The sequence below is a fragment of the Hordeum vulgare genome, chromosome 4H, assembly GCF_904849725.1.
Source record: "Hordeum vulgare subsp. vulgare chromosome 4H, MorexV3_pseudomolecules_assembly, whole genome shotgun sequence".
NCBI classification, from domain to species: Eukaryota; Viridiplantae; Streptophyta; class Magnoliopsida; order Poales; family Poaceae; genus Hordeum; species Hordeum vulgare.
Genome location: NC_058521.1, coordinates 17,799,597 through 17,871,685, shown reverse-complemented (window position 1 = coordinate 17,871,685; position 72,089 = coordinate 17,799,597). Strand labels below are relative to the sequence as shown.

General features: G+C 43.6%; 1 protein-coding gene across 3 annotated transcripts; it reads right to left on the bottom strand.

Moving 5' to 3' along the window:
• Nucleotides 1–48,312: 48,312 nt before the first annotated feature.
• LOC123447470 lies at nt 48,313–51,877 on the bottom strand. 3 transcript variants are annotated; one of them, XM_045124073.1, is made up of 6 exons: nt 51,389–51,864; nt 50,872–51,071; nt 50,449–50,552; nt 48,837–49,729; nt 48,614–48,724; nt 48,313–48,509 (listed from the first exon to the last, which is right to left on the bottom strand). In XM_045124073.1, the coding sequence occupies exons 2-5, from the start codon at nt 50,882–50,884 to the stop codon at nt 48,703–48,705; spliced, it is 1,032 nt and encodes a 343-aa protein (XP_044980008.1). In that variant the 5' UTR covers nt 50,885–51,071; nt 51,389–51,864; the 3' UTR covers nt 48,313–48,509; nt 48,614–48,702. The 3 variants fall into 3 exon arrangements, with proteins under 3 accessions (XP_044980008.1, XP_044980009.1, XP_044980010.1); XM_045124074.1 differs by lacking the exon at nt 51,389–51,864 and adding an exon at nt 51,134–51,235; XM_045124075.1 differs by lacking the exons at nt 48,313–48,509; nt 48,614–48,724; nt 48,837–49,729 and adding an exon at nt 50,627–50,798 and having other exon boundaries at nt 50,460–50,552; nt 51,389–51,877.
• Between the last annotated feature and the right edge of the window lie 20,212 nt (nt 51,878–72,089).

The following is a 72,089-nucleotide window of genomic DNA, read 5'->3' as shown; positions in this document are numbered from 1 at the left end:
GGAAGGAGTGCACCTACACCCATGTTTAAGATATCTTGTGGGGAGTCTTCTTCACCTGCATCATTTAGATCAACTTGCTCCCCATGGGAGCAGTTAAATTCATCAAACGTCACCTCACAGGTTTCTATAACACATCCAGTGGATTTATTGTAGACTCTGTAGGCGTGAGAGTTTGACCCATAGCCAACAAAAATCCCTTCAGTTGTTTTGGATTGAAATTTTCCTAACCGTTCCCGTTTGTTGAGGATGAAACACTTGCATCCAAACACACGAAAGTACTTAACATTGGGCTTGTTCCCAGTTAGGAGCTCATATGGAGTCTTCTCCAATATTGATCGAAGGAAGAGCCGGTTTGATGCATGACATGCTGTGTTGACGGCCTCAGCCCAAAAACTATGTGGTGACTTGTATTCGTCTAACATGGACCTTGCCATTTCCACAAGTGTCCGGTTCTTCCTCTCTGCCACACCATTTTGCTGAGGGGTGTAAGGTGCGGAGTACTGATGTTCAATTCCCTCATCACTAAGAAATTCTTCTAGGGTGTAGTTCTTGAACTCAGAGCCATTATCACTTCTTATTGCCTTGATGTCCTTATCAAACTTCCGCTGGGCTTGTTTGGCAAAATCAATGAAGGTGATCTTCGTCTCGTCCTTGGACTTGAGAAAGAACACCCATGTATATCTTGAGTAATCATCAACAATGACTAGGCCATACTTTTTCCCTCCAAGACTTGCCCATGAAGGAGGCCCAAACAGATCCACTTGAAGGAGCTCTGACGGCCTCGAAGTGGATACAATGTTCTTGGGTGGATGTTTTGATTGATGTTGTTTCCCAGCTATGCATGCACTGCACACACGATCTTTCTTAAAAGATACATTTGTTAGTCCAAGGATGTGATTGCCGTTTAAGAGATTTTGAAGATTTTTCATGCCAACATGGGCGAGCCGGCGATGCCACAGCCATCCCGTGTCGGCCTTGGCCATTAGACAAGTTGTATGGAAGGTGCTCTCTTTAGAGAAATCAACCGTGTAAAGGTTGCCATCCAACTCTCCAACAAAGGCCACTTTGAGAGTGTCTCTCTTAAAGACTTTCACATCCGTTAGTCCAAATAATGTGTCATAACCGACGGAAGCCAATTGGCGAACTGAAAGTAAATGATATTGAAGAGATTGGACAAGCATGACATTTGCAATAGACATGTCATTAGTGATTGCCACCTTGCCCAACCCAATTACCTGCCCTTTCGACCCTCCACCAAATACAATGCTCATGTATGGTCGAATGGCTTGCATGAAGTCATAGAGCAAGTTACTATCTCCGGTCATATGATTGGTGCATCCACTGTCGATCACCCATTTGGCTCCTCCGGAGAAAACAGCCTGTAACGAATTAAGACTTGGTTTGAGGTACCCATTTTGTCATGGGGCCTTTCACATTAGTTACAAGAGTCTTAGGGACCCAAATAGCATAGAATCGGAATGCATTACGGGGACCAACGAATTTAGCATAAACCTCTCCTTCCTTTGATTTGCGTAGTACATAGGATGGAGGCATGAATTCGGTTGTCTTGTTGTGAGTAGGCGAACCCCTAGTGGCCGATCCACTCACAACCTTACCTTTCTCCTTGTGTCCCTCTCGTACAAATATTTCTTTAATCGGAGTGGTACACTTGTGAGGAGATGCACATTTCTTGGTGGTGCTTGGGTTGAAACCAAGCCCGTCCTTGGCGAAGCCTCCATTGTGTCGACTTAAGATCTCATTGAGAGTCTTTTGTCCTTGTGCACATGTCATGAGACCACTGTCTAACTGTGCCTTTAGCGAACAGTTTTCCTCAAGGATAGATGTCAGTTCACTACTAGAGTTAGTAGTGCAGGTATCAACATTAATGATAGGTGAGGAGTAGGCCTTAGCTAAAGTGTTAAGATAAGTAACCTTAAGTGCCTCAAAGCTCTTTGTAAGAACAGTGAGTTTCTCTTCCTTGTCTTTGAGAGACAAGGATAGACGCTCACAGTCCTTAGAAAGGGAAGCATGAGAGTTCACAAGTCGGTTTTTATCATTTAGTAATTCTTTGCACATAGATTCAGCCTTTTTCAAGGAGGCAAGATCATTAGCATGTTTATCAAGGTTTTCACCTACTTTTGAGCATAATGCATCATTTTGTGCTTCCTCATACAAGACTTTCTGCTCAAGGATTTCATTTCTTTCCTTCTCCTCAGTGACGAGGGTTTCGAGTTCCTTGATGGTATTGGTGTGCTTACTCACCATTTCCATAAGTATGTGAAACATAGTGAGCTTCTTTCCTTTAAGAGAGCACATAAATTTGTTTATTTTAGCAAACATGGGATGATCTAAGTCATTCTCCTCATAGTGATCTTCCGCATCAAGATACTCATCAGATGGAGTAGAAGCTAGACTGAAAGAGTTTAACCGTGGAGTTACCTTAACCTTATCATGGGAGCTTTGGTCTTCCTCATCTCCCATGGCAGTCTTTGCCATCAAACACTTGTGAGTGTTGCCCTTGTAGTCCTTCATATAGTTGTACTGAACAACATCACCACTTTTGTTGACTAGCCTCAAGGTGTTTTGTGTATCCTGAGCTACTCCGGCAACTCCACCAACATCTTCTGGATCTGATTCTTCTTGTGCAACCATTGCTCTTCCATCTGTCCTCCTCTGCTTGGAGTTCATAGGGTTTGGCAACTTCTTCTTTACAAAGGTCTTTGGAAACCTTGGTTTGTCTTCTCTCTTCTCATAAGGACAGTCATTGGAGAAGTGGTTGGTTTCCTCACAGTTATAGCATTTCCTTACCTTCTTCTTTGGGAATCTTCCCTTGAACTTTCCTGCACTGAACTTCTTTACAAAGAGAGCAATGTCCTCATAAGATGGGCTTTCATCAGAGTCAACATCATCACCATCTTCGCAGTCATCATCACCTTCTTCTTCTTCACTTTCTTCTTCGTCACATTCATGCTTGGCTTTCAAAGCAAGATTGATCTTTGATGTTGAAGTTCCATGCATGGCAAGGTGCTTTGTTGCATTTGCCTTTGACTCTTCAAATAATTGGAAAGTGGATATGATGTCATCTGGAGTCATTTCATTGAACCCATGGTGCTGCCTCATGTCGCATACCATTTGATGGTGATACGGAGCAAGAGCGTGAAGTAACTTGTCCACAAGAAATCTCTTGGTCAGATTGAAACCATCTTGCGTCTTGTCACAGTCACATGACTCAATGTCTGCGGCGAGAGTCATGAGCCGTTCTAGTAGTTGCTTGGGAGGTTCACCCTTTTCCATACAGAAATTCTGTAATTTGCCCTTGGCAATTTCATATTGAGCAAGCCGAAGAGTGGAGGTACCGGTCTTGGTCCTTATAATGCTATCCCATAGTTCCTTGGCACTTGTGATGTGAATGTAAGGTCTCCGTTGCTTGTCATTCATTCCTTTTCTTATGCACATGATCGCAGTGTCATTGAGATGCTTGTCATAAGTTTCTCTGGGAGTGAGGCACCTTGGATCTGCAGGATTGTACCCATGCTCGAGGATGTCCAACATCTCATCATTGGCGTACCTAAGATGATCCTGCATACCAACTCTCCACAAAGCAAAATCAGAATTGTCATCAAGCAAAGGAGGTTTTCCTCCAGGATTGTACTTAGGTTTCTCAATTTGAGATCTAGCATAAAGCCATGGAACACCGGTTTGGTTCCTTTCCGGAGGTTGTTGGCCAAATGAAGTACCATGCACATGTGGCCCTGAGGCCCTCGGGGACGTGGTTGTCCCCGTGGTTAGTCATGCCAGTCTCATTTGGACCATGGCCTCAAGAGAAGCATCATGCTCCTCTTTTTGCTTGGCAAGGGCCCGTTCCAGGTCCTCAGAGGTGAAAGACATGACTTCCGTGGAAGTCCCGTCCCTCTGCACTGGAGCTACCGTAGCTGGAACCTCATCCATCTCGCTCTAGGGCGGTTAAGCCACAAGAATAGAGCACGAGGCTCTGATACCAATTGAAAAGGATCGAGATGGACCTAGAGGGGGTGAATAGGTACAATACCAAATTATAATAATTACTTAGCAATTTTAGGCAAAAGTGCGGAATATGAGTGTAGGCCTAATAATTGCTATGACAAAGAGTAAGCTATTTAGAGTGAAGTAAGACAGGCGGTAAACAATAATCAAGTACAAGTGCGTAATAAGGATTAACACAAGTAGAGAGTTAGGGTTAGGAATAACCGAAACTTCAAGAGAGACAAGGATGTATCCCGATGTTCACTTCCTTGGAGGGAAGCTACGTCACCGTTAGAGGGGCGGATGTTACCACGAAGGCTCACCCTATTCTCCCTTTCAGATAACTCCACGAAGGCGTTTCTCAACCACTAGTGGTAAGCCTTGAGGTGGCTTCCAAACCTTCACAAAATTTCCGGGGGAAATCACAACGGTTTGATTCCTCTCCGAAGACTCCTACCGCCTAGGAGTCTCTAACCTCCAAGAGTAACAAGATCACGGGGATTGCTCAAAACTTGCTCAAATCACAAATCACTTTGGTGGGAAGGAGGAGAGGGAGACGATCTATCTTTTGATTGGAACAACACTCAAAGGGACTCACAAATGGTCTTGGGATCTAGGATTTGGTGTAGACAAGAGTGAGTGAGAAGAAAGGTGTTCTTGGATGTATTCTAGCTGTGTTGAACACCCTCTCAGGAGGTGGGACAAGAGTATATATAGTGGGGAGTGAAAACAGCCGTTGGGGACACTTTAAGTCACACGGGGTCCGGACGTCCGACAGTTTTCGGAAGTCCGGGCGTTCGTGAGGGATCAGACGTCCGATAGGGGTCGGTCGTCCGAGGCCTATATTTATGACTGAAAATACTGTGAATTGAACAGCGACCGAACGTCCGGAGAGGACCGGAAATCCGAGTTATTCAACTCAACTTCTTCTGGTGGGAGGTTCCGGATTTCCGAAGGGGGACGGACGTCCGGCCCTCGGACGTCCGGAGGGAGCCGGAAATCTGAGTTATAGAGCTCATGTTCTTCTGGTGCAGGGCTCCGGATTTCCGAGGCTGGCCGGACGTCCGGCCCTCGGATGTCCGGAGGGAGCCGGAAATCCGAGTTATATGACTCAAATACTTCTAGTGGAGGGCTCCGGATTTTCGAAGCCTGCTGGTCGTCCGACCCTCGGACGTCCGGAGGGAGCCGGAAGTCCGAGGCAATAGACCTGTTTTGAGATAGGAACAGAGTGGAGAATATGTGGTATTGGGTATGACAGTGAAGATGTGGTATGAGCAAGTTCATCGCAAAACATGTGATCCCCTCTTAATAGTGCGGGATGCCAATACTCAATGTCAGTAAACTCAAAAGAATAGTCTACATCATCTTTTCTTAATCCCGAGCCTTCTCGAAATATAAATCCCGATCTTCTGAGACCACCTTTGACACATAATTCTCAATCTACTAAAGTACTTGCCATCCTGAGATACACTCAACAAATAGGATTAATTTCCTATGTATGTGTTGTCATTAACACCAAAAGTCGATTAGGGGCATAGCATGCACTTTCAAGCTCCAAAATGCCATAATAACCTCAAAATGGCATAAGAACCTTGGTTAGCTCATTAATATTATATACTTAGCTTGTTTTCCTCTATAATGACATAATTAGCCCATTTAGCTCCAAAAAGACATAGTTAGCTAATTTAGCTCCAAGAAGAGGAGAAGAGAAGAAATGAAAAGAAGTAAGAAGAAGAAGAAGAAGAAGAAGAAGAAGAAGAAGAGAAGAAGAAGAGAAGAAGAAGGAGAAGGAGAAGAAGAAGGAGGAGGAGGAGAAGAAGAGAAGAAGAAGGAGAAGGAGGAGAAGAAGGAGAAGGATCCCTCCTTCTTCTCCTTCTTCTTCTCTCCTCCTTCTTCTCCTCCTTCTTCTCCTTCTTCTTTTTTCTTCTTCTCCTCCTCCTTCTCCTTCTCCCTCCCCTCCTCCTCCTCCTCCTCCTTGTTTTTCTTCTCCTTGTTCTCTTCTTGCTTCTTATCTTTCTTCTTCCATTTAGCTTATTTGTCATATATATGTTGTTGTTCTTATTCTTCTGACTTTCTTATTCCCATTTTGCAGATTGGATGTACTACATGCATGGAAGCTGGCATTGGAGTGCTTTAGTTTTCGTTTTTATTTGACTTGATGAACAATGTGGAACTATATGTATATGTATATATGGATGAACAATATATGTGCAACTATATGTATGTATATATGGATGAAACTTTGTATGTGTTGGTTCTTTTGATATATGGGTTGTACGTTGATGAACAAATGGCATTGATGAGCTTTATATCTATATCATATATGTGTTGTGACCTATTTATCATATATGTGCTATGAATTATATGTATATGTGCTGTGAAATAGAAAAAATAAACAAAAATGTGACAATATAGGCTCTTTGTCGTCTGCCAGCTGATGGCAAAGGCCTTTGCCATCAGCTCACCGACGGCAAAGGTGCCACGTGGCGCCCAGCTGTGCAACCTGGGCAGTAGCAGTTGGCCATATAGTATCGTTGCCATCTGCTTCCAGGGGGCAGACGGCAAAGAAGAGGGCACACGGGAGGGGGAGGAGGTGGAGGCTGATGGCAAAGAAGAGGGGAGGCAGACGGCACAGAGGAGGGGGACGAAGAGGGGGAGGCAGACGACAAATAAGAGGGGGGAGGCAGATGACACAAAAGAGGGGATGCTGACGGCAAAGCCTCTGTTAGCCCCTAACGGAGGCAACGCCTCTCGGCTGCCGTCTCGACTACTTTGCCGACTGCTCTTATGAAAAATTGACGGCAAAGAGCTTTATCGTCCGCTTCGGTGAGACAGACGGCAAAGAAGCTGCAATGTCGTCGTAGGCTGACGCGGAAATTTCGCTGACCGTGAGATTCTTTGCCGTTTGTGATATTGTCTTTGCCATCCGTGATATACTCTTTGCCGTCTGTGATGGCAGATGGCAAAGAACCTAATTCCTGTAGTGAATCCCCCCTCCAGCAGGGCACCAGAACGTGCCCCAGATGGGATCTTGCGGAAACAGAAGCTTGCGGCGGTGGAAAAGTATTTCCGTGGCTCTTTTTCGTGGTTTTCAGATTTTTTGGGGATTTATAGGCGGAAGAACTAGGGCAGGGGAGCCACAGGGGGCCCACAAGCCTGCTAGGCCCCCCTAGGCCGGGCCTGGGTGGCTTGTGACCTCCTCCGAGGTCCCCTGCCTTGGTTCTCAAGTCTCCCGCGTGTCTTTAGTTCCAAAAAAAATCTTTTTGGAGGTTTTATTCCGTTTGGACTCCGTTTGATATTCTCCTTTGCAAAAGGTCAAAAACACGAAAAAAACAGGAACTGGCACTTGGCACTAAGTTAATAAGTTAGTCCCAAAAAAGATATAAAATGCGTACAAAACATCCAAAGTTTGACAAGATAATAGCATGGAACCATCAAAAATTATAGATACGTTGGAGACGTATCAAGCATCCCCAAGCTTAACTCCTGCTCGTCCTCGAGTAGGGAAGTGATAAAGACTGAATTTTTGATGTGGAATGCTACCTAACTTATTTGTCCTTCATAACTTTCTTGTGGCATGAATGTTCAAATCCGTGAGATTCAAAACAATAGTTTTCTATTGACATGAAAACAATAATACTTCAAGCAAACTAGCAACGTAATCATGAACTTTCGAAATAACAAGGCCAAAGAAAGTTATCCCTACAAAATCATATAGTCTGGCTATGATCCATCATCCCCACACAACGAATTTAAATCATGCACAACCCCGGTATTGTCCAAGTAATTGTTTTCGCACTCTTACTTTCTCAAACCTTTTCAACTCTCACGCAATACATGAGCGTGAGCGATGGATATAGCACTATAGGTGGAATAGAGTGTGGTGGAGGTTGTGAGGCAAAAAGGAGGAGATGGTCACATCAACTTGGCGTATCAAAGGGCTATGGAGATGCCCATCAATAGATATCAATGTGAATGAGTAGGGATTACCATGCAACGGATGCACAAGAGCAATAATTATGTGAAAGCTCAAAAGAAGAACTAGTGGGTGTGCATCCAACTTGCTTGCTCACGAAGACCTAGGGCAATTTTGAGGAATACCATCATTGGAATATACAAGCCAAGTTATATAATGAAGATTCCCACTTGTATATGTAAGTGTCAAAACAAGAGACTTTCTATCATGAAGAACATGATACTATTTCGAAGCACAAGTGTGGAAAAAGATAGTAGCATTGTCCCTTCTCTCTTTTTCTCTCATTTTTTTATTTTATTTTATTTTTGTTTGGCCACTTTGGCCTCTTTCCATATTTTTTTTGTGGGCAACTTTGGCCTCTCTTTTTTTATTTCCTCACATGGGACAATGCTCTAATAATGATGATCATCACACTTTTATTTACTCACACCTCAATGTTATAACAATTATGACTCTATAGGAAAAGCCTCCGGCAGTGTACCAGGATGTGCAACGATCTATCTTAGCGTATGACGTTGAAACATCTCGCTAGCTATCTTACGATCATGCAATGGCAATATGAAAGTTAAGGCACATGTCATGAGACGGAACGGTGGGAGTTTCATGGCAATATATCTCGGAATGGCTATGAAAATGCCATAATAGGTAGGTATGGTGGCTGTTTTGAGGAAGGTATATGGTGGGTTTGTGCACCGGCAAAAGTTGCGCGACACTAGAGAGGCTAGCAATGGTGGAAGCTGAAAGTGCATATATACCATGGACTCACATTAGTCATGTAGAACTCATATACGTATTGTGAAAGTTTTTATTAGTAATCGAAACAAAGTGCTAAACACATACTCCTAGGGGAAGGGTTGGTAGGTGTTAACCATCGCGCGATCCCGACCGCAACACAAAGGATGACAATCAATACATCAATTATGCTCCGACTTCCTAACATAGCGGTTCACCATACGTGCATGCTACGGGAATCACTAACTTCAACACAAGTATTTCTAGATTCACAACACCGTACTACCATGACTCTAATATTACCATATCCATGTCTCAAAACTAATTGAGATGAATCAAACTTCTCTTCACTAATCAATGCACATGAATATGGAATTTTGTATTATATCCTCTCTCGATGCCTATCATCTTTAGGACTACTTCCATAGCATAAGCCAATTACCAAGTTACTCAAAGAGAGCACTCTCAAAAAGATATAAGTGAAGATCGAGAGTTATTATTTCTCCAAAATATGACACCGCTTTGCTCTAAAAAGATCTAAGTGAAGCACTAGAGCAAAGTTATCTAGCTCAAAAAGATATAAGTGAAGCACATGTGAGCTAAATTGCCTAACTCAAAGGATATAAGCGAAGCTCAAAGAGTATTCTAGCAAAATCACGATGAGTGCATGTCTCTCTCAAAAAGGTGTGCAGCAAGGATGATTGTGACACAACAAAAAGAAAAGACTCCTATAATACACGATGCTCCAAGAAAAACACATATCATGTGGTGAATAAAAATATAGCTCCAAGTAACGTTATCGATGGATTGAAGACGAAAGAGGGGATGCCTTCCCGGGGCATCCCCAAGCTTAGGCTTTTTGGTGTCCTTGAATTTGGCTTGGGATGCCTTGGGCACCCCCAAGATTGAGCTCTTTCCACTCTGATGCCAACTATTCTTCCCCTTTGCAACGGCACCAGAAGAATGCTGCTAGCACTCTCCGGCAATCGAAACTAGAAGAATGTTGTTGACGGCCCACAAGCGCATGGGATCGCAGCAGTTTTCGAGGGTAGAGTATTCGACCCAAATTTGTTGATTCGCACGACGGGAGGTGAGAGAATACTCTCAAGTATTAGCACTTGAATTGTCAGATTCAACCACACCTGAAAGATTAGTATCTGCAAGCAAAGTAGTAACAGCAAAGTAGCGAGTAACGGCAGTGGCAAGGAACAGCGGTAGTGACAGCAGTAGCAAGTAGCAAAAGTAGCAAGCAACAGTAGTAGCAACAATAGCAGCAGAGCAAGACAAGTAACAACAGTAGCAACAGTAGTAGCAGCAGCAGAGCAAGACAAGTAACAGCAGTAGCAACAGTAGTAGCAGCAACAGAGCAAGACAAGTAACAGCAGTAGCAACAGTAGTAGCAACAGTAGTAGCAACAGTAGTAGCAGCACTAGGACAAACTCGTAGGCAATGGGTCGGTGATTTGTTTGGATGATATTCATCATGCAACAGCTATAACACGAAGAGATATGTGGCTAGCTCCCGTTCGTCAATGTGATGTAGGCATGCATTCCGTGTGTCGTCATACGTGCTTAGGGAAAAGAACTTGCATGACATCTATTGTCCATCCCTCCCGTGGCAGCGGGGTCCAAAAGGAAACTACAGGATATTAAGGTTCTCCTTTTAATAAAGAACCGGACCAATGCATTAGCACTTGGTGAAAACATGAACTCCTCAAACTATGGTCATCACCGGGAGTGGTTCCGGTTATTGTCACTCCGGGGTTGCCGGATCATAACACATAGTAGGTAACTACAACTTGCAAGATCGGATCTAAAACACACATATATTGGTGACAACATAATAATTTCAGATCTGAAATCATGGCACTCGGGCCCTAGTGACAAGCATTAAGCATGGCAAAGTAGTAGCAACATCAATCTCAGAACATAGTGGATACTAGGGATCAATCCCCATGAAAACTAACTCGATTACATGATAGATCTCATCCTACTCATCACCGCCCAGCGAGCCTACGAATAGATTACTCACGAACGACGAAGAGCTTCATGGAATTGGAGAGGGAAGAAGGTTGATGATGACGATGGCGATGATTTCCCCTCTCCGGAGCCCAAGACGGACTCCAGATCTGCCCTCCAGATGAAGAACAGGTGGTGGCGGCGCCTCCGTAACGTAAATGTGACGAAAACTTCTCTTTTTATTTTTTCTGGGACGAAAGGGGACTTATAGACCTGAGGTTGGGGGCGGCAGAGCCGTGTGGGCCCCACAAGCCTGCCCACCGCCACCAGGGGGTGGTGGCGGAGCCAGGGCTTGTGGCCCACTGGCCCACCCCCTCGGGTGGAACTTGGCGCAGATATTTTTTATATTTTCCAAAACTGCTCCCTGTAATTTTCAGGACGTTTGGAGAACTTTGATTTCTGCACAAAAATAACACCAAGGCAATTCTACTGAAAACAGTGTCAGTCCAGGTTAGTTCCATTTAAATCATGCAAATTAGAGTCCAAAACAAGGGCAAAAGAGTTTGGAAAAGTAGATACGATGGAGACGTATCACACTCTTTATCCCATTGTCCATGAGAACATCACCCAAAACTTGAAAACTTCACAACACAAAACTTAAACAGAAACTCGTGATATCATTAGCATAAGAAAACAAACCACCACCGCTTTAGGTACTGTAGCAAACTTGATTTCTATTTATATTGGTGTTATATTACTGTATTCTCACTTTTCCATGGCTAGTACCCCCCCCCCCAATACTATCCATAGTTTCATCAAAATAAGCAATCAACACAACAAAACAGAATCTGTCAAAACCAGACCAGTCTGTAGCAATCTGTATACTTCGTATACTTATGTTATCTCACAAATTCTGAAAAATTACGAAAATTTGGGCAATTGGCATATCAACCAGCAGCAAATAGAATCAACTCAAAAGCTCTTCCTGGATAAAAATGAAAAATAATTTGGTGTGCGAAAAGTTTCTGCCTTTTTCAGCAAGATCAAACAACCATCACCAAAACTAGTCATAAAGGTTTTACTTGGCACAAACACAAAAAGAAACACAAAAAACACAATCATAACAGAATTATGATGGTGTGGACGCAATAAAACAGAAAGCAAAAAATCAAAGATAAATTCATTGGGTTGCATCCCAACAAGCGCTATTGTTTAACGCCCTTAGCTAGGAATAAGGCGATAGAATCACGTATCGTCGTCTTTGGTGCTCAAACCATAAGTAGGGTGAACACTCATCATCTTAAGATCTTCATCTCTCTTACTAGATGATTCACCACTATTTTTAGGAACAAAAACAGACTTGGTGGCCTTATTGTGGGCAAAATTTGGAGTATTCTGCACAGCGACAAAAGCGAAACCCAAATTGGTTATAACATCCTCTAGTTTGCCAATCCTAGCGGAATCATGACCTAGTTTTTCATTAACGGTGGGTTCCCTCTCCTTTAAATTTTTCAAAGTCATTCCCACCTTGGATCCGTACTGAGTGATTTGATTATGGATCTTTTTATCCAAATTCTCAATGAGTTCAATCGTAGCAACTTTATTTTCAATGATATCCAGTCTGCGCATCACATGTTCCAGAGTTAAGGTAGTTCCATTAACCATGAGTGGGGGTGAACCTACCAAATTTATTAAGGCGCCGTAAGAATCAACGGTATGGCTACCCAAGAAATTTCCGCCTAAGATGGTGTCAGGAACATACCTATTCCAAGGGGAAATACCCACATAAAAGCTGCGAAGTAGGACGGTAGTAGATTGCTTACGAGTAGATCTACTCTGAGCATTGTAGATCCTATACCAAGCATCCTTTAAGTTTTCTCCCTCGTTTTGTTTGAAATTGAGAATTTCGCTCTCGGGAGTATCGTTCGAAGAGGTAGGTCTAGCCATGAGGACAGGTAGACTATCCCACACAAGCAAGCAGAAAGCAAGCGAAAGAAAAGGGCGAACAAAAAAGGCAAATATTTTTGTAAATTTTTGTTTTTCAAAAGTGGGGGAGAGGAAAACGAGAGACAAAAAAGGTAAATGCAAGATATGAGTTTGCGACAGTTACTTGGATAAGCTTCACTTAGAACAGTCCCCGGTGCCAGAAATTGACACGTTGGAGGAAGACTATTCTTGACTTGATACTACCCGGCAACGGTGCCAGAAATTCTTCTTGCTACCTCTTGAGCTTGCGTTGGTTTTTCCCTTGAAGAGGAAAGGGTGATGCAGCACAGTAGAAGTAAGTATTTCCCTCAGTTTGAGAATGAAGGTATCAATCCAGTAGGAGTATCAAGGCAAGTCTCCAAAGTACGTGCGCAAAAACAGCAAACTTGCACCCAACGCTACAAAGGGGTTGTCAATCCCTTCACGGTTAACTGCAAGGTGAGATCTGAAAGCGGAAAGTGCAACAAAGTAAAAGTGTAAGGCTGAAAATATGATGTGAAGTAGACCCGGGGGCCATAGTGTTCACTAGAGGCTTTTCTCATGATAGCAAGTATTACGGTGGGTGAATGAATTACTATCGAGCAATTGATAGAACTACGCAAAGTCATGCCGATATCTAAGGCAATGATCATACATATAGGCATCACGTCCGAGACAAGTAGACCGATACATTCTGCATCTACTACTATTACTGCACACATCAACCGCTATCCAGCATGCATCTAGTCTATTAAGTTCATGACAAACGGAGTAACGCCTTAAGGAAGATGACATGATGTAGACGGATAAATTCATGCAATAGATATAAACCCAGTCTTTTTAATCTTGATGGCAACAACACGATACGTGCCTCGCTACCACTTCTGTCACTGGGTGAGGTCACGCACGGTATGAACCCAAAACCAAGCACTTCTCCCATTGCAAGAATTATAGATCAAGTTGGCCAAACGAAACCCACAACTCGAAGAGAATTACAAGGATATGAAATCATGCATATAAGAGATCAGAAGAAACTCAAATAAGATTCATAGATAATCTGATCATAAATCCACAATTCATCGGATCTCGACAAACACACCGCAAAAGAGGATTACATCGGATAGATCTCCATGAAGATCATGGAGAACTTTGTATTGAAGATCCAAGAGAGAGAAGAACCCATCTAGCTACTAGCTATGGACCCGAAGGTCTATGGTGAAATACTCACGCATCATCGGAGAGGCAATGGTGTTGATGAAGAAGCCCTCCGTGTCCGAATCCCCCCTCCGGCAGGGCACCAGAACGTGCCCCAGATGGGATATTGCAGAGACAGAAGCTTGCGGCGGCGGAAAAGTATTTTCGTGGCTCTTTTTCGTGGTTTCAGATTTTTTGGGGATTTATAGGCGGAAGAACTAGGGCAGGGGAGACACAGGGGGCCCACAAGCCTGCTAGCCCCCCCGCCTAGGCCGGGCCTGGGTGGCTTGTGACCTCCTTCGAGGTCCCCTGTCTTGGTTCTCAAGTCTCCGGCGTGTCTTCTGTTCCAGAAAAAAAAATCTTTTTGGAGGTTTTATTCCGTTTGGACTCCGTTTGATATTCTCCTCTGAAAAAGGTCAAAAACACGGAAAAAACAGGAACTGGCACTTGGCACTGAGTTAATAAGTTAGTCCCAAAAAGGATATAAAATGCATAGAAAACATCCAAAGTTTCACAAGATAATAGCATGGAACCATCAAAAATTATAGATACGTTGGAGACGTATCAATATACTGATTTGGGTCATCAGCATCCTCCTCCATGACATCATCAGCATTTGCTTCTTCGACGGGGGCGACGTGAGCTAGCACTAATGGAGACTCTCCCACACCGCGTCGACCGCTACCACCCTTCACGACATGTGCAATTAATTGGGTAGGTGTGGTGGTGTTCATACCTTGTTGAGGAGTTATCGTTGGTGTGCTACAGGGCGCCTCGACAAGAAGGTGAGTCTTCGGCCAAGGAAAGATCCAGATCTTGCATGCACCAATCTGTTTAGGGGTCTCGTCATCATCGACTGGTGTCGAAAGAGGCAAATCCACGAAACCCGCTTTCACACTGGCGACACAAACTTTGAAAACGCCAGGGGACATCTGTTGGTTGTGGAGCATGCGGTCCTTCGGCTTCATGATCGTTGCCTTTCCCACGTCCACCTTCCGGCCGTTGACATCGTACAGTAGGGTGCACGGGGTTTAGTCGGCCTATGAAGAAATGACTACGATGTCAGACATCTGAAAGGCAACTGAAATGGAAGACTATATAGAGATGCTCGTGAAGAGTGTATGACGCGTAATTACCGTGATGGCGGCAAGCTCAGCCAAAGACGAAGCCCCACCGAGCACACAAGAGACGGAGGACGGGCTTCTATGAACCAGAGCGAGACCAGGTACAGGAGCATCCGCGGTTGCGTGAGCAGGTGCTGGTGGTGAGATGTTCGCCGAATTTCTCCCGACAAAGGTGAGAAGGGGAAAGTCCTATGGCCCTTTTTCTGGATTCCTCCTCACAAACTCAAAAACTGCCGGAACCAATTTGCCCAAGGAAGTTGCCATAGCTACATTGACTTTATCATCAATTACCTTGGCCAGCTCTTCTTTTGTCTCACCTTTGCTCTTATCGACCGCTTGCGCGACCTTCTCGTCGATGGTGTGTTGAGAAAGCTATCGTCTCTGCTTTTTTTCCTCCGACTTCTCGTGGTAGCACTTCATCCACGCACTAGTAGGAAAAACTTTAGGTAGGAGGCTAGTAGTAGTGCTGGAATATGGCACGCGCTGCTGCTACTTAGAAGTAGCGTTGGATCTGACAAGCGCCACTGGTCATGGTTGTAGGAGTAGCGCTTGATTTGTAAACATCTCTACTGCTAAACGTGGCCCAACGAGCCCACCGACGGTAGCAGTAGTAGCAAGGCGCTTGGGAAAAGCACTACTCCTAAGTAGAATAGCACTAGCGCTCTTGGGGAATTAGCGCCACTGGTACACGTGCTCCTGTGTCGGCTCCCAAATTCCCTAACTCTCCTTCCACTCATTCCCTCTCAACCCTCTCCCCCGCGCACTCCTGTGTCGCCACTGCCGCCCGCCGGAGCCCTCCCTGCCCATCCCTGCGCGCGCCTTAGAACCCCCCTCCCCTGCCGCTCCAGTAAGCCCCCCGCCCCCTCCTCCCCATGCCTCTGTCCCTCCCAAAATATTAGGGTTAGTAATATTTAGAATTAGGTTAGGGTTAGAAGAATAAGAAAGATGAACAAAAAGAAGAAAATAAGAATAGGAAAAAGGAAAATAAGAAGAGGAGGAGAAGAAAAGAAGAAGAAGAAGGAGAATAAGAAGAGGAGGAGAGGAGAAGAAGAGGAAAAATAGAAGAAGTGGAGAAGTAGAAGAAGAGGAGAAGTAGAAGAAAAAGGGGAGAAGAAGAAGCGGAGAAGAAGAAAAGAAGAAGAATACGAAGAAGAAGAAGAAGAAGAAGAAGAAGAAGAAGAAGAAGAAGAAGAAGAAGAAGAAGAAGAAGAAGAAGAAGAAGAAGAAGAAGAAGAAGAAGAAGAAGAAGAAGAAGAAGAAGAAGAAGAAGAAGAAGAAGAAGAAGAAGAAGAAGAAGAAGAAGAAAAGGAAGAATAAGAGGAGGAGGAGAGGAGAAAGAGGAGAAGAAGAAAATAAGAATAGGAAAAGGAAACTAAGAAGAGGAGGAGGATAGGAGAAAGAGGAGAATAAGAAAATAAGAATAGGAAAAGGAAACTAAGAAGAGGAGGAGAATAAAAGAACAAGAAGAAGGAGAATAGGAAGAAGGGGCGAGGAGAAGAAGAGGAAAAATAGAAGAAGAGGAGAAGTATAATAAGAGGAGAAGTAGAAGAAAAAGAGGAGACGAAGAAGGGGAGAAGAAAAGAAGAAGAAGAAGAAGAAGAAGAAGAAGAGAAGAGAAGGAAGAAGAAGAGGAGGAGAAGAAATATGTTAGCTAGTGTGCTAGGTTAAATCTATTTTTTTAACTTTTTGTCGTTTGATTGCTATTGATATTAATTTTTCTTGCTAAGTTTGTGTTAATACATCACATATTTTTTTGTGTTAATTAAGCACTACATTCAGTAATGTTGATAAATTGGACAAGATGATGTATCTCGTGACAAGTTAATTCTGCTTCATCATTGTAGTAATAGGTTCTGTCTACCATTTTCCGTACATTTTTTGAAGAATGAAAATAAGTTGTCAATGGAAATAAGTTGTCAACTATTTTTAAATAAACAATATAAATTACTTAATAAATGTGGTTGAGAAACTCACATAATGGTAGAACTGGAGGCGTCTGCACATCGACCCAGATGTCGATATTACCTTCAATTTCATCTTCCGGACAAATATCAAAGGTGATAAGCATATTAGGCTCAAATGCATAAGCCTTGCATAGTGCTACCCAAGTTTTGCATTCAAAAAAGGAGTAGGTGTCTGCATTGTACAATTTTACGGCAAAAGTATAACCATGCTCGGTCCTCAAGTGAACTATCTTTACCTCCATAGTTTCTTCAGTACTGAAACCAATCTTATCCAACACATAATGTATTGCATGGCAGGGGATACGCTAGTAGAATAGTAAAAAATAAAAATTATAAGTTGAAGCAAAAGAAGTCATGCTTAATTACGAAAAAAGACTTGTCGTTGTGACTTACTGTATCCACTTCGAAGTCCTCATCCAGCATGATGCTGAAGCGCCTATCATCAACTAGGAAAGGCGTGTCGCAAAGGCCGCGCTTGTCTTGGCAGTATTCGCACATAACGTATTCGTCGTCAGATGACAATTCCTAAAACAGAGAAAATTTGGGCATGACATTTACTAAAAAATGGACATATGGAGCGCCTGAAATTTGCTAGAACGAAAATGAATCAACATTCTGGCAAAATAAGCAAAGCTACCAAACATGAAGAGCACTCTTTCGGAGCAATATATTATAGGTATACATGTCTCGGTAACATGGTTCATGGCAAGTAAAAGTAAGATGAATGATACCTCTCTCGGTACCATGGCACAATAGTAATATTAACATGTAAAATGTAAAAGTGAGATGAATAATACCTCTCTTGGTACCATGGTTCATGGCAAGTCAAGGAATGCATAAAGGAAGACTAATTTATTTCTCCCTGCATTGTACAAGGCCTTTAGAAGCTCTCATGTTGATGGAAGAATCTACTATGGACATAAACCCATTTTACTGGAAAATGGATAGAAGTAAACAATAATATTCTTCTATGTTTCACTGGAAGGGGTCGGCCTCTTTAGTAGACAATACTTGATCACAAGCCGGTGATTCATTCAAACTCTAATACGATCTTTAAACTGACTGGACTCTTTCCTAGCAAAAGTTACTTGATCAACTAGGGCTCTGATAAGGGACAACACACCATGTTTTATTGGTTGTCCCACATACATAACTTCTCTCCCTTTTTTGAAAAATAGGTTGCCCGAAAGTTGTAACTTGTCAAGTGTAGACAAAAGACCGGAAGTGGTCGGACCCTTCCCCATGCACAAGCAGGAGCTACAAGCACCACGCTGCCCTTTTTATTGGAAATGTCTGCTTTTGTGAGATGCGCCTTTCTACTTTTCAACGCAGATGTCAAGTAAATGGCATCCAGCTAATGCCCGCGTGCTTTAGATTATATTAATTGACTAGAACCATTTGGTGTTTATTAGGGAGTGGGGTGGTGTTGATTAGGGACCGTTTGGTGTTGATTATATTAATTAGGACCGTTTGGTGCCTGATATGAAATTGACCATTTGCTCAAAATATGCACTAGTACTAGCCGGGACAACAACACACACATATACAGATAACAACGCACACGAACAATTGAATTCATTTGGATGGCTACAACACATGGCTCCGGTAGAGCCTGCTATTTTTTTTTCTAAAAATGGAAAAACCTTCGCCACATTCATTAATTAAGAGAGAGTATTGCATTTTTTGCATGGTTGGATATTACAAAAGCTTGGGCACATGTATATGTATCAAAGTTTCGAATGTCGCTGTAGCTTTTGAAGAGCTCTCTCATTTACATGTGCATGTATAGGTTGAAAAGTTTCAAATGTCGTTGTAGCTTTTGAAGAGCTCTGTCATTTACATGTGCATGCATAGGTTGAATCAACCGACAGAAACAGAGAACTTTCACATTATTATTGATCTGATTATTGACTTGTGCATGGGTCAAATCAACAAACAAAGTGTTGGGGAACGTCGCATGGGAAACAAAAAATTTCCTACACGCACGAAGACCTATCATGGTGATGTCCATCTATGAGAGGGGATGTGTGATCTACGTACCCTTGTAGACCGTACAGCAGAAGCGTTAGTGAACGCGGTTGATGTAGTGGAACGTCCTCACGTCCCTCGATCCGCCCCGCGAACCGTCCCGCGATCAGTCCCACGATCTAGTGCCGAACGGACGGCACCTCCGCGTTCAGCACACGTACAGCTCGGCGATGATCTCGGCCTTCTTGATCCAGCAAGAGAGATGGAGAGGTAGAAGAGTTCTCTGGCAGCGTGACGGCTCTCCGGAGGTTGGTGATGATCTTGTCTCAGCAGGGCTCCGCCCGAGCTCCGCAGAAACGCGATCTAGAGGAAAAACCGTGGAGGTATGTGGTCGGGCTGCCGTGGAAAAGTCGTCTCAAATCAGCCCTAAAACCTCCGTATATATAGGGGGAAGAGGGGGAGCCTTGCCTTGGGGCTCGGCCGAGCCAAGGGGGGAAGGTCTCCCCCCCCCCCAAACCGAGTCCAACTTGGTTTGGTGGGTGGAGTCCTTCTTCCCTTTCCCACCTCCTCCTTTTTTTCTCTTTGATTTTCTTCCTATGGCGCATAGGGCCTTCTTGGGCTGTCCCACCAGCCCACTAAGGACTGGTGTGCCACCCCAAGGCCTATGGGCTTCCCCGGGGTGGGTTCCCCCCCCCCCCACCCGGTGAACTCCCAGAACCCATTCGTCATTCCCGGTACATTCCCGGTAACTCCGAAAACCTTCCGGTAATCAAATGAGGTCATCCTATATATCAATATTCGTTTCCAGACCATTCCGGAAACCCTCGTGATGTCCGTGATCTCATCCGGGACTCCGAACAACATTCGGTAACCAACCATATAACTCAAATACGCATAAAACAACGTCGAACCTTAAGTGTGCAGACCCTGCGGGTTCGAGAACTATGTAGACATGACCCGAGAGACTCCTCGGTCAATATCCAATAGCGGGACCTAGATGCCCATATTGGATCCTACATATTCTACGAAGATCTTATCGTTTGAACCTCAGTGCCAAGGATTCATATAATCCCGTATGTCATTCCCTTTGTCCTTCGGTATGTTACTTGCCCGAGTTTCGATCGTGCGTATCCGCATACCTATTTCAATCTCGTTTACCAGCAAGTCTCTTTACTGGTTCCGTAATACAAGATCCCGCAACTTACACTAAGTCACATTGCTTGCAAGGCTTGTGTGTGATGTTGTATTACCGAGTGGGCCCCGAGATACCTCTCCGTCACACGGAGTGACAAATCCCTGTCCTGATCCATACTAACTCAACGAATACCTTCAGAGATACCTGTAGAGCATCTTTATAGTCACCCAGTTACGTTACGACGTTTGATACACACAAAGTATTCCTCCGGTGTTAGTGAGTTATATGATCTCATGGTCATAGGAACAAATACTTGACACGCAGAAAAACAGTAGCAACAAAATGACACGATCAACATGCTACGTCTATTAGTTTGGGTCTAGTCCATCACGTGATTGTCCTAATGATGTGATCCAGTTATCAAGCAACAACACCTTGTTCATAATCAGAAGACACTGACTATCTTTGATCAACTGGCTAACCAACTAGAGGCTTGCTAGGGACAGTGTTTTGTCTATGTATCCACACATGTAAATGAGTCTTCATTGAATACAATTATAGCATGGATAATAAACGATTATCTTGATACAAGAATTATAATAATAACTATATTATTATTGCCTCTAGGGCATAATTCCAACAGTCTCCCACTTGCACTAGAGTCAATAATCTAGCCCTCACATCATCATGTGAATTACATTGTAATAAATCTAACACCCATACAGTTCTGCAGTTGATCATGCTTTGCCCGTGGAAGAGGTTTAGTCAGCGGGTCCGCTACATTCAGATCCGTGTGCGCTTTGCATATATTTACGTCCTCCCCTTCGACGTAGTCGCGGATGAGGTTGAAGCGTCGTTTGATGTGTTTGGACTTCTTGTGAAACCGTGGTTCCTTTGCTAAGGCAATGGCACCCGTGTTGTCACAGAACAAGGTTATTAGATTCAGTGCGCTTGGCACCACTCCAAGATCCGTCATGAATTGCTTCATCCAGACACCCTCCTTAGCCGCCTCCGAGGCAGCCATGTACTCCGCTTCACATGTAGAATCTGCTACGACGCTTTGCTTGGAACTGCACCAGCTTACCGCACCCCCATTAAGAATAAATACATATCCGGTGTGCGACTTAGAGTCGTCCGGATCTGTGTCAAAGCTTGCATCGACGTAACCTTTTACGGCGAGCTCTTCGTCACCTCCATACACGAGAAACATCTCCTTGGTCCTTTTCAGGTACTTCAGGATATTCTTGACCGCCGTCCAGTGATCCACTCCGGGATTACTCTGGAACCTACCTGCCATACTTATGGCCAGGCTAACGTCCGGTCTAGTGCACAGCATTGCATACATGATAGAACCTAGGCTGAAGCATAGGCGACGGTGCGCATACGCTCTCTATCCTCATCAGTTGCTGGGCACTGAGTCTTACTCAATCTCGTACCTTGTAAAACTGGCAAGAACCCTTTCTTGGACTGTTCCATTTTGAACCTCTTCAAAACTTTATCAAGGTATATGCTTTGTGAAAGTCCTATCACGCGTTTTGATCTATCCGTGTAGATCTTAATGCCTAGAATGTAAGCAGCTTCTCCTAGGTCCTTCATAGAGAAACTTTTATTCAAGTAATCCTTTATGCTCTCCAAAAACTCTACGTTGTTTCCAATCAGCAATATGTCATCCACATATAATATTAGAAACGCCACAGAGCTCCCACTCACTTTCTTGTAAATACAAGATTCTCCAACCACTTGTATAAACCCAAATGCTTTAATCACCTCATCAAAGCGTTTGTTCCAACTCCGAGATGCTTGCACCAGTCCATAAATGGATCGCTGGAGCTTGCATACCTTGTTAGCATTCTTAGGATCGACAAAACCTTCGGGTTGCATCATATACAATTCTTCCTTAAGGAAACCATTAAGGAACGCCGTTTTGACATCCATCTGCCAGATTTCATAATCGAAAAATGCAGCTATTGCTAACATGATTCTGACGGACTTAAGCATCGCTACGGGTGAGAATGTCTCATCGTAGTCAACTCCTTGAACTTGTGAAAAACCCTTTGCCACAAGTCGTGCTTTATAAACGGTCACATTGCCGTCAGCGTCCGTCTTCCTCTTAAAGATCCATTTGTTCTCAATAGCCTTGCGGCCCTCAGGCAGTACTTCCAAAGTCCACACTTTGTTCTCATACATGGATCCTATCTCGGACTTCATGGCTTCTAGCCATTTGTTGGAATCTGGGCCCACCATTGCTTCTTCATAATTTGCAGGTTCATTGTTGTCCAACAACATGATTGATAAGACGGGATTACCGTACCACTCTCGAGCAGCACGTGGTCTCGTCGACCTGCGTGGTACGATAGAAACTTGAACCGGAGTTTCATGATCATTATCATTAACTTCCTCCTCAACCGGCGTCGCAACGATAGAGGTTTCCCCTTGCCCTGCGCCACCATCCAGAGGGATGAGAGGTTCGACAACCTCGTCAAGTTCTATCTTCCTCCCACTCAATTCTCTCGAGAGAAACTCCTTCTCGAGAAAAGCTCCGTTTTTAGCAACAAACACTTTGCCCTCGGATTTGAGATAGAAGGTGTACCCAACTGTCTCTTTTGGGTAACCTATGAAGACGCACTTTTCCGCTTTGGGTTCTAGCTTTTCAGGCTGAAGCTTTTTGACATAAGCATCACATCCCCAAACTTTCAGAAACGACAACTTTGGCCTTTTGCCATACCACAGTTCGTATGGTGTCGTCTCAACGGATTTTGAAGGTGCCCTATTTAAAGTGAATGCAGCTGTTTCTAATGCATATCCCCAAAACGATAACGGCAAATCGGTAAGAGACATCATAGATCGCACCATCTCTAATAAAGTATGATTACGACATTCGGACACACCATTACGCTGTGGTGTTCCACGCGGTGTCAATTGTGAAACAATTCCACATTGTCTTAAGTGAGCACCAAACTCGAAACTCAGATATTCACCCCCACGATCAGACCGTAGGAACTTGATCTTCTTGTTACAATGATTTTCAACTTCACTCTGAAATTGCTTGAACTTTTCAAATGTTTCAGACTTGTGCTTCATTAAGTAGACATAACCATATCTACTCAAATCGTCAGTGAAGGTGAGAAAATAACGATATCCGCCGCGTGCCTCTACGCTCATCGGACCACACACATCGGTATGTATGATTTCCAACAAGTCACTTGCACGCTCCATTGTTCCGGAGAATGGAGTTTTAGTCATCTTGCCCATGAGGCATGGTTCGCACGTGTCAAGTGAATCAAAGTCAAGTGACTCCAAAAGTCCATCGGCATGGAGTTTCTTCATGCGCTTTACACCAATATGACCTAAGCGGCAGTGCCAAAAAAATATGGCGCTATCATTGTTAACTCTAACTCTTTTGGTCTCAATGTTATGTATGTGTGTATCGCTATCAAGATTCAATATGAACAATCCTCTCACATTGGGTGCATGACCATAAAAGATGTTACTCACAGAAATAGAACAACCATTATTCTCTGACTTAAAAGAGTAACCGTATCGCAATAAACAAGATCCAGATATAATGTTCATGCTCAACGCAGGCACTAAATAACAATGATTCAAGTTCATAACTAATCCTGATGGTAACTGAAGTGAAACTGTGTCGACGGCGATTGCATCAACCTTGGAACCATTTCCTACGCGCATCGTCACTTCATCTTTCGCCAGCCTTCGTCTATTCCGCAGTTCCTGTTTCGAGTTGCAAATATGAGCAACAGAACTGGTATCGAATAGCCAGGCACTACTACGAGAGCCGTTTAAGTACACATCAATAACATGTATATCAAATATACCTGATTTTTCTTTGGCCGCCTTCTTATCTGCCACATACTTGGGGCAATTGTGCTTCCAGTGACCCATACCCTTGCAATAGTAACACTCTGTTTCAGGCTTAGGTCTAGCTTTGGGTTTCTTCGTCGGAATGGCAACAGGCTTGCCGCTCTTCTTTGAATTACCCCTCTTGCCTTTGTCGTTTCTCTTGAAACTAGTGGTCTTATTCACCATCAACACTTGATGCTCTTTACGGAGTTCAGACTCTGTGACTTTCAGCATCGCAAACAACTCGCCGGGAGACTTGTTCATCCCTTGCATGTTGTAGTTCAACACAAAGCCTTTATAGCTTGGCGGCAGTGATAGAAGGATTCTGTCAGTGATAGCCTCTTGCGGGAGTTCAATCCCCAGCTCAGCTAGACGGTTTGAGTACCCAGACATTTTGAGCACATGTTCACTGACAGGCGAGTTCTCCTCCATCTTGCAAGCATAGAATTTATCGGAGGTCTCATACCTCTCGATTCGGGTGTTCTTGTGAAAGATAAACTTCAACTCCTGGAACATCTCAAATGCTCCATGACGCTCAAAGCAACGTTGAAGTCCAGGTTCTAAGCCATACAAGATTGCACATTGAACTACTGAGTAGTCCTCCTTACGTGCTAACCAAGCGTTCTTAACATCCTGATCAGCCGTAGCGGGTGGTTCATCTCCTAGCGCTGCATTAAGGACATAATCCTTCTTCCCAGCTTGTAAGATTAGCTTAAGATTACGAGCCCAGTCTACAAAGTGGCTTCCATCATCTTTCAACTTAGCTTTCTCTAGGAACGTATTAAAATTCAGGGTGACTGTCGCGTGAGCCATGATCTACAACACAAATATATTCAAAGTGGACTTAGACTATGTTCAAGATAATTAGAGTTTAACTTAATCAAATTATTCGCTAAACTCCCACTCAAAATGTACATCTCTCTAGTCATTTGAGTGGTTCATGATCCACTTACACTAGCTCAAGTCCGATCATCACGTGAGTTGAGCATAGTTTCAGTGGTAAGCATCCCTATGCTAATCATATCATCTATATGATTCATGATCGACCTTTCGGTCTCATGTGTTCCGAGGCCATGTCTGCACATTCTAGGCTCGTCAAGCTTAACCCGAGTGTTCCGCGTGCGCAACTGTTTTGCACCCGTTGTATGTGAACGTTGAGTCTATCACACCCGATCATCACGTGGTGTCTCGAAACGACGAACTGTAGCAACGGTGCACAGTCGGGGAGAACACAACTTCGTCTTGAAATTTTAGTGAGAGATCACCTCATAATGCTACCGTCGTTCTAAGCAAAATAAGGTGCATAAAAGGATTAACATCACATGCAATTCATAAGTGACATGATATGGCCATCATCACGTGCTCCTTGATCTCCATCACCAAAGCACCGGCATGATCTTCTTGTCACCGGTGCTGCCCCATGATCTCCATCAACGTGTCGCCATCGGGGTTGTCGTGCTACTCATGCTATTACTACTAAAGCTACATCCTAGCAAAATAGTAAACGCATCTGCAAGCACAAACGTTAGTATAAATACAACCCTATGGCTCCTGCCGGTTGCCGTACCATCGACGTGCAAGTCGATATTATCTAATACAACATGATCATCTCATACATCCAATATATCACATCACATCGTTGGCCATATCACATCACAAGCATACCCTGCAAAAACAAGTTAGACGTCCTCTAATTTTGTTGTTGCATGTTTTACGTGGTGACCATGGGTGACCATGTTTTACGTCCTTTTTTTTCTCTTTGATTTTCTTCCTATGGCGCATAGGGCCTTCTTAGGCTATCCCACCAGCCCACTAAGGGCTGGTGTGCCACCCCCAAGGCCTATGGGCTTCCCCGGGGTGGGTTGCCCCCCCCCCCCCCCGGTAAACTCCCGGAACCCATTCGTCATTCCCGGTACATTCCCGGTAACTCCAAAAACCTTCCGGTAATCAAATGAGATCATCCTATATATCAATCTTCGTTTCCGGACCATTCCGGAAACCCTCGTGACGTCCGTGATCTCATCCGGGACTCCGTACAACATTCGGTAACCAACCATATAACTCAAATACGCATAAAACAACGTCGAACCTTAAGTGTGCAGACCCTGCGGGTTCGTGAACTATGTAGACATGACCCGAGAGACTCCTCGGTCAATATCCAATAGCGGGACCTGGATGCCCATTTTGGATCCTACATATTCTACGAAGATCTTATCGTTTGAACCTTAGTGCCAAGGATTCGTATAATCCCGTATGTCATTCCCTTTGTCCTTCGGTATGTTACTTGCCCGAGATTCGATCGTCGGTATCCGCATACCTATTTCAATCTCGTTTACCGGCAAGTCTCTTTACTCATTCCGTAATACAAGATCCCGCAACTTACACTAAGTCACATTGCTTGCAAGGCTTGTGTGTGATGTTGTATTACCGAGTGGGCCCCGAGATACCTCTCCGTCACACGGAGTGACAAATCCCTGTCCTGATCCATACTAACTCAACGAATACCTTCAGAGATACCTGTAGAGCATCTTTATAGTCACCCAGTTACATTGCGACGTTTGATACACACAAAGTATTCCTCCGGTGTTAGTGAGTTATATGATCTCATGGTCATAGGAACAAATACTTGACACGCAGAAAAACAGTAGCAACAAAATGACACGATCAACATGCTACGTCTATTAGTTTGGGTCTAGTCTATCACGTGATTCTCCTAATGACGTGATCCAGTTATCAAGCAACAACACCTTGTTCATAATCAGAAGACACTGACTATCTTTGATCAACTGGCTAACCAACTAGAGGCTTGCTAGGGACAGTGTTTTGTCTATGTATCCACACATGTAAATGAGTCTTCATTGAATACAATTATAGCATGGATAATAAACGATTATCTTGATACAGGAATTATAATAATAACTATATTTATTATTGCCTCTAGGGCATAATTCCAACATAGAGATATAGATATATGACATTGACATTGTTACTGGTCTGACATATGACCTTGACCTTGACATGTGCATTAGCTCTACCGTTTCTCTCTTCATTTGGACTAACCACTTTTTTCTGGCTAATGTTCTATAGTTTCTTTTGATTGGAGGAGATCTTTTCTTCTTCTTCTATTTTTTAGACACGGTGTAGATGCACAATTTATGACTTTGGATTTTCATAGCCTCCCTCTTGATATGATCTATAGTTGCTTCTGATTGGAGATCTTCTTTTTCCCTGTGTCTCTTCATTTGCGATTAATACTAAAAAGGGCAGCCTCGTCATGGCAAGTCAAGCCTAAGCGTTGGAAATGCTCTAAGAATTGTAGAAACTATCTGCTCGTTCTTATCTTAGAGGGTTCTATACGGGGGAGGGAGGGGGGCGAATCTCGCGGCCGAAGGAGGGGAGCGCGGCGGAGGTGGAGGGGGAGGCGGCGGCGCCCTTGTCGTCACCCATCATCGGGGGTTCCTGGCGGCGGTGGGGAGAGGCAGGGAGCGGGGAGGGCGCGGTGCGAGGCGGACGGTGGCGCAGCGGCGAGGGGGGAGCAGGGGGTTCAGCCGGCGGCGGCACGGGCGGTGGGGGAGGCGGCCGGAGGGCCAGCCGGCGGCGGCAGGTGCGGTGGGAGGGGCGGCCGGAGGGCTCGCGCGAGAGCGGGAGTTTCGCTGGATTGGATCGGGAGGAGAGCCACGAGGGGAGGGGAGCGGGAGTTTTTTTCACTTCTGGTTATCAATGACGCACCCACCTAAGAATGCGCCATTGGTAACCAGCGTTACTAATGGCGCACCTGGTAAGAATGCTCCTTTAGTAGTTTTGAAAAAAAAACTGAAAAAACAATTGTTAGTTCTGGTGCACCATGGATGTGGTGCGCCATTACTAGTTAAAACTAGTAATGGCGCACTTCCCCTGGTGCGCCACTGATATGTCTAGGAAAGGGTGTGGGGCCAGGACAAAGATAGTAATGGAGCACCACACACAAGGTGCGCCATTAGTAATATGGACACTAATGGCGCACCAGTCTTTGGTGCGCCACTACTATATAGCAGTGGCGCACCACATACATGGTGCGCCATTAATGTCCATATTAGCTATAGCCCTTTTTCTAGTAGTCGTTGTAGGCTTTTTAAAGGTTAGGGTTGAGCATAAGTAATTCAAAAAAATCAAAAAAAAATAGAAAACTTGTGGCAATCATCATTCTATGTGACTAACTCCATAGGAATAATAAGAAATCTGGACTATGGAGTTTTTCATGAAAAAACCTTCACAAACTTGGCTATCACGAACGAGGTTGTAGGGTTTTCAAAGGTTTGGGTTGAGCATAAGTAATTCAAAAAAATAGAAAACTGGTGCCAATCAATTTGAGTTGTTAGTATATGACAAAGTAAGAACATGTGTATTGGTTTTCCAATATTTTAATTTTATTTTTATTTTTATGCTCATTTCAAACTTGGTCAAACCTAAGTTTGACAAACATTTAAACAAGTTTCAAACATGAAAATGACAAACCAAGCCTGGATCCTTCTTAGTCACCCCAAAATGAAGCTTTTGTGAGGTTTTTGAAAGTTTGAAGTTCAACACCCAAAACCACGTGTCTTCACACATGAATTTCAAATTAGCTCCAAAGGGGGTAAATACTCCATTTCTAAACAAGTTTTTTTGTCCACCATGTCTAAAACAACCAAATCAATTTGAGTTGTTAGTATATGACAAAGTAAGAAAATGTGCACTGGTTTTCCAATATATTTTTTTATTATTTTTATGCTCATTTCAAACTTGGTCAAACCTAAGTTTGACAAACATTTAAACAAGTTTCAAACATGAAAATGACAAACCAAGCCTGGATCCTTCTTAGTCACTCCAAAATGAAGCTTTTGTGAGGTTTTTGAAAGTTTGAAGTTCAACACCCAAAACCACTTGTCTTCACACATGAGTTTCAAATTAGCTCCAAAGGGGGTAAATACCCCATTTCTAAACAAGTTTTTTTGTCCACCATGTCTAAAACAGCCAAATCAATTTGAGTTGTTAGTATATGACAAAGTAAGAATATGTGAACTGGTTTTCCAATATTTTTTAAAAATATATTTTTTATGCTCGTTTCAAAATTGGTCAAACCAAAGTTTGACAAACATGTAAACAAGTTTCAAACATGAACAAGAGAAGTTCAATGAGGTGCAAACGCAAGAATAGGATCCCGAAGGATGGCATGCCTATTCAGCAACGTGCAGAAAAGATGATGGCTCAACTGAAAACAGGGCAACATTCGAAACGTTCGAAACAGAGCACGGGGCTGACCGGTCAATCTGACCCGTGGGCTAGGGACGTCAGCGGGCGTCACATTAGTATCGCACCCGAGCTACTTATACAGTGAAATGTGTCGTACCCTAGCTATTTCCAGATCTGCGCCACTCCCGCCCCCTCTCACCCCTCGCCGACGGCGACCCCCACTAAAACCACGTAATCCAGCCCCGCCGCCGCAGATCAAGCGCCACCGTGCGACGATCATCAGGCCAGGATCTTCCAGCTCGCGAGGCGGCCATTTTCGCGTCAGAAATCGGAATGGGGCGAAGCGGCCGGTGCCTGACTGTGACCGTGAACGGGCGGCGCTGGTTGCTTCCGACGCTGCTCGGAAGCGCGGCACACGCAGGTACACCAACTGGGGGCTCGTGCCACCGCGTGCGTTCGCTCGACGCGAGGTGGAGGAGTACGACCGCCAGATGGTGGCAGCGGCACGCTCCTCTGCCACGAGTGGCGCGGGGAGCTCCGCCATTGCATCTGCACTGCTACCGCCTCCGAACAGGGAGGGGAGGAGCAGGGCTTTCTGCCAGAAGACTACGTCGACGACGGCAACCTCGACAGCGTCATCACCGAGGTTATGGAGCTCACCAAGGAAGAGGCCCAGCAAGTCATCGCGCGCCGGCAGAGGGAAGAGGAGCTCGACGAGATCCGCCTCCACCAAGCCATCAAGGAATCACGCGCTGACAGGGGTGGGGCGCCTCCAACTCCAACTCCGACTGACCGGCGTCGCCGCCTCGTCGGGGGCGCATCCCTGGGGCTCAGGTGAGCCCACTTTTGGAGATCTAGTAGGGGTGAGGTAGGAGCTTAGGAGCCCGTGTAATCGAACTTGTATGTCTCCGGAATATTGCTCCGACGAGCCCTTGTAATCAAACCCTATCTATGTTGCTCTATGTTTGCTATGAAAATGGATCTATGTTGTTTGAATTCGGTCGATTTGCTTTTAAATGCTTGTAAATTTGCTTTTCTGAATCGGAGCACGCCGGCATTGTCATGCTTAGTCACCGGAGAAGAAGAAGAAGAGGGAGGATACGCGCGCAGGGAAAAACTATTTGACAGTAGTCGTCGTCATCTAAGTCACATGCCGACGTGGATAAGCTGTGGGTCCCACCCGGCTCCACCTAATCCTGATAGATATTGTGCTTAAGGGACATGTCGTGCATGGGCTATTTGTGCGCACAGAAGTGTCGCAGGAGATCCATTCTTACGAACGATGTCGGTTTGCAGCCACTTCGTATCAAAAACGTCGCACAGGAGCTATTGACCCCTCAAACAGAGAGGATAATGTAGCTTCTTTTTTCTTCTATATGCATCACAAAGTGATTTTCTTTTCCGTTCTTTCCCTGTTTGGATTATGAATATTTTGGAGGGCTGCATACTTCAAGCGGGCATGGGCGATGTTTGCTTCATCGGGTGGCCTGCATCCTCACAGGGTAGTAATGAAATGATCCACATTTGAAATGGAATCACTCATGGAAAGGATGAGATTTCGTTCCGTTTCTTTCTTTAGCTAGCTAGCAGGAGTGAAATATATGTGGAGTTGGCAATAACGACCGGAGCCAAGGTGCGCGAGTGAGACGATTGGGAGGAGGGGACGGGAGCTTACTGGAGTGCGGAGGGCTTGGAGGGGGCGGCGGTGCTTGGAGGGTGTGGCGGCCGGTTTTTTAGAAAATAATTTCTAGAAAACACGCCTTTGTATTCACCAGCCGAAGGACTACTGTTATCTGGTAGACACTCACTTGATACAGAATATTCAAGCAAAAATACAAAATCTGGGTTACAAGACCATAAAGGTCTACTAGTTTGGACAAAGTATGAGGTTGACGGCGGAAGCGACTCGAGAAATCTCGAGTACCCATGGGACTCCATTCCCACAGGAACAACTGACCTGGATAAATTCCTATCTCACAAGGCTGCTATCCTGGACTCCTAGGTTCCGAGGTTGACGGCATCGTGCTCCTCTCCGAACGCATTCTGTCCAAGACAATAGCCAAGGACAAGCCAGCGAGTACTTTTAATGTACTCGCAAACATCAAGAAAACAGATAAGTTTAAGCAGGTGAGATGCATGCATAGTCCTCTTAATAACACTATCACGTCATAAGAATTAAATTCACGGATACATTCATGCAGATAAACTATTTCACCAATGTTGTATAAACATGCAAGGACGGGTACAATAAATAAGCAGTAGCATGCGTGCCATAGTCGGACGTCTAAGCGACACCACATAAAGAGCTCATATGAAAGAAATGATAGTTGCCACAGTCGGGCGCCTAAGCGACACCACATAAAGATCTCATATGGAAGAAATGACAGTTGCCACAGTCGGGCGTCTAAGCGACACCACATAAAGTGCTCATATGAAAGAAATGACAGTTGCCACAGTCGGGCGTCTAAGTGACACCACATAAAGGGCTCATATGAAAGAAATGACAGTTGCCACAGTCGGGCGCCTTAGCGACACCACATAAAGGGCTCATATAAAACAAATGACAGTTGCCATAGTCGGGTGTCTAAGAGACACCGTAGAAAGGGCTTATATGAACGAAATGATAGTTGCCCAGTCGGGCGTCTAACCAACACCACATAAAGGGCTCATATGAAAGAAATGACAGTTGCCACAGTCGGTCATCTAAGCGACACCACATAAAGGGGTCATATAAAAGAAATGACAGTTATCACAGTCGGACGTCTAAGCGACACCACATAAAGGGCTCATATGAAAGAAATGATGGTTGCCACAGTCGGGCGTCCCAGCGACACTACATAAAGGGCTCACATGAAAGAAATGATAGTTGCCACAGTCGGGCGTCTAAGCGACACCGCAGAAAGGGCTTATATGAAAGAAATGATAGTTTCCACAGTCGGGCGTCTAAGCGACACCATAGAAAGGGCTCATATGAAATAATAATTAATATGGAATATCCAGGAGGTAGAACCGTCCCAGGGATATCCAACAATCATAATTATCGGGGTTAGTCCACAGTAACAATAATAGTATGATAATCCACCATATTTCATGATCAGTCTCGCGATTTCTTTTACTTCCTCCGAAGACCGACACTCAGACTGACATTGACTAGTCGACCAGTCGTCCTTAACCGTGGACATGGCTACCTGAATAGTTTTGACTCTGTAGAGGGTGTACTCTTTACCCATATCCCACGGGTTTCAATAGTCACTCGGACTAATCCTGCGTACGGTATCTCAGAAGTAAACACTCAGAACCAGTACACGCCCACTTTTCTCCCACGAAGACAGACATCACTCGGACTATGCAGCTAGAGAAAAACCATAAGACTAGGAGGCTCCAACCTCGACTAGCATGGGATCAAATTTATACCGCGCACTACAAGGAAATGGCCATTTCCTCTCGGTCTCAGACCGAAAACACCCATGTCTCCTGACCGGATGACTGTATTTAGTCCAGGGCCATGGATACCTTCATCCCGGCCTCTCTACTTGGTGTGTACCTGGTAATATATTTACAACCTACTAGACCGCATTCCCTTTCAGAAAGACCTGCGGCAGCACGAAAGGTAAGCTGATACATAGACAAGACTCGATCTACGGTCGACTTAGGAGGTTTAATATTTTCCTGCAAGGGTTATTACCACACAATCTTGCTGAAGGAATTACCTCAGGGTTAGTACCATCACACCCCGACATGCTTTCACTGACCACTCTCGCCCCATGAGATGTGAGCCCATGGTCTCATTTCCACCACAACACACCTTACTCCGAGGTTGTCCATAGCAACATAGCATACGAGGCATGAGGGAGTACCCACTCACCACTTGCCTTCCACAAACTTAGCAAAAAAAATATCCATCACACGCTCTTATGCAAGGTATGATTTCACGCGAGATTTTTATTAACATAACATAAAATCACGCAATAGATTTACCACATCAAACATCACACAATTTTATGCAAATCAGAGTTCAAGATGCTTGCCTTTGGAGTTTGAGGAGGGTGATGTGCACCACAAAATCTTTAAGCAAGCCTCCTCTCTCCAAGTCCCTATTTTGAAATATTTAAATTAACACAGAATTTCAAAATAGCATATAAAAGTTATGTGACTCACGCAATAGATTTACCACAGCATTCATGACCACTGAGAATATGCTAAGGTTAGGAATATGTTAATAACTCAAAAACCAGGGAAGGGGAGATTGAACGCATTGTGTGACTTGTGCATGCGTATATATACACATCCTTTTACTAGGCATAAATTGATATAAAGGCTGGCTATATTAATCTTGAATTGTACCGGTGTTTGTTGCGGAGATTTTATCTTGCTGGATGATCAATGCATGAGATATGTTGTTTGGTGTTATGCTTTGCACTTATTTTCGAGTTATGAGTTGTAGTTGTATGATAAATTAATTCACAAATTATTGCATGGACAAGTTTCTATATATGGACAGTCGGGTTTGATCCCCATTTTCAAAAAGGTTTAATTATCACGTTCCCGTGAGTTGTATCCATGTACTCACTTTTTGCCCTCAGTTGCGAATCGTGCTCAGTTTTGTCCATAGTCTCTGCGCAAGAACTCATTCCGTGACTATTACCATCTCCATCAGGTCAACATATTTGACTCATACCTTACAAGTGGGACCAGGCAGCAGGCCGAGATGCGCTACACGATTAGACCATTGCTGGCTGCCGCTTGTAGGACCCAGTAGAGATCCGCTGCTCTCATGGCTTGTGGGACCCAGCAGAGAGTCGTTGCTCTTGTGGCTTGTGGGACATAGTAGTGAACCGTTGATGGCCGCGGGTGTGCGATAAAATCGGTGGCAGAACGCGCCCCCGGAGCTCGTAGCGGTGAGCAACAGTCAACCAAGCAGGGGGCGGGGTTGGAGGCGGACATGCGTAGAGGTGGGTGGAGACACCCGTTGGTCGATAGGAGCTGGGCGCAGGTGACCGAGAGGGCGTCCTAGAGATCCCCTTCATCTCCGGGTGGTGGGAAGATTGTTGCGGAGGGTGCGCCCGTCTTCTACACCTAGAGGGGTTGTGCGCGGAGGCGTTGAGATCCCCTTCGACTCCGGGCGGTCGCGAATCAAGCTCAATGTTTTCTTCTAACTCCCGCGCCACCTCGCGGATCCAGATTCCGTCGCGCATGGGGATGCGATCTTCCTCTATCCCCGATGCTGGGCGAATATTGATCGGAGGGTTTCGCGCACACCGAAGAACTATAATTGTCCTTTCTACATGTGCAGCGACAAGGGGGTAAGAATCGGGGAAATTTCATTAGTTTCCTGGTCGAGATCCTTGAGAAATGTGGTTGATTTGTTTGGCGTTCATGCAGGTGAAATGTTTCTTCCTTTGGGTCGATGTTCTATCCAAGACACTGATGAATGAACTTCTAGAAGAGCATGAAGAATGGTTTCCCATCCTGCCATGAGTGGTAGCGGCCGCATCACGAGTTCTGAAAGAAGAGATGGAGGGTCGAGCATGCAACGACGGAGAGGTAGTTGTTGAGCATATTAGGTTGAACCACAATATTATGAAGCTCAAAGATCAAGCAGAAATACCCATTTGCAATTACATTTGGGCATTTGTAGGTACGGTAATCGCACTGGATATAATGTTGAAATTGTATGGAAAGGCGTGAATATGGGAGGAATTTGTAAGCTTGAAATTATTAGAAAAAATGGAGAAGAAATGGGAAATTCAGAAACTTTGATCAATCAAATGCAGCTCTCTACTCTTCCTTTTTGTAAAAAAAGGTTTTGTTACTCGCTAATGAAATTCGGACAAGAGCCAGTGTCGGCTAGACTTATGGATCAACTCCATCCAATTTGGCCCATTTGGGGTGGGCAAATCATAAGGGTGGATTCTGTGTAAAAAAAATGAGAAGGAAGGCAAATGAACCCAAGATCGTGTGAGTTTGTGGCATTTAGGACTACGTTGGTAACTGGTGGGGCAGATGGAAAGACTTTGACATGCAAAGGGAAGGAAGCTATACATAGTGAGTTCGTGACTTGTTTAGGGTTTAAAAACGCATGTTTGTACTGAATTTTTGGACACACGTAAGAGTGGTTTTCCTTTGTTTTGTACTGAATTTTGGGACACGCATGTTTGCACTGCCACATGATTCCGGTTAGAGTGGTTTTCCTTTGCTTTATTGATGTAGCACCTGGTTTAGAGTTTAAAAGGAAAATTTACATGTTAGTTCATGACTTGGTTTAGGGTTTAAAGGAAAGAAATATGCATGCTTCCATGGTCACAAAATCCGTTACGAGCTTAACCACTTGTTGATCTTTGAGCACGAACATTTTTCAACACATACAAATGATCGCTTTGTACATAAACATTTTTCAACACACACAAATGATCTCTTTGGGCACGAACATTTTTAAACACACATAATAACTTAGATAAATGGGACCCTAGGTAACTAAGATGCAAACCACCGTACCCTTACATAGATGGGTATGCTACAAAGATAAGTCGAGGGACACAACACAACACGTACGACATAGAAAAACAACAAAATAAAAACAATAAAACTAAAACATGACAAGCTTGACGAACAACTTCACTCGAGGCTCGCTTCTTTAACATCTTCATCATGACCTTTCTTCCACCTTGGCCGCGCCCCTTTACCACCGTCTTCAAATTCACTCCTCGTAGTAGGGAATGGAGTGCATCTGGTTTGCGGTGGGGAAGATGCTTTCGATATTGGTGAAGATGTTCTACAGCGTGAAGATGGACTGAGAGCCGCACCAAAACACTTCGCCGACGAGCTTGCGCGCGTCAAACAGGTTGGTGGAGGTGGTCGTGAGAAATTTGATGGTGCCGACGCAGTCACGAACCTTGTTGAGGGTAAACATCACCAGCGAGCCCCATGGGAGGTGGGCAAAGCTGTCGGTGAGGAAGTCGCGAGCGAGCTCGACGGACCCCCTCCACCTAGATTGCACCCACACATGGAGCATGTTCTCCACGAGGACGCCCAGCGGTTAGCGCAGCTCCTGCATGGTAGGTGGGTGAAGGAAGGTCAGCGTGTTGTACTGCATCTTTAGTTGGTTCTGGGGGTTCTTGGAGAGGATGGAGGGCTCGGTCCCTTGGGTGTTTGAAGTGGAGATTATGGACCTCGCTTGGGTGGTGAGTGGGAGAGGAAGAGAGGCGTACAAATAGGCGTGTGTGTGGTAGAGGAAGAGAGAAGGGTTGTGAATGAACAGTGCGTGTGCGGGTGTGTATCCATGCGCGTGCGTGTGTATCTATTACGATTTTACACTGAAATGATGAGGCGTGTGTATCCGGACGCGTGCGTGCCTCTAAGTCCCTGCGATGCATCTGAATCACTGCTCACATCTAAATCAAGCGGTGCATGGCCACGTCGTTCGCCTCCAGCACATGCATGCCCACGTCCTCTCTTCTCGTGCATACATGACCACGTCGTGTCGCTTCCCATGCATGCAGGCGTGGAAAGGCTGAGACAGGTGAAAGGACGTGGATGTCGCCTAGAGGGGGGTGAATAGGCGCTTTAAAATAATTACGGTTTAGGCTTGAACAAATGCGGAATAGAACTAACGTTTAATTTGTCAAGCACAAAACCTACAACAACTAGGCTCACCTATGTGCACCAACAACTTATGCTAAGCAAGATAAACAACTAAGTGATAGCAAGATATATGACAATAAACAATATGGCTATCACAAAGTAAAGTGCATAAGTAAAGGGTTCGGGTAATAGATAACCGAGGCACGCGGAAACGATGATGTATCCCGAAGTTCACACCCTTGCGGATGCTAATCTACGTTGGAGCGGTGTGGAGGCACAATGCTCCCCAAGATGCCACTAAGGCCACCGTAATCTCCTCATGCTCTCGCACAATGCAAGATGCCATGATTCCACTAAGGGACCCTTGAGGGCGGTCACCGAACCCGTACAAATGGCAAACCTTGGGGGCGGTCACCGAACCCGTACAAATGGCAAACCTTGGGGGCGGTCACCGATACCCGTACAAATTGCTAGGGGCAATCTCCACAACCTAATTGGAGACCCCCGACGCTTTTTCGGAGCTTTACACCACAATGATTGAGCTCCGAGACACCACCAAGCTTCTAGGACACCAAAGCATCCACGAAGAACAATATCTAGGGCACTAAGTACCAAAGGAAATAAGCTTCTCAAACTTCACTTCCACGTATCACCGTGGAGAACTCAAACGATGCAACTAATGCAATGGCAAGGGCACACGGAGTGCCCAAGTCCTTCTCTCCCAAATCCCACCAAAGCAACTAATGCTAGGGAGGAAAATGAGAGGAAGAACGAAGAAGAACACGAAGAACTCCAAGAACTAGACCCAAGGGGTTCCCCTCACTTAGAGGAGAAAGTGATTGGTGGAAATGTGGATCTAGATCTCCTCTCTCTTTTCCCTCAAGAACTAGCAAGAATTATTGGAGGGACTGAGAGTAAGCAAGCTCGAAGAAGGTCAACAATGCGGGAAGAACACGAGCTAAAGAGATAAGGTTCAATGGGGAAGAAGACCCCCTTTTATAGGTGGGGAAAAATCCAACCGTTAGGCCTCACAACCCGCACAGAGCGGTAATACCGCTCATGGAGCGGTACTACCGCTCGGTAGGTTCACCAACCATGCTCACGCCAAAAAGTATGCAAAAAAACAGCCCGACGGAGCGGTACTACCGCTCCTGGAGCGGTACTACCGCTAGGGAGAGGTAGTAAAAAATTACTACCGCTCCTGGGGCGGTACTACCTCTCTGGGGGCGGTACTACCGCTACAGGGGCGGTACTACCGCTACAGGAGCGGTACTACCGCTGGATACTGAAACTGCTGTAACGTTCGCATACGGACTCCGAATTCAATGAAACCAAGTTTGTTGGAAAGCTAACAACATGGGCTAACACAATCTTGATAGAAATATCAATAAGAAGCAAGTCATAAAAGTCCCATAAGAAAATGGTGAGAACCCTTCTTCGAATAAGACCGGTAAAAACTCCCAACATCGAAAACATCATAGAAGATGCATATGGACTCCGTTTTCGATGAACTCGAGCTTGTCATGAAGATGAACATAAGCTCTAAAACTCACAAATAGAAACACCAAACAAGAACCAAGAAGTATGATGCAAGGATGCAAATGGTTTGAGCTCTCAACGAACGATACGATCAAGCTACTCACTTGAGATCCCCCCTTGACAGTATGACAATCTATCCTAAAACAGAAAACCTATCAAGGGCAAACCTATACCTTGCACCTCGTCCTCTTGAGCTAGATGACGATGATCTTGGCTTCCTCAAGATGGACCACCTTTCTTTATTGCGTTAGCTTGATGAAGACTAGTTGATTGCTCCCCCATACACACTATGGGTGAGCCGCTCTTCAGCATATCTTCACAAGTCCATTGCCACCACAATGAACGGCAAGCATCAAGCATGATATATTCGTGTTGATCCACTTGAACTTGCACACCGCAATCTTGATGACGATCACCACTTGACGTCATCCTTCATGGGTTGTATGAGATCTTCCTTTTGACGCAAGCCCATGGAAGCACACCTAACCCCCACATAGAACTCTCACAAAGACCATGGGTTAGTACACAAACACGTAATGGACAATGCTTACCATACAATGGGATCACTTGATCCCTCTCGGTACATCTTGTATGCTTTGTGTGTTGATCATCTTGATTTACTCTTTGTCTGAGATCTTGATCAACCTTGTGTCTTTATGACCATTCTTTGGATAATACCTTGAATACCATCTTGGTCATCATATAAACTCCTTGAACCCAACAGATGGACTTCAAGAAGTGCCTATGGACAAATCCTATAAATATAACTTAATGCAACCATTAGTCCATAGGAATTGTCATCAATTACCAAAACCACATATGGAGATATATGCTCTAACAACAGGGCATTAATAGACATGACCCCGATCCGCGAGACGGCCCAACGGTCCACCCAGCGCGTCCACTATCCGTGTTGTGAAAAAAAAGCTTACAACCAATCAGATCACAGGAATGAGCTTCTCGTGGATCGCCGAGAGCCTCCTCGCAGATTCCTTCTAGAAGGGTTAGGTCGATGGTCATTGTTTAGCACAAGGGTTAGATCGACGGTCATTGTTTGGCTAGGTTTGGGACGTGTTTGGAGTGAGTCAAAGATAGGTTTGACCAGAATTTAAATGAGTATAATAAATTTAAAAAAATCAGAAAAATGAAAAACCTGCGCACATAGTCTTCTTATGTCATACTTGTTAGAGCATATATCTCCATATGTGGTTTTGGTAATTGATGACAAATCCTATGGATAGAGAGTTTACTTTGGATATGTTTAGAGGGTTTTGCTTTTATTGCGTAAGCATTTACATCTTGCACACATGCATTATTACCTTGTATGTGTGCGCTTGGTTATGCTTATTTCCTTATATAAACTCTCTTGAAGTGGTTGTCTTCAATTACCAAAATGGGGGAGATTGTTAGAGCATATATCTCCATATGTGGTTTTGGTAATTGATGACAATTCCTATGGACTAATGGTTGCCTTAAGTTATATTTATAGGATTTGTCCATAGGCACTTCTTGAAGTCCATCTGTTGGGTTCAAGGAGTTTATATGTTGACCAAGATGTTATTCAAGTTATTATCCAAAGAATGGTCATAGAAACACTAGGTTGATCAAGATCTCAGACAAAGAGTAAATAAAGATGATCAACACACAAAGCGTATAAGATGTACCGAGAGGGATAAGTGATCCCATGGTATGGTAAGCATTGTCTGTTACGTGTTTGTGTACTAACCCATGGTCTTTGTGAGACTTCTATGTGGGGGTTAGGTGTGTTTCCATTGGGCTTGCGTCAAAAGGAAGATCTCATACAACCCATGAAGGATGACGTCAAGTGGTGATCGTCATCAAGATTGTGGTGTGCAAGTTCAAGTGGATCAGCACGAATATATCATTGAAACTATTGTCAATGATCATGTGCTAACAAGGACAAGATCAAGATAAGCATTCCTGAGCACTACATGCTTGATTCTTGTGGATGTTCACATGGTGGATAGGACAAGATCAAGATAAGCATTCTTGATCACTACATGCTTGATTCTTGTGGATGTTCACACATGGTGGACAAATGAAGATAAATACATAAGCTAGGCTTTCCGCATTGTGTATGGGAAAGCTACTTGAAGACTTCATCATGTCTTGCTTTCAACTTGAGCCAAGAAGGAACAGCAACATCAAGCTCAGGTGAAAGGGCTAACTCAAAGGTATCAGTTCCTTTGACGTTAGTTGTGCGGAGTGATGATCAGAGAATAAAAGTATACACTCAAGTATGGATCATCAGTACTCTTTTATGATTCTTGAGTCCTTAGGGATCCCGCACTATTAAGAGGGGATCACAGGTTTTGCGATGAACTTGCTCAAACTACATCATCACTTTCTGCTCAGACCACATCTCCACTGTTTTGTTGTTATCTGAAAACAGAACCGGTGCCTCGGACATCCGGCTTTCTCCGGACGTCCGAGGACCGGACGACTGACTAGTTCGGAAATCCAGAATCCCATACCAGAGAAATCAGAGCCATATAACTCGGACTTCCGGCTACCTCCGGACGTCCGAGGCCCGGATGTCCGGCCAAGTCCCGGAAATCCGGAAGCCTGGACCAGTAGAAGTTGAGTTCTATATCTCGGAAATCCGGCTCCCTCCGGACGACCGAGCGCCGGACGTCCGACACCCGTCGGAAATCCGGAACCTACCACCAGTAGAAGTTGAGCTGTATAACACGGACTTCCGGGCCACTCCGGACGTCCGTATGCTGATGAATTCAAATATGTCCAGGCACATCTACAGGCCTCGGACGACCGACCCCTGTCGGACGTCCGGTCGCTGATGAATTCAGAAGATTTCCAGTCATGCCTAAAAGTCTCGGACGTCCGACCCCGGTCGGACGTCCGGCCCCTCACGGACGCCCGGACTTCCGACAACTGTCGGACGTCCGGACCGTGTGTGACTTAAAGTGTCCCCAACGGCTCTTTTTCTCTCCACACTATAAATACCCCCCTCCCACTTCGTGAGAGAGTGGCCTAACACAGCCTTATCCTCATAAGAACACATTTCCACCTCACACACATTTGCTCACTCCAAATCTTAGATCCCAAGAGCATTTGTGAGCCCCTTTGAGAGTTGTTCCAATCAAAAGATAGATCTTCTCCCTCTCCTTCTCTCAACCCAAGCTATTTGTGATTGGAGCAAGTTTTGAGCATTCCCCGTGATCTTATTACTCTTGGAGGTTGGAGACTCCTAGGCGGTAGGAGTTCTTCGAAGAGGAATCAATCCGTGTGATTTCCCCCGAAAAAGTTTGTGAGGGTTTGGAAGCCACCTCAAAGGCTTACCACTAGTGGTTGAGAAACGCCTTCGTGGTGTTATCTCAAAGGGAGAATAGGGTGAGCCTTCGTGGCGTTGGTGTGCCTTCGTGGTAACATCCACCTCTCTGACGGTGACTAGCTTCCCTCCAAGGAAATGAACATCGGGATACATCTTCGTCTCAGTGACCTTGGTTATCCTTAACCCTAACTCCTTACTTGTGGTTTACTTGTCTTATTTGAGCATACATACATTGCATATTGCTTGTGCTCATTATATTGTGTTGGCCATTTCTTGTACAAGATTAATCATTCAAGCATACCCTCTATATCCACACGTTCATACTTGTAGCCCTTGATATATCGTGTTGATAAAGTGTGATCTAGTATCTTGTGTTGTTCACCTACTTGTCGTGTGATATAGCTCAAGTAAGTTTGTGTAACTTACTTGTGCTTGTTAGTAACTGTATTATGTCCATCTTGGTAGATCGTGTTGTTGATACACGTTGCAGTGCCTAGTGCATTTAGGATTTGTGCTTGACAAGTACCCTCTTAGTTTATTTCCGCATTAGATTCAAGCCAAATCTAAAGAAGTTTTTTTAAATAGCCTATTCACCCCCCCCCTCTAGGCGTCATCGAGGTCTTTTCAATACTCCCTTTGTATTTTTTTAAAGCCAAACTTCTTTTACTTTGACCAAGTTTGTAGACAACAATATCAAGGTCTACAATACCAAATCATTATTACTAGATTCATCATCAAATAAATTTTTATATTATATATATTTCGTATTGTAAATCATTATATATATTTCTATAAAGTTGGTCAAACATAAACAAGGTTTGACTTTTTTAAAAACTAATACACCTTATATTTAGGAACGGAGGGAGTATACTAACGATTTAGTTGATAACCAAGGTAAGCATACATTCAAATGAAAAATTCATGCATATCATGTGATATCTCAAGGGTATCTCAAACACTCTTCTATGAAATGAAGAAATGGTTTGGGGTTTGGAACATCAAATTTTCAAAAACCTCACCAAAGCTTCATTTTGGAGTGCCTAAGAAGGATCGAGGCTCAGTTTTTCATTTTCATGTTTTAGACTTGTTTAAATGTTGGTCCAATTTAGGTTTGACCAGAATTCAAATGAGCATAATAAATTCAAAAAGAATCAGAAAAATGAAAAACCTACGCACATAGTCTTCTTATGTCATATACTAATGATTTAAGTTGATAAACAAGGTCTACATATATTCAAACAAAAAATTCATTGTTTCATATATCTCATGTGATATTTCAAACTCTCTTGTATGAATTGAAGAGAACTGAATTGGAGTTTGGAACATGAAATTTTCAAAAACCTCACCAAAGCTTCATTTTGGAGTGACTAAGAAGGATCGAGGCTTAGTTTTTCATTTTCATGTTTTGAACTTGTTTAAATGTTGGTCAAAGTTAGGTTTGACCAGAATTCAAATGAGCATAACAAATTCAAAAATAATGAAAAAATGAATCGACTCTTCCTTCGTCTACCTACTGCTCTCTTCAGAATTGGAGCGCACAGCTTGAATCCAGGGTCCACTATGTCCCATTGTTGTTTTCCCTCTAAAGCATGTAATGCTTATGCATATGTGGCTTTGAACCTTGCAGCGGAGTAGTAATCATGCACATGTTGTTATATATTCCCTGTTGTACATCACAGAGAACTGATGAAAAACAAGGCATGAATGCAAGGCAAACCACTTATCTGCCATTGCCTACAACTGCAAGTTCTAGCTTCTAAATCCACCGGATATCTCTATTCCATCTTCACTTTATCCAAAAATGATACCTCTGTTGTGGTACCCGAGCAAAGAGTCATGTTCATTTCCAAGCCTATTGTTTTCTACTTAAATTCATTCATCACCGAAGGGATAATAATGTAGCCCATGAATTTTTCCGCCGCTATTCCTGCATGATAATGAAACTTTTGCATGTATTCTATCCTTATCTTGTCAAGTAAATCCACCAAATAAAGACCCTTTAGTTTCTGGATCGTTGAGTTGAAAGACTGTGTAAGATTATTGTGCACGTAGTCAACTTTGCGGAGTTCATTGATTTGGCTTCTGGCCCATAACTTGGAGTGGTGTGTTTCCAAGTATTCCTTCACTTTGGCATTCATGTATAACTGCCTCAAGTGGTAGTTGTGCTTCTTCATAATGAAAGTTAAAGATGGTGGCCATAAATTGTCGGTATACATCTTTCCTTTGTATTTCTTCATAAAATTTGCAGCAAGGTGACGCATGCATTTCCTATGCTCTACCCCAGGGAAGTCATTGTCCATGGCCACTTCTAAACCTTTGCATGCATATGTATGAATTACCAACCCATTGGGATGTGCAATAGCCCGACGCTGATTATGCAAAAACCAAGTCCATATCTCCTCACACTCTGTCTCCAGCACGCCGTACGCAACTGGAAATACGAAATTGTGTGCATCAACTGCACAAGCTCCTACTAATTGTCCTCTGAACCTACCTCTGAGAAAATTAACATCAATAGCCAAATACGTCATGCATCCTGCCAAAAAAACCTGGCGACAAGCCTCAAAGCAGACAAAAAACCTCCTAAAGCATTCCTTGGTCTTTGTCACTCCCTTGAATGTGTACTCCACACTATGGTGGTCAATATCTACAATACTACCTAGGATGGTCCTCACCACTTCCACTTTGAATGAATACAACAATTCAAAACTTTCCTGCCAGTTACCATATATAAAATCCATAGAATGTTGTTTACCATTGAGCACCCTCATGTATGGTAACTCTATCTTGAACTTGTCCATGATGTTCTTCTACAATACCTTTGCACCAAATTGTTGGTTTTCTTTCACCCACTTCTTTACTTCTTCCGCTACCCATTTTGACTTGGCTCTACTGATTGTTTCCTTCCTGAGGGTTGATTCCTGGCATGTGTTCCTAAAAGGGTTCACTTCGGCCTGAACACTCGTGCTATTTCGCATTTTAGATGCGAGCATCCTCCATGGACAACCATCAGTCAGATAGTGCACTCTGTAACGTACTTGATTGCTCTTGTCAAGTTCGAGAGTACGTTGGGCCTTGATGCAGTACGTCACAGGTGCATTTCTACACTCACTCATGAATGCAAAACCCGAACCTTCTTCCATCTCAGGGTTCAAAGGGTCTCATTCAACAACTGCAAGGTCTTCGTCCGAACCCACCGCATCATCCTCCACATGGACGTCATTGTCAGCCTCATCTTGGTTTTCAGCCCCAGATGTCCGTCGTAAATTCTAAATAACATCATAATATAACCTCTCTTCATCAACCTCGGAATATAATTGTAGGCATCAAGCTCCACTTCAAGGGGGACCCTTCTGCCGGTGCCACGCTTGTCGAGCCACCACGTTGTCGTGCACTAACTGAACTATTCTGGCTAGAGCTGCCATTAGGACGACATGGTTCTTCCCAAGAAGGTGCACCCATCATCCTAGGTCCAAATGCATACATAACCACATCATTTTGCAGCCTCACATGAAAATTATTTTTCTCCTTATGCTTAGCAAACATGGTAGCAAGCTCTACATCATTACTAACTTTCACCCATTTATCCCCATCGTAGTATTTGTATTCTACTTCATCATGCAAACCCATGGATATTGACTGCGAACTACCTCCCAAAATTGTCTGAAACTCCAATTACAATCCATTAGCAACAGATATTCGAAACTTCCTTGGAATTTCTTCTTATTCTTTGCATCCAGGATGTACCGGTCCCTTCTAATGTGCATCGGGAAAGCAAACCGCAACTCCATCCTAACCCACAAAAAACAGAGACACAATCAGCACACCAATAGCAAAATCAAACAAACCAACTCAAATCGACTGTTCAAATGCACAAGCAAGCTCAATCAGAACACGTGGCGTGACTTGCCGCTCGGGAACCCAGTAGTGGCCGCGGTGGGTCTCCGTACCGATGCGGGCCTCGCCAATTAGTCCGGGGTCGCCGCTACTGGCCATTTCGCCCTAGGGTTCACCCTCCTACTTCCTCTTTGTGCACCAGCCCCTCACCTATCAGCGCTTCAACCGGGCGCACGGAAGGAAGCCCCGCCTTGGGTCAAGCAGGTGGCGGGTGCAGTGGCGGAACGAGCGTCCCACCCGTGCATTGCAGGAAGGTGGCGGGGGAGCAGGTAGCGATGGAGCAGGTGGTGCTGGAATAGGACGGTCGCGGCGGCGCAGGTGTTAGCGACACCACAGGACAGACTTTTGGGAGGAGGTGGCGGCGCACGGACAGAATGGCGTCGGTTGTGCCTGGTTCGGACACTAGGGTTTGTCATCGTTGCGCGGTCCCACGTGTAAGCTCCAGACTCACTTCCATGCGATCCCACGTGTAAGCTCCGAACCCACTAGCACTAACGCCAACAGACCGAATGGACTTCAATCTGGCCATTTGGCTTCGTCATAGTAGTTGCGCCCGAAGAAAGGGTAAAACTGAACGCGATTCGCAATTGAGGGCAAAACTGAATACATGAACACAACTGGGGGCACAACCAGAAAATTAACCCTTCCAAAGATATAATATCAAAAATAAGCCTTTATTGGTAAGAGATAGAAGACTCAGTTGATGTTGCCATTATACAGAAATTGTATCTATTGAACAGCAAAAAATGTAGTTTTTTCTTTGGAAAAGAGCAAAAATTCTAGTTGAAGTCGTGAAGGCTGCTTGTGATGATCTAGTGAATTGCGTATGTACTGTTGTTGTTGAATGGTGGGGTTTGTGGTTGGTGAAATTTTACTCTACATAAACTGGAGAAATTTCTACCACAAAGGCAACTGTAGACATTTCATCACCCCAGAATATCCCACACCACCAGCAGCAGCACACTGAAGAGGTCGGCGACGCTGCACGGCCTGAATCTACATTACGTACATGGAGTCGTGGGGCAAAACGATAGCAGATGATAGGCAACGATGGGATTCTCAAGGACTTTGCCCTTGGACCTGCAAATCATCAGCAGAGACAACCTATTCGACATATCAGTTGATTCACCGGCACCTGAAAACTAGTATGCATATGACCAACGACAGAACATAATAGTAAACGTACTAGCAAAACGACCCGTGCGTTGCAACGGAAGGAAAAAGCATCATAATTTTTAATGATCATATCCACATACTCACATTTTCGTGAAATCATGGTTTTTTTGAAATATTTGAAATCGTGAAAAATTTCCAAGTTCGCAAACATTTCCTAAAATCAGGAATATATTTTTGCATTCATGAACATTTTAGACTATTTGCAAATATATATTCTTAAAATGTGAACATTTTTAAAATATTTTTCTTGAATCGGCGAACATATCTAGAGTCGACACACATAATAAGTCTAAATATTGCGACGTCTACATTTTTATATATAATTTATATGCAAGAAAGCTACATATAATATAAATAATAAGTTATGTCTAATGTGGATCTTAGTGACTTCTCATTGCTCAAGCAAAAAACAATCACCATTATTTAGTCATTTGCATTTCAAAACACATCATTTACATCTAATGTGGATCTTAATGACTGCTCATTGCTCAAGCAAAAAAAATCACCATTGTTTAGTCACTTGTACTTCAAAACACATTATTTCACCGGAAAGATGGACAATTATACATGATGAAAGTGTCATTATGACATGAATGTACAACACAACAGAAGCAAATTTTCTAGGCTTGCTACTAATTTTATTACTTTTACACATTTGAAATACTCAACAGATATTTGTTTTCTTTTCAGTTAAATTGGGAGAAATATCTAATGAAACTTGATGGAGAAAAATGAGTATATGTGACCGAGTGACAGTGTGCTCGCCCAAGCTTTTGGTGAAATTTACTATCGTGGTATAGTTATGGATTTGATAACAATATATTCTATCAGTTGCTACGAAAAATTTATGAAGGCAAACTATCAACAACACGTCCAAATCTAAAAGAAAACTGGAAAATTTGAGAGACAAAACAAAAAGTTTATGTTGATGGCAGTACTCCTCTAAATGACATATACTGTCAAACTTTGTTTTGTACTGAAGATTTAGACACCAAAACCTAAAAAGTAGTATAATCAAGGAAAAAAACGATACTGGAACTACAAAGCAAAATAATAAGGAAGAAAAGTTCTAAATGAGAGAAGTAGGTATCGAACTCGGGTCTCCCAGGTGCAAGAGAATTGCTCAAGCCATTCGGACGCTGGTGGGTATGTATTGCATGTAGGTATTATTTTATATGGACCACATATGACCGCGTGAATTGAAAAAAAAATGATTCGTTTAATTCACTTACCGATGGCATAGGGGCGTAATTCCTGCGATCTTTAGGGGCAAATTCCGCGACGTACGACAGAAGCACTAATTGCTTTATTATTACTAGTACAAATGCCCGTGCGTTGCAACGGGTGAAAAAAATTACACGCCGCTTTTTATTATTAGTTTTGGCAAACTTAGAAAATAAGAACACTTAACTACCGCTTTTTGGGCCATATAATTTAGATGTGCATAAAACATTCTAACCGTTTTTTAATTTATATACCTTAAGGGGAGAACCAGCAGATGAAGTTGCGGCAAACTGTGCAGCACCGTCGGACGACGGGTTGTCTTCGAGCATTGGGAGATGTTCCGACAAAGTGGGTGTGCACATATAAATATATATTTACAAGGGGTAGAGGCGGATGTAATATATTTATTCGATAATATTATCAATCTCAATTTTTTGTTCATTTACTAACTGAAGTGTAGCATCTATGAATCTTTCAGACTTGAATCAAACATGGAGCAAATAGGAACATGTTCATAAACTTATTTGTTCATGGATTTACATCAAATAGGGAATCAAGCAATGCCCATCTTATAGAGATTGGACGTCCAGTAAATTGTCAAGATTTCTTACATAAATAACTTTAGATATGGGAAGAAAACCGTAGAATGTGTTGGCGTGAAGCCTGCTAGCCATGTTGCCTTGAAGCTCCTGCACCAAGAAACAAATATTAATTGACAGTTTACTAATCCAGACCAAAACAAAAGTTAGTTTTTTTCCCCAAATCAACAGATTGACAGAAACATGCGCCTTGCCTCCCCGGCTTGCCGATCAAGCTGTCGAGCAGGCATTTACGTTTGATGATTATTCCTCTGACTTGGCGCGATCATCCCCAGTCCATTTCTCACACTTGAGCTCCCCGTTGACTGAAAGATCGAAACCAACGTGTTAAAATCCGGATCAGTAGCAAGCAAATTCAATTTCCATGTGGAACCTGGAAATTCCTAGCAAAATTCAAACTCTGCAATCAAAGCTCACCCCTGTCGTCGTCGGGCCATGATGCCCAACCCCTTATACTCATCTAAACGTTCAGAATATACCTCATTAAGCGAGGATATGACAAGCGTTTCAACATTTGGCGCATAGGTTAGAAGCTTGGTCCGAGCATGCAAGACGATGTTGGACTGACCGAATTCTAAACACTCCATGCACACATTATTTACTTGCAATGCACTTCCTAATGAAATTGATACTAAGCTACCAGAGAAGTCAAAAATGAAGATATTTGGAGCACTGTTGTCTATCATTTGCAGATTTCTGCATACAGTCAATCTCAGGACCCTAAGCCGCCGCATCAGACAAGGTATCTTCAAGCAAACTATCTCAGGGCAATTCAGGAGTCCCAAATGCTCCAATGCAGCACAATTGTAAAGAAGGCCCTCTAGCTGATTGTTAGCAATCAGCACATTCCTCAGATATAAGATTGTCAAGCTTCTCCAGTGACCAAGCCCAACCGTGGGACGAAAGGCACAGATGCCTATGTCAAGATACCGAATCGAGTTTTCACTCCCATTAAATAAAAGCGAGCATGGGAAACTGTAGTATGCTTCGTCCTCAGGGACAGCTGGCAGATAAAGGGTGAGTTCTTCAATTCCTGCTGTAACAGCAATACGAAGCCAACTACTGATATAACAGGAATCAACCTTGTCACAGTCAAAAAGTTCAATCCTTAGTTTCTTCATGCCAATGCCCGAGTGATTTTTCAGAATATGGTCAACTTTGCTGATGTGATCTCCATCCAAACCTAGTGTTTTCTGACGTAAGTCAAGGTTGGGATAGCATCTCCATGATCTCCAAAATGTGTGTGATGCACAACCCAAGTGGGCAGCGTCTCGCAGTGGCATTCGGGCATGAATACGTCGACAGATATCCTGGATACAGAAGCACGTCAGAATAGTAACTGGGGCTATAAAAGAAATTTATAAACTGACATGCACAAACTTGCTGTAGTACACATAATTGCACTGGGATGTAATTGCAGCGAATGGATTGGGACTATAGCCATATAGGAGCTTTAGAGAAAGTGTGAATATACAATTGCAATCTTACAGACATATTGCTGTCCACAAGAATTATTTCTGTGCATTTATGTCAACATAGCGAGACGCAATCAGATACAATAGATGAGCAAGTACAGCGACAAAGCAAAATTAAAAATTGTACATTCTGCAGAGAGCATAAATAGTAAATCTGAAAAATTTGAGCCAGAGAAATAATCTAGCTAGCCAGATAAAAGAGCAGCCATCCATCATATGTAATTCAAGCTTCCACCACTACTGGAAGCAAAAAAGCAACTATCTAACGTGGACAGTTAAGATAAAGGCAATGGCAGCCAAGCCTGTATACACTTTCTTTCTTGGAGAAAACTGGTTACAGACTTACAGCTCAAGTGCTTAGTGTTTTGGCAATATCGCAAAACATTACAAGAACGCTCAGGTAGTCAAAACTGATACAGAATTCTAACATGACTATTCTTCGTGTTTATTCGGCAAGCAGAAGCAGACCAGTATTTCCCTATAATCTAGATCTGTGCACCTGGCTCTATCACACACAATGTGATTTACTTGCAATTTAGATCACAAGTTTATACCTCTAGAAGGTCATCCAATGATGGTATCACTTTGACACCTTGAGAACCATCATCTTGCTGGGAGGACAAGCCCTTTGGATTGCAGATTGGAGCAACCGATCCGCCTGGGATACATCACATGATGAATGATGAGAGTACAGAAAACAGTGGGACACAATTTACAAGCAAAGTGACATACATCAAGTTCGTCTCCGTCATCTCTATGAGATTTTCCTGGCAAATGAACTATCATTTAAGGACAAATCCACATGGACACTAAAAGGAATTGGGTTCAAAGGCAGCCTACTCGGTGGTCCTCCTCCCCCAAGAAAATTGCGCCAAGAATTTTTTTTCTTGCCCATCCTTTTTACCTTTGTACAGTTGACAAAACAAGTTTGTAATGAAAAGAGGAATCTTGTGTTATTGGTAAAATTCAGCATTTACCTTGCGGCTTCATTATAAGAAGCTTCAGCTGTAGCCATGACTTGGTCGGTCATCTCAATCATCTTCAAGCCCTCGGCGTACTTTTTCTTTGACTCAATGCGGATCTGGTCAGCCTTTGCGCGCAGGCGTTTTATTGTCTCCCGTACTCTAGCCATCTCATCTTCAGAATAAATATCCGGACGCAAGCGATCTACCGTTGCCTGCAATTTAGGAAAAATGATAAGAGTCTCATAAACTGGCAAGGAGTGAACAAATCACGCACCCTAACACGTTGGGCTCGGGATGAAGATCCAATAGCTCCCCAAAAACTGTACCATGTCAAATCTGAATAAATCGCCTATACTATACAGCTCATAGTATTGACTTGTCTAACAATTGAATCTTATCAAAAATAATTCCGCCATCTAGACAGCAACTAAAGATACAACGGTGATTGATTTGACAGATAATAAGCTTTAAGTTAGATGAAACGATGCAAGTTGCAACAAATCAAATGGGAGTACGGCGACGTGCTTACCGCGGATCGATGGGAGATAAGCCGAGAACCCGCCGCCGACGACAGCGCCCGGACGGGGACGAACCCCATAAGGGGGACCATCGACGGCGACCTGAGACCGAGTGCCGGCATCCTACTAATGAGAGAGCACAGCGCCATCAGGTTTGACTCTTGCTCTTGTTGTTCCAGGGCGAGTCCGTCTCTACTGCAACTGGGGCCAGCGGGGGCAGGACGGGGCCGTCGTCGTCCCTGCCCCCGAAGTCCGAGTCGGGGAAGAAGGGCGAGGGGGCGTACCCGCCGGAGACGTGCCGGACGGGGACCGCAGCGCCGTCGGAGTCCGCGGCGATCTCCTCGTCCACCACCTCCTCCTCCTCCTCCTTGGCACCGGCGTCGTGTTCTCGTGCGGATAGGGTAGATGGGAACGTTTTTTAACTCACAAAAGGACCGCGGGTTGAATAGCCGAAAACAGAAGGACTTTTTTGCAAAACCGCTGACGACGTACGGCAGAAGCGATCTGTGGTTTATTATTATATATATATATATAAGGGGAGAAGGAAAGATTGCAGATCTGTTACACGAGGGGTTTATGAATCCTGAGCGGGTGGGTTCGGATCTCGAGGCCAGTTTGCCTGATCACACGTCGGCATTCCATTTTGCGTCGTGGCGTGACTCGTGTCACTAGCTTGCTCGATCGTGGGAGATTCTTGCAGACACAGTCACACAAGATATACTACGGAGTATATAATGTAGATGGATCAGAAATACAACACGGTCAGGAAAGGATTTAGGAGGACGAGGGGGCTAGACCCCTAACAAATTGATTTTTCTATTATGGTTGTAGTTGCTGCAGCCAAATGTTTTTATTTCATACCAACATTATCTTTGTCATGAACAGACTTGCGTTCTTTACGCATGAATGTTGGCTCTGTCCTGAACACGATGACGGGTGTATAGCCACCACATCTCGCCTTTATTCCTTCATTTGCTCCCTTTTCTTGATAAAAAGAAACGCACTGAGTTCGTACGGCGCATGCATGATTGAATCTCCGGCCGTCACAATGGGCGTGTCTCGTGATTCAGCCATCCACATTGATAAAATTACACGTCGATCGTCCGCGTTGTATGTACGGTAGTGGAGACCGAACGGTGACGCGTGGCCCTTGATGGACGGCGTTGGGCGCTCCCATGACGCTTCTGGACCCCGGAAGGCCGGAATAGACAAGCAAACAAATTCTGCTATCTGCTGAGTAAATCTCGCTATGTTTTGTATCTTTGCAGGTTTTGTGATGCTGCGTGCAGACGAGCTAGCCGGTGGCACGTCAGCCCGTTTTGATCGGACGCATGTGATCAATATACAGTCACATCATACACGAATTGGGTCAAGGTGGTGGAATGGCTATCATATATAGAGCCTCCAAGCGCGCTTTTCGGCCACTCAATTAGATTGCTTGAAAGAAAAAGCGAAATTCTATTTTCAAGTTGCGGGCTTGCGCACTAGTGGAAAACGGGCCTTTGGTCGGGACCCTTTAGTCCCGGCCTGCCTCTGGGCCGGGACTAAAGGCCCGGCCACGTCGCCCCAATTCTCAATGCCTCCCTCGAGGCTTTAGTCCCGGTCCGTAAGGAGTCTTTAGTCCCGGTTCGTGTCCCAAACCGGGACTAAAGGGCTACGCGGTGGGTAGTGGTGGTGGCAACCGTTCGTATCCCCCTTTAGTCCTGGTTGGTGGCTCAACCCGGGACTAAAGGCCTAACACGTGGCATGTCGTAGTGGTGACAACCGTTGGTATACCTCTTTAGTCCCGGTTGGTGGCACGATCCGGGACTAAAGGCCCAAACGGTTTGCATCCCGCGTCGTTTCGGACGATGAAAAGCACGAACCGAAGCAGAGTCGCCATTTCTCTGTTTCTTCTTCTCTCTCACTCTCGCTCTGTTCTTCTCCTCTCTTCTTCCCTTCTCTTCTTCCACCATGCCAACTCGCTTTGGAGAGGTGCTCGCACATGGCAAGACCAAGCTCGATGTCGTGTACACGAACGAGAGCAGGGAGATGCCGTATTTTCTTGAACAGTTGAAGGAACGATGGCTTGACGCCGCAATGGATCATGAGAAGTTCTTGGGGCTTGATCTGGAGTACACAGCCGATCAACGCGGTGTTGCCGTCATCTAACTATGCTTCGCACACCATGTCTTGATCTTCCAATGGGCGAGGTAAGTTTTGAGGCTTTCTTTGATCCAAGGTAATGAAATTATAAGTTTATTTGTTTCAATCATAGTTGGTTCCCTTCAAATAGTTGCAGTGAAACAATTTTGATTAGTTGAAGGGGAACACAATCTGATTGGAATAGTGTTCCATAATCTGAAAAATCGTATTAGAATCAACTAGTGTTTAATATGTTCCATTGGAATCATAGTTGGTTCGCTTCAAATAGTTGTAGTGAAACAATTTTGATTAGTTGAAGGGAACACAATCTGATTGAAATAGTGTTCCACAATCTGAAAAATCAGATTGGTTTAATATGTTCCATTGAAATCATAGTTGTAGTGCTACAATTTTATGCGGTGTTCTTTGATCCAAGGTTATGAAAATTGCATATAGCTAGTGATCTCTCTAGGTTCCATTGGATAGCAATATGATATGTCATAGTCATGAAAATTGCATATAGCTAGTGATCTCTCTAGGTTCCATTGGATAGCTATAGTGATCTCTATAGGTTCCATTGCATATGTTCCATTTTAATTTGTTTCTGTTGCAGTAGTGACAAGCATTGTCCAGAACTCATGGACTTCCTTCGCAGCGGCATCACTTTTGCTACCGTTGACATAACGAACGACAAGCTGAAGATGAGGTACAGCTTCGGTATTGAGATACCAACTGGTTGCCTCATTGATCTCCAAACGGTATTCAGGCTTCGACATGTCAGGACTTCGATGGCTCATATGGCAGTTGCCTTGATCGACGAGGAATATGGTGATATGAAGATCAATTTCCCAAAGTCTCAGCACAGACTTTGGGAGAAGGCCCCACTTGATCGTATCAACATTGAGTATGCAGCAAAAGATGCATACGTTTCATACGATTTGTACCACAAGATTCGAGTCGTCAACTATGGCCAGCGTCACCTTGAATAAGGTGGACATTCTGATTCGAGTCGTCAACTATGGCCAGCGTCACCTCGAATATATATATATATCTATGATAGCTATTATTATGTACTGTTTGGACTAGTATCATGTACTGCTTGGACCAATTTATATATGTCTAGTTTCTGTTTGTGCCATTATAGTTTCCAAATTTGAATGGTTTACCCCTTTCTAACTTCATTTGCTACTTTTGAATGGTTTAGCCCTTTCTAACTTCATGGTATCATGCATTTCGACCACATATATATACAAAAAGTCTTCAGTTCAAATAAGTTCAAAAAATGAAATCCCTTTTGTAACAGATCTGTTTTTGATTAAAACGGTCATTTAAAAATGAAAGACCATTAGTCCCACGTGGCATGCAGCGGAACCACGTGGCGTGCCGCGGAACCACTTTTGTTGTGTGGGTCGCTTTTCCTTCTTCTCCTTGTGCTAGATATTTGTTATGCATTAGGGAAAGAAGGAATAGCGACCATCATCGACGGTCAAAAAATCAGGTGAGGGAGTGTCCACCATACATGAGAGAAGAAGAATGCCGACTGTTGTTGTGGGGGTTGCTTCTCCTTCTTCTCTTTGTGCTAGATATTTGTTATGCACTAGGGGAAGAAGGAGTAGTGACCATCATCGACGGTCGAAAAATCAGGTGAGGGAGTGTCCACCATACATGAGAGAAGAAGAATGTCGACTGTTGCTGTGGGGGGTCGTTTCTCCTTCTTCTCCTTGTGCTAGATATTGGTTATGCACTAGGGGAAGTAGGAGTAGCGACCATCATCGACGGTTGAAAAATCAGGTGAGCTAGTGTCCACCATATATGAGAGAAGAAGAATGTCCACCATATACCATAGGTCAGCTAGTGTCCACCATATATGAAATTGTTGAAATTTTGTGATGTGCCTTTGAATGGTGCATTTTGAACACACAAAAAGTATGGAGTTCAAATAAGTTCAAAAAAATGAAATCCCTTTGTAAGAGATGAGTTCTTGTTCGAAACGCTAATACTTCGAGAGAGATTGCCCGTTTTGTACACGAAGTGCATCCAGTTTTTGTCGTAGCCCTCTCAACTTTTTAACACATGCTATGTGGGTGAAATGATGATAGCATGCCAACTTTCAACATTTTCAGAGTTCATTTGTAGTGCTTTTAAATTTCAGGGTCAACTAGCTCAAAAAAAAATAAGTAAATGCATGAAGAATACCAAATGAAGTCAGAAATTGTTGAAATTTTGTGATGTGCCTTTGAATGGTGCATTTTGAACACACAAAAAGTATGGAGTTCAAATAAGTTCAAAAAAATGAAATCCCTTTGTAAGAGATGAGTTCTCGTTCGAAACGCTGATACTTCGAGAGAGATTGTCCGTTTTGTACACGAAGTGCATCCAGTTTTTGTCGTAGCCCTCTCAACTTTTTAACACATGCTATGTGGGTGAAATGATGGTAGCATGCCAAATTTCAACATTTTCAGAGTTCATTTGTAGTGCTTTTCAATTTCAGGGTCAACTACCTCAAAAAAAATAAGTTAATGCACGAAGAATACCAAATGAAGTCAGAAATTGTTGAAATTTTGTGATGTGCCTTTGAATGGTGCATTTTGAACACACAAAAAGTATGGAGTTCAAATAAGTTCAAAAAAATGAAATCCCTTTGTAAGAGATGAGTTCTCGTTCGAAACGCTGATACTTCGAGAGAGATTGTCCGTTTTGTACACGAAGTGCATCCAGTTTTCTCGTAGCCCTCTCAACTTTTTAACACATGCTATGTGGGTGAAATGATGGTAGCATGCCAAATTTCAACATTTTCAGAGTTCATTTGTAGTGCTTTTCAATTTCAGGGTCAACTACCTCAAAAAAAATAAGTTAATGCACGAAGAATACCAAATGAAGTCAGAAATTGTTGAAATTTTGTGATGTGTCTTTGAATGGTGCATTTTGAACACACAAAAAGTATGGAGTTCAAATAAGTTCAAAAAAATGAAATCCCTTTGTAAGAGATGAGTTCTCGTTTGAAACGCTGATACTTCGAGAGAGATTGTCCGTTTTGTACACGAAGTGCATCCAGTTTTTGTCGTAGCCCTCTCAACTTTTTAACACATGCTATGTGGGTGAAATGATGATAGCATGCCAAATTTCAACATTTTCAGAGTTCATTTGTAGTGCTTTTCAATTTCAGGGTCAACTACCTCAAAAAAAATAAGTTAATAGTTTGGATAGTCAAAATAATTACTTTTGAAAATAGAAAATAGTTTTGCATTATTTATTCAAATTCAAACACTTTTCATTATCATAGTTTTATCAAATTCTCAAATATGCAAAAAGAATTTTAATAAACATAGTTTTTAATTGAAAATAACAAAATAGATAATAGTTTGGATAGTCAAAATAATTACTTTTGAAAATAGAAAATAGTTTTGCATTATTTATTCAATTTCAAACACTTTTCATTATCATAGTTTTGTCAAATTCTCAAATATGCAAAAAGAATTTTTAATAAACATAGTTTTTAATTGAAAATAAAAAAAATAGATAATAGTTTGTATAGTCAAAATAATTACTTTTGAAAATAGAAAATAGTTTTGCATTATTTATTCAATTTCAAACACTTTTCATTATCATAGTTTTGTCAAATTCTCAAATATGCAAAAAGAATTTTTAATAAACATAGTTTTTAATTGAAAATAACAAAATAGATAATAGTTTGGATAGTCAAAATTATTACTTTTAAAAATATAAAATAGTTTTGCATTATTTATTCAATTTCAAACACTTTTCATTATCATAGTTTTGTCAAATTCTCAAATATGCAAAAAGAATTTTTAATAAACATAGTTTTTAATTGAAAATAACAAAATAGATAATAGTTTGGATAGTCAAAATAATTACTTTTGAAAATACAAAATAGTTTTGCATTATTTATTCAATTTCAAACACTTTTCATTATCATAGTTTTGTCAAATTCTCAAATATGCAAAAAGAATTTTTAATAAACATAGTTTTTAATTGAAAATAACAAAATAGATAATAGTTTGGATAGTAAAAATTATTAATTATGAAAATAGAAATTAGTTTTGCATTATTTATTCAATTTCAAACACTTTTCATTATCATAGTTTTGTGAAATTCTCAAATATGCAAAAAGAATTTTTAATAAACATAGTTTCTAATTGAAAATAACAAAATAGATAATAGTTTGGATAGTCAAAATTATTAATTATGAAAATAGAAAATAGTTTTGCATTATTTATTCAATTTCAAACACTTTTCATTATCATAGTTTTGTCAAATTCTCAAATATGCAAAAAGAATTTTTAATAAACATAGTTTTTAATTGAAAATAACAAAATAGATAATAGTTTGGACAGTCAAAATTATTAATTATGAAAATAGAAAAAAATTGAAACTATATGAGAATTTATAGAGAAAATTCAATCTAAATTCAAAGTGAACTCACTTTGAATTCAGGTTGAATTTTCTCCATAATTTCGAATATAGTTTCAATTTTCAGTGAGTTTAGGCCCGTAAGCCTGCTTTAGAGAGGAGCTCGATGGAGAAGCTGCGACGGGGCTTATAAACAAGTGCTAGTCCCCCTCGTTGGACGAGGTGGGACTAAATTTCTCGTGCAGCCGAGGAGGGGCTGTAGTCCCGGGTGGAGCCACGCTCCGGGACTAAAGACACCCTTTAGTCCGGGTTGGAGCGCCGCGCCGGGACTAAAGGCCCCTGCTTCCCGCCTTCTGGTCTGCCGAAAAATGGCCTTTAGTCCCGGGCCGTGGCTCCACCCGGGACTAAAGGGTGTCTTTAGTCCCAGATCAAGCCCCGAACCGGGACTAAAGATCCACCTATATAAGCGGGAGTTAGAAAATTTCCAACCCAAATCGCATTTCCTTCTCTCCTTCTTCCTCGTTCTCCTGCCCGGCGCGGCACAGCGACGAACTCGAGGACGCCGTCAGGCTGCCCGCCGTCCTGCTCGCCGCCGCCTGCCGTCCTCCTCGCCGCGCGCCGCCGTCCTCCTCGCCGTGCGCCGTCGACACCTTCGGCCGGTAAGCCCCCCGCCCCCTCCTCCCCAACACTCCGGCCAATAGAAGAAAAGAAGAAAAAGGAGAAGAAAATAAGAAAAAGGAGAAGAAAAGAAGAAAAAGGAGAAGAAAGGAAGAAAAAGGAGAAGAAAGGAAGAAAAAGGGAAGAAAAGAAGAAAAAGATTTTTTTGTCATTTAATTCCTATTGTTATTAGGTTTGTGATAGATTATTAGGGTTAGTAATATTTAGAATTAGGAAAAAGGAAAATAAGAAGAGGACGAGAAGAAAAGAAGAAAAAGGAGAATAAGGAGAGGAGGAGAGGAGAAGAAGAGGAAAAATAGAAGAAGAGGAGAAGTAGAAGAAGAGAAAAAATTAGAAGAGGAGGAGAGGAGAAGTAGAAGAAGAGAAGAGGAGAAGTAGTAGAAGAAGAGGAGAAGTAGAAGTAGAAGAAGAAGTAGAAGAAGAGGAGAAATAGAAGAAGAGGAAAAATTAGTTTAGGGTTACAAGAAGAAGAAATATTGTATAGTGTATATGCTTAAGTGTTAATAGTGTTTCTTAGATTATTGCTTAATTTTGCTATTGTATATGCTTAAGTGTTAATAGTTTAATTTTGCTATTGTATATGCTTAAGTGTTAATAGTTTATTTTTAGCAAGAAAATTAATAGAACTAGTTTATTTTTTTAGTTCATTTTACGATGCCTATCCCGCAACCTCGTCGTCGACTCGGCGGAGGACACCTGCTTGATCAGAGGGGCCCTGTCCGGGACTGGGCTCCGCCCGGCTGGTACTGGGAGGTGCTACCTTCCAGGGGCGTAGGTTGGTGAGGAGCCAGCCCGTCGTTGACCCGATCCTTGTTTGGTGGCGGTCGCGTGGGCCAGTGAGGGTGCCGAGGCTTCCAGACACCGCGGAGGTGGTACGTCACCGTGTCAGCGAGGAGGATGAGCACGTCCGTCGCTACATGGTTCCGTTGGAGGGCAGGTTCGAGCATACCTCGCAGGTTCTTCGGGGATCTCACTCGAGCTATGATCCTGTGATGGTTCCTTCTCTTTGGGTGTCCACCGCCCGCGCCGATACCCGTCGGGCGCTACGGTTCTAGATGTATCAGTGATGCTATATGTATGATAGTATTCGAGGAGTATTGGTGATAATATTCGATGATGTACGGACAAAAGAGATGATGTATTTGCTTATAATTGAATGCATGCTAATTTGAATACTACTTTATTTTACGATTTGGTTTTTCTTATTGAATGCTCAAATTGGAAAAGTACTCCTACTTTGAATACTATGCAGAAATCGAGGAGTCCCGGGTGCAGCCACGACCTGGGACTAAAGTTGTTTTGGAACGGAGTTCCTGATAGAATAATTCTTTTTTGATACAAAGGTTAAGAGAATCCGTTTTTTGCAGAACTATGGATCCACATATCAGGAACCTCGAAGAGGAAGAACTTCTTGAAGATATAATAAAAGACGGCCCCGACGTCGAACCAGCTGAATCTCCGTCGTCATATCTAAACCCCTCCGGATATGGAATGGAGGTCAAGCGACACGAAGATGAAGCCGATGGGGCAGGAGATAGGTCCAATTACGGAGAAGGTGATAGCTCCACTGATGGAGAAGCCGGTGGAGAAGCCGGTGAAGAAATAATAAAGTCCGGCGAGGTATACATATGAAGTTCGACAATCACTTGTAATATGTGAAAAATATTGGAGATAGCTCTATATTGTATACATATACATTCATTTGACGAATGTTTCTCCCTCTTAGGTGTTGGGGAACGTCGCATGGGAAACAAAAAATTTCCTACGCGCACGAAGACCTATCATGGTGATGTCCATCTACGAGAGGGGATTTCCGATCTACGTACCCTTGTAGATCGCACAACAGAAGCGTTAGTGAACGCGGTTGATGTAGTGGAACGTCCTCATGTCCCTCGATCCGCCCCGCGAACCGTCCCACGAACCGTCCCGCGATCCGTCCCACGATCTAGTGCCGAACGGACAGCACCTCCGCGTTCAGCACACGTACAGCTCGACGATGATCTCGGCCTTCTTGATCCAGCAAGAGAGACGGAGAGGTAGATGAGTTCTCCGGCAGCGTGACGGTGCTCCGGAGGTTGGTGATGATCTAATCTCGGCAGGGCTCCGCCCGAGCTCCACAGAGAGGCGATCTAGAGGTAAAACCGTGAAGTTATGTGGTCGGGTTGCCTTGGAAAAGTTGTCTCAAATCAGCCCTAATTGCTCCATATATATAGGAGGAGGGAGGGAAGGCTTGCCTTGAGGCTCAAGGAGCCCCAAGGGCTGCGCCACCAAGGGAGGAGGAGTCCTCCTCCAATCCTAGTCCAACTAGGATTGGAAAGTGGAGTCCTTGTCTCCTTTCCCACCTCCTTTTTTTTCTTTCTCTTTGATTTTCTATCCTTGGCGCATAGGACCTTCTTGGGCTGTCCCACCAGCCCACCAAGGGCTGGTGCGCCACCCTCAAGGCCTATGGGCTTCCCCGGGGTGGGTTGCCCCCCCCCCGGTGAACACCCGGAACCCATTCGTCATTCCCGGTACATTCCCGGTAACTCCGAAAACCTTCCGGTAATCAAATGAGGTCATCCTATATATCAATCTTCGTTTACGGACCATTCCGGAAACCCTCGTGACGTCCATGATCTCATCCGGGACTCCGAACAACATTCGGTAACCAACCATATAACTCAAATACGCATAAAACAACGTCGAACCTTAAGTGTGCAGACCCTGCGGGTTCGAGAACTATGTAGACATGACCCGAGTGACTCTTCGGTCAATATCCAATAGCGGGACCTGGATGCCCATATTGGATCCCACATATTCTACGAAGATCTTATCGTTTGAACCTAAGTGCCAAGGATTCATATAATCCCGTATGTCATTCCCTTTGTCCTTCGGTATGTTACTTGCCCGAGATTCGATCGTTAGTATCCACATACCTATTTCAATCTCGTTTACCGGCAAGTCTCTTTACTCGTACCGTAATACAAGATCCCGCAACTTACATTAAGTCACATTGCTTGCAAGGCTTGTGTGTGATGTTTTATTACCGAGTGGGCCCTGAGATACCTCTCCGTCACACGGAGTGACAAATCCCAGTCTCGATCCATACTAACTCAACGAACACCTTCGGAGATACCTGTAGAGCATCTTTATAGTCACCCAGTTACATTGCGATGTTTGATACACACAAAGCATTCCTCCGGTGTCAGTGAGTTATATGATCTCATGGTCATAGGAACAAATACTTGACACGCAGAAAACAGTAGCAACAAAATGACACGATCAACATGCTACGTCTATTAGTTCGGGTCCAGTCCATCACGTGATTCTCCTAATGACATGATCCAGTTATCAAGCAACAACACCTTGTATATAATCAGAAGACCCTGACTATCTTTGATCAACTGGCTAGCCAACTAGAGGCTTGCTAGGGACAGTGTTTTGTCTATGTATCCACACATGTATATAAGTCTTCATTCAATACAATTATAGCATGGATAATAAACGATTATCTTGATACAGGAATTATAATAACAACTATATTTATTATTGCCTCTAGGGCATAATTCCAACATTAGGCCTCCACATCGAACAAAGCTACGAAACGAGGCCCGACTAGAAAGTTGGATGCACGGACGCATTACACCTTTGAGGTGATATTGCCTACGGGCGAACCCAAGCTTCCTAAGAATGCTGCTGACACATTCAAGAAGCAATGCGGAGTTCTCGTTAGGGATCACGTCCCGATCAGCGTTCGGGAGTGGAATAAGCGCAAAGGGGCAGCCGATAGTGACTATGTCACCGAAAGGTACAAAGATAATCTTTGGAATGATCTCATGTCACATTTCAACCTGCGAGAATGTGAGAATGAAGACGCCGCAGACAAACTGAGGGCCAAAGTCAAGCAGTGGACTCTAATGAAAAACTTAGCAAATCATTATCCTTGTCGGGCAGGGTTTGGAAGCGGTTCAAGTCCGTGACTCCCGGTATCGAGCCTGAGAAGCTGACCTTTAGAGCGGCTCAGGTAAGTAGTAGTATGATATACTTCTATTTTCAATACATTTATGATGCTAGATTATTTTTTTGATTATATATATTCTATTCTCGTAAAGTGCGACCAGCAACCAAGGGGGACGCATCTATGCGGATACTATGTTTGTGAGACCATTCGCACGTTTACCTCTGAGCACAAGGATCACAGATTCGACGTAAGCAATGAACATTCACACCTCTATTTTTACCTGTCATTCTTTGTTATCATGATTGATATTCATATTCATCTCCTCTTCTTATATAGTACACGGCCATGAGGACGAAGGTCCTACCAGAGCAACGCGAGATTGCTGTTGCAGAGGAGCTTGTGACCTTTCTGAGGACGGAAGCTATAGATGACAAAGGACGATTTAGTGTAGCTAGGGGCCATTACTGATGTTCGTCCATGTAATCGAATAGACAGGCTCTAGTCCCGATAATTCAGATCTTCATATAATTGTATATATATGCTCGCTTGTAAGATAAGTTAATCTTATATATATATATATATGCATAATTATTTTTATTTAAATTATATGAAAACTAATTCCCGAACACCAAACGAGGCATCACGTTAATCTCCCGAACACCTAAACCCTAAAACCCAAAAATAATTTCATTCAAAAAAAAACCCAAAAATAAGCAAAATTTGAAACTCTTTAGTCCCGGTCCGTGTAATTAACCGGGACTAAAGGTCCTGCCCTTGGGGCGCTACGAGGCGCCCACGTGGAGCACATTTAATCCTGGCTTGTAACAGGGGGCCTTTAGTCCCGCCCCTTTAGTCCCGGTTGGTGAACCGGGACTAAAGCCCCTTACGGGCCGAAGCTAAAGGCCCCATCCCCACTAGTGGCGGCTGATACATGCATCTCAGGTGTAGGGTTGTGCTCCCGCCGTAGTTAACTGGAGTACATGTACGTTCTTATTTATTTTTTTACAGAGGGAGTAGATCTTTACGCTCTTCGATCTCATGTCTTTTGCATCAATTGCCTTGCATCGTCAATGGTCGCATGTACGCATGCATCATGTCGACGCCCTTGCGCTGTTACGCGCTACACTGACCTATAACTATAAGAAATCAGTCTGAGCTCAATAATGACACACATATGGGCATGTTTTACGCTCTGCAATTACGGATCCATCGTGGCATCACGAGGTTGGCATCAATTGAAACGGCTGGTCTAACACCTTGCAGCGAACCAGTGGCTCATTGACCACCCTGAGATCTATCTACAACCTATATATTATAGAAAAAATGAGTAAAATCTAATATAAGTAATTAAATACAAATAAAAGTTTTACTATTGAACCACCCTGGATTATTGCGCTGGCTACGCTACTGCAGCGAACCACAACTTCACGCCACATACTCCGTAAGCTGGTTCCGTATCATCGTCATGGACAAATTCTAGACACCTAGGGGGAAATCCTAGATCAGTCGATTGGGTGACGGCGACACTCCTATGTCGTACCTCTTTTGAGGGTGTCATTTTTGCAGGTGTGCATAGCTTTGAGGGATCAGTGGACGGAATCTGTGGTTGAGCGGCGTTCCCTGTGACGCATCGACATCGTGTAATCTCGGTGGCGAGGTGCAACAAAGTCTCAAATGTGTGATGATGAATGCGCGTAAGGAGGAGGCGTTGTCTGGCACGCGGTGGGGGGGGGGGGGGGGGGGTAGACGACGGGTCGGGCAAGGTCGATGCATCGGTACCTGCTTTGATGATAGATCGATGGAACAAGGCAGGTGATGATCTATGAGAGTGCGTCGGGCCGGTTTGGGCCCCATACACGGTATATCGCTTGGTCAGGACATTTAGACTTTGGTGCGATATATGTTTGGTATTTGGTATGAACATTTGACACCTTTTCATCAATAGATAGGAATAGCGACAGATGTTATCAAGATGATGGCCTCAGACATATTAATGTATTATTTTGTAACATCTTTTTAAATAATTAATAAAATGACTACATGCATTTATCAGATGCAGAGGCCGAAGGTCATCCTTTTTTTTTAAGTTGGTTCCGTATCAAACTGTAGTTTGTAAATGTAGCATTATTGGTCTGAATTGGTTCATGGTTGCTCATGCAAGAAGTACCAGGTTAGAGTAATTGAAACAGAGTCGAGGCCGAGCCACAACGTCAAGTTAGAATTGTCATATTTGTTGCCTCAATAATCATAGACCCACTCATCAATGAGATGTTCTTTTTTCCTTCAACCTCGCAGAAAAGCTACACCAACGTAAACATGCTTCTTCTTTACATAGACTTCCTAATTAATGTCATCAAAGATCCCCCCCCCCCCCCCCCAATTCAACGTGTGGGCCATCTCCCCTAATTTCGTCCAACAAAAAAATGTGAGCCCTAGGCCATTACGTTAATTACATATGACTGATTATGTCAGTGTAGCATTTCCAAACCGTCTAAAGTTTCTTTCCCGCGGTACATAACTGTCATATAGAGCGTGATCTAAAAATTAGGGCGACCCCTAATATGATGGCAACAGGGAGACCAGAAATGGAGGACGCATCATAAATTATAGTGATCCCTTGTCAAATAATGACTCTGCAAGAGTGCATTTTTGGCAAAAATATTCATAATTGTGATTATTGTGGCACTCGGGCATATATGTTATGACGACTCTACTAGAGTTGCTCTTACATTCTTACACATCGATGTATCAGTCACATTTCTTGTCCATGTCTGACAGCCTCGTCGACGTCAAGAGGAGTGGGGCTATCCGTCTCTTTCTCTTTTGCTTAGATTTTTGTTTCCATGTCGACATATTTGAGGCGATGGTGATGATGACGTGTTGGAATAAAGTTCTTCGGTCTTTTTCTACCGTAATGATATTTGATCTGGCGCCGACCAAGGCAAGTGAGGGTTTGTGTCCCCAGTTCTATTGGCTCCCTTCAGATCATGGCAATCGATATCTCTTTCAAGAAGAGCTATTGGCTGATTATCAGTCTTCAAAGTCTTGTACGGTGTGAACATTTATAGGTGTCTCTATTCTTTAATGTTGGTTGAGTGTAATTTTTTATATTTGCCAGGCTGCATAAAGAAGTCTATAGTATGTCTTTAAATGCAGAACAATTACTGGTTGTTCCATGTTTAGTTGTCTGCCCATTGTACCGACTATTGTTTTCCTTGATGTTTATTAGGTTTAAGATCATCTGGGTGTCTTTGCTCGCAAACAAATGGCTTTAATGGAAAATATCTTCCCTTTGTAGGTTATATACTGTTGTACACATTCATTTTGTATATGGTCTACGCCACAACCGAATATCAATCGTTGATGTTCAACGTTCAAAGCAGTCTGTATGTGCATCTCTGACGCAGACCCTCAAATCACCATATATGTCTTTTGCCAGAGTCTGGACACTTTTTGACATCCAATGCTAACTCTCAAGTGTGTGAGAACGCTTCTGGCTTTGTGAGTGTATGAACATCCGTATAGCCTATCCAAAGTCACAATATCAGACGTTCGTACATCCCCTCTCTCTCCTCAACCCTGACATGCACATGCATGGAAGGACATTTAGGAAACATGGTCGGATGGGCAGCCGGTAAAGCAGAGCAAGAACGCCATTCAAGAGAAGAACAGGAGCACTACTCATATGAACTTGTTGTATTGATCAGATGATGAACAAATTAAATGATTGCATGCACTAATTGTCAACTGATATATAGAGGCCGAGAGTGATCCTCCTTTTTAGAGAATATGCTCAAAGGCCTTTGTTGTTGAGGAATAAAAGATTTGATGAGGTTTCATTGTTATGCATGAGTAAAATTTATTCAACATCAATAGTACAAATTGTACCTGAAACAGGATCAATTGCAATTGAGCTAGTCAAGTCTACTTACGATCTTGTGATAAAATTTAGTTGTACTTTATTGTTGAACGATGATGTTTGTGGTTGGTGAAACCTTTAATACACACCGACCGCGGAAAATTTTACCACCACCAAAAATAACAAACATCTCGTCACCTCGAAACAACAGTGTTTGCCTGAACGGCTTGAAGAGGCTCAGGACGCTGCACGACCTAAAGCACATGTAGTTGTAGGGAAATAGGTAAAGGATTGCATTCCCAAGAAGCTCACTACCCCTTCCACTTTTGGCCCATCAAATAGTTTGCATAAACAACATATATATTCTAGAGTATCATTCGGTCAAATTTGCAAAAGAGTTGGTTCACTTGCCATGTGGAATGGAAAATGGTCTATGTAAGAGATATGATGTGTTAACTTGCAAGATCAAGAGGTAATACGATGTGTATCCATAAGTCGGATAGCTAGATATGCACTGCTCTAGGAAAGGATCAAGAGGTAAAGGATTTATTCCAAGAAACGGAGCAAGTAATGTCATCCTTAGATGACATATCTGTCTCCCATAATGATCAAACCATACATTGAAGTACCTTCATATTCTGATACAACATCTAAGACTACATACTATTCTTAGAAAATTCCAATTGCAAAGATGGAGCTAGCCCTCGACCGGTATAGAATTTAACTGTGTCATTGATCCACTAGCAGTAGCACGAAAACATGAAGTGATATAAAAACGATGTGTTTTCAGGAGATGAAAAAGCGCCATTTGTTTGCTTCCTTTCAGTTTTCGGATTACTATTGTCGTTAATGACTATGGTCTTGGCTATGCTTTGTGGCCAACTTGGTTAGTGCTTAGTGTCACTGGTTCATTCCACCTTGACCAACACCTAAACAACATGCATTTGCGTTGCTTAGTAGTCCAACACGGACAAGATGAACCGGTCGAGGGTATTGTCTTTGCTGATCAATGAAGTTAAGCAACTAAGATAATCCAGTGAAGAAAGAGTCAAAGGTTTGCCCATTTGCACCACGAACATGAGTCAGTCACAAAACCTATATGTTACAACTTTGTTACATTGCATCATTCTGCAGGTAGGTGTATCGCTAGAGGGAACTTCACGTCGGAACCATGCTATGCGCCTTGTCGTGTCACGGCCATGTAGGTTTGATCACCTAATATTCTTGCAGTGATAGACTAGTTCTCACGTGCTTCTTTCTTGGTCCTATCACTGAACATGGCCGGAAAGCTTGATCCTATCAATGAATATGGACAAAAAGAAAAATCAAAACATGACAAGTAGCTAAGGTTGAGCTACAGATATCAGTAGAACCAGCTGTACATGTGTTACTAAAAGTTGAGTTCCCAAGGCCGCCCATGCCCAATGTACTCATGTATATGCGTGCCCAGTTCATGACTACCTAGAATTTGCTAAGGTTAGGTATGTGACAATAGCTCAAAAAACAGGCGAGGGGGGTTGCATGCATTGTGTGACTTGTGCATGCGTATATATAAACATCCTTTTACCAGGCATAAACAGATATAAACGCTAGCAATATTAATCTTGAATTGTATCGGTGTTTTTTGTGAAGATTTTATCTTACTGGACGACCAATGCATGAGATATGTTGTTTGATCTAGTGCTTTGCACTTGTTTTCGAGTTATGAGTTGTAATTGTATGTTGAATAAATTCATAAATGATTGCATGACAGGTTTATACGGAGACATGGATCGATCCTCCCTTTCAGAAGTATGCTATAAAAAAGTAAGCTTTTATTGGCAAGAGATAAAAGATCTAGTGAGGTGCCATTATGCAGAAATTAAATCTGATGAACAGCAAAAATAGTAGTTGAAGTCCTGAAGTCTGCTTGTGATGTTCTACTTAATTACTCCCTCCGTTCGTAAATATAAGACCTTTTAGAGATTGTACTATAAACTACATACGGATGTACATAGACATATTTTAGAGTATAGATTCACTCATTTTGCTTCGTATGTAGTCTCCTAGTGAAATTCCTAAAAGGTCTTATATTTTGGAACGGAGGGAGTACATATGTACTATTGTTGTTGAACGGTGGGGGTTGTGGTTGCTGAAATTTTACTCTATATGGACTGCAAAAATTTGAACATATCGTCGCCCGGAAACATCCCACAACACCACCAGCAGCCTGAAAGAGGCTGGCGACGCTGCATGGGCTGAATCTATATATACACATCAAGTCTTGAAACACGCTTTCATCACATTTTATATATAAAGCAACATCAGAATAATGTACACAGATGGATGATACACGCTGATGATGCGACTCCTATCCTGAAATAAACAGATCACACATAACGCAACCGAAAAAGTACATAGGAAGAACTAAGAACATCGCCGCTCTACGCCCTAACACAACTAAGCTCCACAACAACGCCCTCAAGAGAGAAAACGACGCACAACATGACCGTGCCAAGTCCGGAGCGGATAAGGGTCTTCACCCGAAACTATCACAGGGATAGGAGCACCTCGACAACGTCTTCGGAAAGAGAGCGGCGCTCGAGAGCGTCGCTATCGTTGGTGCCAAAGCGCGGAGCTTTGACTTAGTAGCTCCCCGTGCCACCAAGAGGTCTTCAGGACAAGCGCGATGAGACCAGCTCCTTAGGTCCGGATTGGGGCGTCGTCACCGCCAAGACATAACGACCGCCACAGCCACCCATCGCTACACCTCTTACCGCCCACATAACCAAGAGGGGTAGCCACCGCCACCACCACCACCACCATGGGACCCGCCGGAGAGCCACCCTTATGTGAAGCCTCACCCGGAGTTGACGCCCCGGCATCCAGGTCCGAGAAACGCCAACGATCTCCAGCGTCCCAGCCACGGCAAAAGGAGTGAAAGGGGCCTCCTTTCAGTCGTAGCCCATCATCAGTCTCAGAGCCTGGGTCGACACCTCCACTGTAGGAGGCGTCCATACCTGCATCCCCAGCCAATCATGGTGCACCGGGAGGGGACACGGCCCCGTGGCTACCGACGGTCATTGCCAAGCAAGCTCACACAACGGCATGCATGTTGTCACGGACGCCGGACCAGCCTACCGTCTACCAGTATCCCAACAACCGCCGACGCATACCGCACCCGCGAGGAGACCATGACCTGTAAGCGTTCCCCGGACCACGCCCAACTCCACCTAGCCGGAGCAGGAGCTCCGACCCTCCCCGGGTCCAAATCGGTTGAGCCAGCTGTTCAGGTGTTGCTAAAAGTTGAGTTCCCAAGGCCGCCCATGCCCAATGTACTCCTATATATGCCTGTCCAGTTTATAACCATCGGGAATTTGCTAAGGCTAGGTATGTGCCAATAGCTCAGAAACCAAGCAAGGGGAGAACTGCATGCATTGTGTGACTTGTGCGTTCGTATATATACACATCCTTTTACAAGGCAAAAATTGATATAAAGGCTGGCTATATTAATGTTGAATTGTACCCGTGTCCGCTGCGGATATTTTATCTTACTGGACGATCAATGCATGAGATATGTTGTTTGCTCTCGTGGTTTGCACTTGTTTTCGAGGTATGAGTTGTAACTGTATGATGAATATATTCATAAATAATTTCATGGATAAACGGAGACTGGGTTGATCCTCCTTTTCAAAATTATACTATATAAAAAATAAGCCTTTATTGGCAAGAGAAAGATTCAGTGAGGTGTTATTATGCAGAAATTAAATGTGATGAATAGACAAAATTGGAGTAGTTGAAGTCCTGAAGTCTGCTGTGATGTTCTAGTAAATTACATACTATGCATTTTGTTGTTGAACGATGGGGTTTATGGTTGATGAAATTTTACTCTACATGAACTGCAAAAATTTGGACATTTCATCGTCCCAAAACATCCCGCACCACCAGCAACAGCCTGAAGAGGCTCGCGGCGCTGCACGGCCTGAATCTATATATATACATGGACTCGTGGGGGCTAAGCAAGGATGGGATTCTCAAGGAGTTTGCCGTTGGACCTGCAAGTAAACGTCAGCACAACCAACCCATTCCACATACCAGTTGATTCATCGGCACGTGAAAACTACTCCCTCCGTATTATTGAACTGCTAAAACGTCATATGTTATGATACAGAGATAATAGTATGCATATGACCAAGGACAAAACATACATGGGATCTATGAATCCTGAGTGGGCGGAAATGGATCTCGAGGCCAGTTTGCTTGATCACACGTCGGCGCCGCATTCCGCTTTTCGTCGTGGCGTGACTCGTGTCACTCGCTTGCTCGATCGTGTGAGATTCTTGCAGACACAATCACACAAAATATACTACTCCTATAGATGGATCAGGAAACACAACACGGTGACGGGTGTATAGCCACCACGTCTCGCCTTTATTCCTTCATTCGCACCCTTTTCTACGGACGGAGCATGCATGATTGAATCTCCGGCCGTCTCTCCATCGGCGTGTCTCGGTGATTCGGCCATCCACACTGATAAAATTACACGTCGATCGATCGTCAGCGTTGTACGTACGGTAGTAGAGACCGAACGGTGACGCGTGCCCCTGGATCTAGATGGACGGCGCTGGCCGCTTCCATGAAGCTTCTAGACCCCGGAAGAGACAAACGAACAAATTCGGCTAATCTGTCGACTGAATCTCGCATCGCATGGTGATGGTGCTAGTCACCATGCCTTATCTTCGTTCAGTTTTGTACTAAGTATTTGTATCTTTGCAGCTTAATTTTGTCGTGCTGGTAGGCACGGATGATGAGCCGGTGGCACGTCAGCCCGTTTTGATCGAGCGCATGTGCGTGGCACCGGCAAAATGCTACACCCCTATTCATCAATATAGTCACATCGTACACGAATTGGGTCAAGGTGGTGGAAGGGCTATCATGTATAGAGCCTCCAAGCGCGCTTGTCGGCGACTCAATTTGATTGCTGAAAAGAGGAGGCGAAATTCGATTTTCAGGTTGCGACAGATCCATGCATCTCGGGTCTAGGGCGTGTAGAGCTTGTGCTCTTGGATCTCATGTCGTTTGTGTTTGTGTAAGATGTGTATAATTCATTTATTTTATATTCTTATTATATAAGAGATTTCTTGCCTTTTTCTCATATGTATATATAGTCGTCCTTGGCCTCCTATGAATGCTAGTTGCTCATTCCTAACATGGTATCACATGGTTAGATTCTCTCTCACCCTGCACGCTGCAGCTTTGCGCTTTGTGCCTCCGCCGCCCGTAGCTGCAGAGAGAGAGGGAGGGAGAGAGGGAGGGAGAGGGAGAGGGAGAGGGAGAGAGGGAGGGAGGGAGGGGGAGGGGGGAGGGGGAGAGGGAGGGAGGGAGGGAGAGAGAGAGAGAGAGTTACTCATTCTGGTTGTGGTGTAATTCTTGATACCGACTTTTGCTCTATTCAGGATCTTCGCACCAAGGCTCTTGTTCGTGATGGCCCTCGACGACGTGAGTCGGAGGGTCTTTTGAAGGTTGACTGGCTTCATGTTCCTTTCACTGCCATCACTTCTGTCGGTTCTCATGCTCTTGATGCCTCCTCTTCTGCGACCTTCCAGAAGTGGCATCATCGACTTGGTCACCTATGTGACTCCCGCTTGTCGACGTTGGTGCTTCAGGGTATCTTAGGGTCTGTATCCGGAGATGTATCTTTACCTTATCCTACTAGTGAGTCAGTATCCCAACGTCCTTTTGACTTAGTTCATTCTAATGT

What these genes read in the sequence shown, in the direction of transcription:
- LOC123447470 (XM_045124073.1), bottom strand. An exon ending in CATTGGATGACCTTCTAGAG is followed by an intron (nt 49,730 to 50,448) that starts GTATAAACTTGT and finishes TTCTGTATCCAG; the next exon opens with GATATCTGTCGACGTATTCA. An exon ending in ATGGCCCGACGACGACAGGG is followed by an intron (nt 48,725 to 48,836) that starts GTGAGCTTTGAT and finishes TCGATCTTTCAG; the next exon opens with TCAACGGGGAGCTCAAGTGT.